Source organism: Nicotiana tomentosiformis, chromosome 1, assembly GCF_000390325.3.
Source record: "Nicotiana tomentosiformis chromosome 1, ASM39032v3, whole genome shotgun sequence".
In the NCBI taxonomy this organism is placed as follows: Eukaryota; Viridiplantae; Streptophyta; class Magnoliopsida; order Solanales; family Solanaceae; genus Nicotiana; species Nicotiana tomentosiformis.
Window position 1 is genome coordinate 112,674,027 of NC_090812.1, and position 72,089 is coordinate 112,746,115.

A 72,089-nucleotide genomic window follows, 5' to 3' on the forward strand; every position below is an offset into this window, starting at 1 on the left:
GCATCTATTTTTATTTACATTAAATAATATGTTGTATCATCACTTTCTTATCAAGTGTTATTGAAATGCGTCAATCCCTTTGTTCTTCCATATTCATATGTCAAGATCTATTAAATTCTTATATTTTTTTAGAATTTGAAAAGGTATTCGATAATTTAAAAATTAAATAAAAAAATATGATTATTTAGGTATCATATTGATTTTTATATTTATTTATTAAATTCGATTAACCTGGAAAGCGTACATTAACAGAAAATTATTGTTAGACGACTAAGAAAATAACTATCATGTATTACTAAGAAAATTCTCCCATAAGAATATTTTAATAGATCATATGTTTGTTAGTTTTTATTTTATTTTTACTAAACATATATTCACTTATCAAAACTTTATCTATAACTTTAACAAAGTAAGATTGAAATATATTCATGTAATAAAGAACCCAAAAAACTCGAAAACCCTGATAAACTGAACCAATACAAACCAATATCGAACCAGCCCGGTCCATGTACACCTCTAAGTATCACTATCATTTTTGCATGAGTGTTAATTTTAAAGTAGAAACAAATTCCTAATTTTAAATTATAGTAAATGCAAAGTATCATATATTTGTTATAATGAATGAATACGTGCTTGTGTCTGCGTATATTTCAACCACGTACTAATTATATAATTTGAGCTGAATCAAATAAACCTATCCACACAATTATTGTCAAGTAAGCACAGAATCAAAGCAAGGAGTACAATCTTGCGTTATTACTCATAAAAGTTTTGGGAAAATCTAACGTATGATCAACGAAGGACATTTTTGGATTTATTAAAATGGTGAGGAATCTCCTACTACCCAAATAAACAAAACAATAATAATAATAAAAATAAATAAAGAACATACGTGCAAAATGGTTGGTACCAAACGAAACATGCAAGCAAAAGTCAGATGAGTAGTTAAGTTTTGCTTTTCCCCGTTACTTCGATCAAAACACACGGAAAGGAACAAATGATAGTGCTTGCACTGAACTCGTAAATAAATGACATCTCTATGTTTACAATTTTATTAATTTAACTATAATTAATTAATATACATCTCAAACTTCAAATTATCATCTAATCGTAATAAATAATAAAGTTTGGCGTATATACAAATGCAAATAAGTATTTTCCGGAAACATCTCTTAAGATATAGTGAGAAGGTTTGTCGTGTGTTTCAAAATTTACTTCTCCAGGAAATTATTGCAGTGAATTAAAATCAGTACTTTCAAGGACTTTTGACGACGGCCAGTTGTTAAAATCACTTTGCGTGATGATCCGATAGGTATCTAGAGTTTAAAATTTTAATTTTTTGTTTCGAAACCTCAAATAACTTCGATTAGATTTTTTTGATTTGCGTGTGTTGTCGGTGTCTTTTTTCGGAAAGATTTAATTATGTGAAAATTGATAAAAATGTGAATTTGTACCTTAAAATCTATTTGAGTTGACTTTAGTCAACATTTTGAGCAAACAGACCATGATCCATGTTTTGACGGTCCCGGTCGGTCCGTATAGAGTTTTGGGTCTTGGGCGTATGCCCGAAATAGAATTCGGAGGTCCCTAGCTTGAGTTATCGCAATTTGTTGAAAATTTGAAGTTTAAAGGTTTAAAAAAATTATAAATTGGACTGATGTTTGACTTTGCTGATATCGGATCCCGATTTTGGTTCCAGGACTTGGTGTAGGTCCATTACGATATTTTATGACTTGTCTGCCAAATTTGGTGCCAAACGGAAGTGATTTGACGTGATTTGGACGTCCGGTTGTTAAAATAAAAATTCTTTAAGTTTCATTAAAAATTTTATTTGATTTTGTGTCTGATTCGTAGTTCTAGGTATTATTTTGGTGTTTTGATCGCGCGACCGAGTTCGTATGAGATTTTTGGACTTGTGTGCATATATGGTTTGGAGCCCCGAGGGCTCGGGTGAGTTTCGGATAGCCTACTGACCATTTGAACTTTAGAAAATTTCTAGTTTCTTGAGCTTCTGTTATATCTCGTGTCATGTGCTTCGCAATCGTGAAGCCTTTCTCACGATCACGAATGGGAGTTTGGGACATGGGAGGATTTTCTTCATTGCGAACGTGGAGTGTTGGGAGTTTTACCCTTCGCGAACGCGACCATCTTCTCGCGAACGCGTAGGGGCATGGGCCTCGGAGGGGGAAACTGACCGTTATTCTTCGCGAACGCGGCACTAGGATCGTGAACGGGAGGGCAGGTGGGTGCAAGCCTTCGCGAACGCGTTGTGCTTCGCGATCGCGTCAGGCTCTTCGCGAACACGAAGAAGGCCTGACGCCAGTGATTTAAACAATCCAAAAATGAGATTTCTTCCATTTTCATAAACTCTCCATTAGAGCTCGGCCTAGAGGCGATTTTTAAGGGAAAACTCAACACCAATTCATAGGCTTGTACATTTTAACTCATTTTCAAACATCACCCATTAATTTCCAGCCTAATCTTTGATCTTCCATGGTAGAAAACTAGGGATTTAGGAAGAATTGAGTTTTTTTGTTGTTGCAAATTCGGGATTTAGACCTTAATTTGAGGTCAGATTTTAAAACTAATTACATAATCAGGTTCGGGGGTGAATGGGTAAATGAATTTTGGTCCGAACCTCGAGTTTTGACTAAGCGATCCCGGGATTGACGTTTTTTGACTTTTTGGGAAGGGTGTAAAAATCCTATCTTTAAGTATTGAAATTGATTTCCTTAGCATCATTTGACGTTATCGAGTCGATTGTGGTTAGATACGAGTTGTTTGGAGGCGGATTCTAGAGTAAAGACCCCGATAGAGCTCTTATTTGACTGCGGAGTAAGGTAAGTGTCGAGGTTAACCTTAACTTGAGGGATTATGACTTGTTTGCCTATTTGCTACGTGTTTAAATATTTGGGTACAACGTATATATGAGGTGACGAGTACTTATGCGTTGTTGTTGGGTTAAAGCATGCGGCTGGGACTTGTTTCTTGTCATTTATATCTTTCTTTGATTATGATATCCATACTTAGACTAGTTTATTACTTAATTGAATATTCTTTCAGTATTTACGAACTATTTGTGATAATTAAGTATTTTGGAAGTTGAGGTTTGGTATTTTCAAACCGTTGTTGACGTAAGGTTTATTCTTGCTTATTCTATCTCCCTAATGTTATATATTCATTGCTACATGGTAAGGGAAAGTTTTAAAGCACGAAGGGTGATGTTGTGCAGATTATTGTTTCATTATTGATTAATACATAGTAAGGAAGAGAGTAAAAGCACAAAGGGTGATGCCGTGCCGTATTTATTGTTTCATGATGAAATTGAGGGTAAAAGCACGAAGGGTGATGTCGTGCCGTATTTATTATTTTATGGAGAGATTGAGAGATTGAGCACAAAGGGTGATGTCGTGCCATTATTATTGTTTTATGGTGAGATTGAGAATAAAAGCATGATGGGTGATGTCGTGCAGTCTTTATTTATTATGTTTACCCGTTTTCATTGGTTAAAGGTTTATTGACTGTTTTAGGTTGTCATTCCCTGTTGTAGTTACCGTATCATGCACCCCTTTTTTGCATATTCCCCCTACTAGTACGTGTTTAATCTTTATTTGTTGTTATATCGTATATATATATATATATATATATATATATATTCTCGTTTGTACAGGTTTAATTACGTGAGTGTCCTGTCATAGCCTCGTCACTACCTCGTCGAGGTTAGGCTCGACACTTACGGAGTACATTAGGTCGGTTGTACTCATACTATACTCTGCATTTCTTGTGTAGATTTTGGTACTTGTCACAGCTGTACGTGAGATGCATCAGCTTGGATTGACATATTTGGAGACTCGAGGTAGATCTGCTGGCGTCCGCAGACCTTGAAGTCCCCTTCCCCTTTTCCTCTTTCACTGTTCATTTCATTCGAGACAATTGTACTTATTTCAGACTTTATTTGTAGAACTTCTAGAAACTCGTGCACTTGTGACTCCAGATTCGGGTTGTACTTAGATATTATTGGTTATTATGCCACTTCGTACTTCGTTTAGTTTCATTTCAGTTTAATTGGTTTTACTTATTTGAATTGTTTAAAAACTGGCTCAAGGGTTTCTCTAACGTTGGCTTGCCTAGCAAGTAAAATGTTAGGCGTCATCACGGTTCCGAAGGTGGGAATTCCGGGTCGTGACATTTTGAGTCCTAAAACATTTATCAAAAAATGAGTTTTTGAAGATGAGATGAAAAGTGATTTTTGAAAGTTGAAAGTATATTTGAACATGTATTTTACTTGAAAAGAATTTGAAGTTTTATGAAGAGAAAACTTCAAAAATTTCAAAAACTACTTTAGAGCTAGTTTTTGGGATTTGAAGATTTTGTTTTCAAAATCTGCAAAAAGAAATGGTTAAGATCTATAAACAAACAGATATTTGAAAATAAAATTTGAAAAAAAGCTTCCAAATTTTATGGCCAAACGGGAGTTAAATTAAACTTACAAAGGTTAAACTACTTCCTGATAATGTATTTTATAAAAGGTTAAACGTCTTGAAATACATTAAACGAACACGTTTAAAGACGTTTTTGCAAGTTTTCAAAAATTTCTAGGGTTATTGGTTTGAACGCCCTGGTATTTTGCGGGAAATGATTTTTCAGAAAGAAAAAAGAAAAAGCATGTCTTTATCTTTGTCATAATAATGCTTGAAAAGACATAAAAATTAAAGGTAGAATTTCCAACCGCTGAATATCGCATTTTTTTAGAGTCCACGGACAAGGACAAGACTTTAAGTAAAGTAAGTAAACCTAAAACCTTCGTTATAAAGCCAATCATAGGAAAGCTACTTTAATACGTACTTATTTGATTACCCTCAAAATCGGATAACAATTGAATTTGTAAGTGATTTTAAGGATATGTGGACTAACTTGATACAAAATGATAAATTAGATTGAAATAGAAATAAATAATGACAAAGTAAATGCAAACCACACGAATTTAATAGTATCAACCTTGAAAGGTTAGCCACCCTCGAGCCAGGTACGCTTCGATCAGTGTCGAGATACAAAAGAAACAAGAGCTTAAAGAGAAAAAATAACAATGTATTGCTTTGCGATACGTGTTACAATGTGTTAAATGAATTATCAGACCCCCCTTTATATAGTAGAGGAGTCCTACTTTGAGTACAATTCTATAAAAGTTAAAAATCCCTTGATTAGCTGATTGTAGGTTCCTTACTGATACGCGCCGAGATTTCCGCCATAATACCCGACCGGTGATGGATATTTCGGTCTTCTGTTGGTTATGCTAACAATATTTTTTCGAGCTCGATCGGGGCTAAGGTCGACTCCGGGATTACAGACTCAATGTTCTCGAAAACATGCGTTCTGACCCCGGGTTCTAGCTCGGTGGGACTCGGGGTCGATCTTCAGTCTTTGGTTGTCATGTTCCGAGCCTAACTTGCCATGCCGTAGGCGAGCTCGATTCCGGCCGTATACAGATAGTCCCCTCATTTTTTGGAGTGTAGATGACAAGAAACGACTTTCGATTCTTTCTTCGACACCACACGACAGTCAAGTCTTAATGGCATTAAAAATTTGTCAATTGCTGGTCGGCCACTCCGGGATGTGAATCGTCGTTGAAAAAGTTTAAATACCCCCTCATTTGCTCATTCAAACTTTACATTCAAAGCTTCTGCCCTCGTACCTTAGAAATCTCAATATTTTCAAGGACTTATATTTGAGGTCTTTTTATAAGAATTTCTGTTCCGTCTTCATCCCAAACCATTAAGTGTACTCTTTTAACTTCCTCTTTTTCCTTATTTCCCCTCCATAAAGAAATGGCAAAAACTTCCAAAACCGTTCCCCAAAAAGAAACTCTTTCTATCTCGTGGCCTGCTACCGAAGAGACCGCTTCACGTACTGTTGTTGAGGAACCAGCACCGGAACCTCCTCTAAAAATATTCATCCGGGGGGGGGGGGGGGGTACCCGGTCAATGCTGATTTTAAAGTCGAAAAGCCCTCCTCCGTAATAGGCCGGTGTGAGGAGGTCTCGAGGTACATCTGCTCGATCACCGAGGATATTCTCTCCGAAGTCAAGAAGGATTGTAACTGGGTTGACAAACATGTGGTGGTTCCCGAAGCCATCACCACCCACGTCGAGGGATCTTTAAGTTTTTATACTTATCCCTTCATGTTGGGCCCCTTGAACCCGGTTAACTTCGACTTTTGCAAAAGATACGAGGTAACCCTTGGTCAAATTCACCCTTCTTTATGAAAGATCATAATCCTCCTCTGTTTCTTTGTAAGCAAGATCAAAGGATGCCCTTTCACAATCGACCACTTTATGCGTTTATACAGTCCCCGACTCTACCTGGGGGACTGATCAAGCTCGCCCACCGGGCCAGTAAAGTCAGGTTCTCGAGTATCTATGAAGATAGGGATTGAGGTTGGCTAGGCCGTTTCGTCCGAGTGAGGACCTCGGACTTGATCCCGGCCGAACACATGTCGTTCCCTGAGAAGTGGAACATGAAATATAAGTATAATATTTTTGCTTCCAAGATTTTATTTATTGCCCTTTTCCTTCCTTCTTATCGGTGTTATGTGATGGTGCACGTGTTGCTCGGATACCGAACGCAGTTCCTCGACTTAAGGAGTGGGTCGAGGGCATCGTATGACAAAGGCCTTATTCCGAGCGCTCATGGTGCGGGCTTTCAAAGGGCCTATGTGAGGCATGTTCGCACGGTGAGATCTCTTTCATGAGTAATATTTGATTTCCCTTATACATGATTAAGTCCTTGTTTTATTTCTTTTTGCAGTTTTACCCAAGGATGTCCAAATGAGGCCCCCATCCGGTAGTTACGATTTCCCCACTGAGTCCCCTGCTCCGAAACAGGATGAAAAGAAGAAGAGAAAAACGGCTCCGACTTCTCCGAGCTCGGAGAAAAAAAAACCAAGGAGGAGGCTGATCTGCAAGCCAAAAGAAACCTCCAACTCCCGAATACTTGATTTGGACTCCCTCTACCGGCTCAGAGACGAGCATGAAGAGGATGAAATTTTAGTGGCCCGGGAGCCATCGGCCCCTAAAGAATGGGTATCAACCGAGGGGGGGGGATAGAGGCCAATCCCGCCTAAATTCAAGAGGCCGATGCATCAGTGAGGGTCGAGAACCCTCAAGACGTCGGTTCTGCTCCACCCAGTGTCATCGATATAACGGGATCGCCTTTGTTCACGGACTCAATGTTCGATGAATCTCAAACAGCGAAGGAACGTTCAAATGAGAGGGTCCAAGGAGCGAACGATCCCCTCCAAAGCGTTTTTGATGGCGTACACTCTATTGCCACGGAGGATGTCACCGGATTGGGTGATTTAGAAGTACCAAGAAGACGTCCTCCCTCAGGGACAGGTGGGTCTAGCTCAAGCCCGAGATTGGTCAACCAATTCCCTGCCCCGAGTGTCGATCCCAGTCGGAAGCGGTCGGTCGTTATCTCTGTTTCGGAGGATGCCCGAGTCCTTTCCGCGCCTGTTGGGGTAGCTAGTTACCTACGATGCCTGGTGACTGAAGAAGACTAGTCAAAGATAAACGAGGTGGAATCTCCATACTTGTTCAATGAAGCACAACAAACATTGCATTGGGTAAGGTGCTACCAAACCTTTTCATTTTCCATCTTGGGTTACTTAATGATCTTAATATTTTTCCTTGTATTCGCAGGACTCGGTGCTTCACCACAAGACCTTCTTCCGACATCGAGAAGAGCCAAGTCTCCTCGAGGCCAAAGCCAAAGAGCTTACTAAGAATAGAGACAAGTACAAATTTCTCAGTGAACAACATGAGGGGTAGGTTAAGAGCCTCCGAGCTGAGCTGGAGGTGGATCAAAAGGAGCATGCCGACTTGGTCGAGCGGGTAAAAATATTTTAGGTTAATGACAAAGACCTAGGCTCGGTGACTAACGGTCAAAATTCGCAGGTCCAACAAAAAATCGATCAGATCGATCAACTGTGAGCTGAGATGGATGTTGTCAAGGCCGAGACCGACGAATGAAGGGGCATGATAGATCGTCTAGCTTTGAAAAAAGAGTTTGTTCGGGCACAACTGACTTCGATTGAGGTCCAGCATCGAGCAGCAAAATAAAAGGCCGAGGTGCAGGCCAAAAAGGTTGAAGAGCTCCAGTCTCAGCTAAGTTCGACTGCCTGTTATCGAAAAATTATGGCCAAGGTACTTGAAACGGCCAAGTCAGTGACCGCGGTGGTTAAAGCCAATGTCGACGAGATAGTGGCCCAATATAAGCCTGATGACAAGGCGTCCCAGGACCGTTTGAAAGATATTGTTGAATACGAGAAGCGGCAGTCACAAAGAGAGGCCCTCGAGGAGGTTCATGCCTGGAATTTTGATCTATCGGCCGAGATCGAAATCGCTAAGGGGCCCAGGAAATTGGCTTACCCTGAGGAAGAAGAAGAAGAAGAAGAAGAAGAAGAAGAAGAAGAAGAAGAAGAAGAAGAAGAAGAAGAAGACTCCGAGTGTTTCGATGGAACCGGGGGCGAAAAAGACTAGGCTATTTAGACGCCTTTGTAGATATTTTTTTGTTTTTGTACTTGTGCACTTTTGTACTTTTTGTTAAGGCTATTTGGCCTTTGTAAAGACTGTATATAATATACAAGGCTTGTTTTTCCCTTCGACAATTTAAGAATTTTGTTTTCCTTTGCTTTATTCTTTATATTTGCAAAGATCGAAATGCCTTAGCATAAAATAGTTAGGTCATGTTCGGAGGTTCGAACAAGCCTTGCCTTCGACATTATTTTATTTAAGGCATCGTGGGGGTTCTGTATGACCAGAAACCTTTTTTCCCAAAGTATTTATGACTTTTTAGATTATAGTTTGCCGAAGGTAGCCTTTAGAACCGGTTATGAAATTTTGAAGGCCTTATTTTTTGTTACGGGTCTCGGACATCTCCGAGCCGTTTTAATATGGTTGTAGCCTTTAGTTCGGGTGTTTCCTAGTGGTCTTGTTACCCCGAGTTATCTGGGCTTGCCTAAGATAACTGTTCCTGAATGGGGATGGCCGTAGCCTTTAAGGTTCGGGCGCTACCTAATAGGTCTCGTGCCCACAGGCTTCGATAGCCCGAGCCATCCAAGTTTATTTTTGGATGGCAGCCCCCGATTAGGAGTGATCGTTTGAACCCGAATAAAGGCGGCCCTTGGTATCGATACCTTTAGGGGATCGAATGTAAGAAATTCCTTAAGATGAAAAGAAAAAAGAGAAATTCTTAAGGGATAAGATATTTATCCGCAAGGTAGAGAACTTCTTTTATTCTTGTGCGTAATAGTTACAGATGTGTTTAAGTTTTGTTCCAGGGCTCGAGTAGTCTATGCGGGCATGGTTTATTTGACCGTTTGGCTCTTATAGTAAATCCTATCGATCGAGCTGAGACCATTCAATCATAAAGTTTTCTTCCTTGCTAAAGTCGTTATCCGAGGGTGATGGCCCCCAGTGTTCGGGCCGAGCGGAGAGAGGCCTCGAATACTATTATCATGATCTTTGATACCGGTTCGTAACCAGCCTTTAATTCTAAGTTAGCACGATTTACTGTCGCCTCATTAAAACCCTTGCCGGAAAACCCATTTGGGACAAAACCGATTCAAGGGGAAAAGAGTGTTATGCGTGCTTTCAGGCCTAAAGATTGTATCGTTCTTTGATGATTGCCTGCAAGTATTAGTTCATAATGTAAATAAATAAAAGGAAATGAATGGGGTTGTACCTTAATAGTAGTATCTTTTCAAGTGTGTTATGTTCCAGTTGTTTGATAGTTTCTCACCGTTCATTGTTCTGAGCTTGTACGATCCTTTACCGGTGATCTCGATAATTTGGTAAGGTCCTTACTAGTTAGGCCCCAACTTTCCTTCGTTTGGGTTCCGGTTGTTTAGTGTTACCTTCCTTAACACTAAGTCCACAACTTTCCCGTTTCACGCCTTTCATCTAATAGATCTAGGCTTGTGTTCATAGCCTCGTCGTTCGATTCATTGTTTGCATATCGGAACCTGAGACTTGGTTCTCCGACTGGTATTAGAGCTTCGACGCTGTAAACCAGTGAGAACGGGGTGGCCCCGGTACTGGACTTTGAGGTCGTACGGTATGCCCATAAGATTTCGAGCAGGATTTCTTTCCATTTTCCTTTGGTGCCGGTCAACCTCTTCTTGAGGTTTTGGAGTATGGTTTTGTTGGTCGATTCTGCTTGTCCGTTCCCACTAGGATGGTAAGGTGTTGATAGGTTCCTTTTGATCTTATGATCTTCGAAAAACTTGCTAACTTTGCTGCCGATGAATTGTTTCGCGTTATCGCACACGATCTCGATCGGCATTCCGAACCGGCATATGACGTGGTCCCTAATGAAATCAATGACTTCCTTCTCCCTGACCTTTTCGTAAGCCTCGGCTTCCACCCACTTAGAAAAATATTCAGTCATAAACAATATAAATTGAGCCTTACCAGGTGCCCACGGAAGGGGGCCAACGATATCCATTCCCCACTTCATGAACAATTATGGTAACAAAACCGAATGCAGCAGTTCCCCGGGCTGATGAATCATCGGAGCGTGTCTTTGACATTCATCACATTTTTGTACGAACTCTTTCGCATCCTTTTTGCATATAAATCCAGTAGTAGTCGTCTCTAATCACGTTTTGAACCAATGATTTGACGCCTGAATGATTTTTACATGTGCCTTCGTGAATTTCCCTGAAAACGTACTCGATATCCCCTGGTCCTAGACATATCGCGAGTGGGTCACCGAATGTTCTTCTGAATAGGGTTCCGTCTTTGGACAGACTAGGGCCCTCGATTCTTTTGTATCTGAGGGTAGTTTTCCAGTCTTCAGATATTCTATATATTTATTTCTCCAGTCCCAAGTTAGACTCGTTGAGTTAATCTCGGCATGTCCTTCCTCTACTATCGATCTCATAAGTTGTACGACTGCCCCCGAGTTGAACTCGTCGTCCTCGACCGATGACCCTAAGTTAGCAAGGACATCGGACTCACTGTTTTGATCCCGAGGTACGTGTTGCAAAGTCCATTCTTAGAACCGATGTAATGTTACCTACAACTTATCCAGGTACCTTTTCATTCGATCTTCTCTGATCTCGAATGTCCCATTAACTTGGTTTACCACAAGGAGGGAGTCGCACTTGGCTTCGATCATATCTGCCACCAAGCTTTTAGCTAGTTCGAGACCTGCAATCATTGCCTCATATTCGGCCTCGTTGTTAGTCAATTTCACAGTCCTAACAGATTGTCTAACTACATTGCATGTTGGTTGCTTCAATACGATGCCAAGTTCGGACCCTTTTGCGTTCGAGGAACCGTCCATAAAGAGGGTTCAGATCCCCGAGGAGGTTCCTCAGTTGATTAATAACTCTCTTTTGACCTCGGATATTAGGGCCGGCGTAAAGTCGGCCACAAAGTATCCCAAAATTTGAGATTTAATGGCGGTCCGGGGTCAATATTCAATATCGTACCCACTTATTTCTACGGCCCATTTGGCCAACCGGCCCGAGATCACGGGCTTATGCATGACATTCTTCAATGAGTAAGTAGTCGCGACACATATGGGGTGACACTAAAAGTATGGCTTTAGCTTTCTAGAGGCGCTTAGCAAAGCGAGCGCCAGCTTTTCTAGGTGAGGGTACCTAGTTTCGGCCTCACCTAGGGTCCTGCTAACATAGTAAATTAGAAATTGCGTACCTTGCTCTTCCCGGACCAGGACTCCACTTACTGCTATCTCCGATACTGCCAAGTACAAGTATAATTGTTCGTCTATCTTTGGTGTGTGAAGCAGTGGTGGGATTGATAGATACCGCTTGAGTTCCTCCAAGGCCCGTTGGCACTCCGGGGTCCATGAGAATTTATTCTTCTTCAATAGTGTGAAGAATCAGTGGCTCTTGTTGAATGACCTCAAGATGAATCGCCCCAGGGCGGCTATGCGCCCGTTTAATCTTTGCACGGCCTTCACGTTGTCCACAACCATGATATCTTCGATGGCTTTGATATTGTCAGGGTTGATCTCGATTCCCGGTTGGATACCATGAATCCGAAGAATTTACCTGACCCAACTCCAAACGCACATTTCTCCGAGTTCAACTTCATATTGTATTTTTTCAATATGCTGAAGGTTTCCTGTAAATGTTTTAAATGGTCCTCTTCTCGCAGGGATTTAACCATACATCGTCAATGTAACACTCCATTGATTTTTCTATTTTTTCCTTGAACATCTGGTTTACTAGACGTTGGTAAGTGGAACTAGCGTTTTTTAACCCGAATGACATCACGTTATAGCAGTATGTGACGTATTTAGTGATGAAGGAGGTTTTTTTCTGATCACCCGGGTTCATCCGTATTTGGTTGTACCAGGAGTAGGCATCGAGAAAACTGAAGATCTCGTGGTCGGCCGTGGAGTCGATCATGGGATCGATGTTGGGCAAAGGGAAAGAGTCCTTGGGACACGCCTTATTCAAATCCTTATAGTCTACACACATTCTTATTTTTTTCCTTTTTTAGGGACTACTACAACATTTCCTAATCAATCCGGGTATTTAACTTTCCGAATGGACCCTATTTTAAGGAGTTTAGATACCTCATCCGTGATGAAAGAATGTTTGACCTCGGACTGGGGTCTCCTCTTCTGCTTGACCGGATGGAACTTCGGGTCCAAGCTTAGTTTGTGAGTGGTTATCTCCGGCGGGATCCCTGTCATATCAAGGTGGGACCAAGCGAAACAATTTCCATTAGCTATAAGAAATTGAATGAGTTTTTTCCTGAGCTCGGGGCTTAACCCCGTGCCCAGGTATACCTTTCGATCGGGTAGGTGTTCACTCAATACGACTTGTTCCAGTTCCTCGACCGTTGATTTTGTAGCGTCGGAATCATCGGGGGCTATAAAAGATCCGGGGGCCCCGTAGTCATCGTCCTCGTCTACCCCTCGTTTCTCCGATTCCATCAAGGCTAGTATCAGTGATTGCTATTTGGCCCCGTTTTTGACCATCTGGTTCAGATCCTCCGATGTTGTGGATACCGCGAACATTTCCTTGGAGGACGATTGTTCCCCATAAACTATTTTTGACTCCGTTGGGTGTTGGGAATTTCAGCACCTGGTTTAGTGTCGAGGGCACTGCTCTCATGTTGTGGATCCAAGGCCTCCCGAATAAAGCGTTGTACCTCATGTCTCCTTCGATCATATAAAACTTAGCTTCCTGGATGGTCTCGGCGGTGTTCACCGGTAATGTTATCTCACCCTTAGTGGTTTCACATGTTATGTTGAATCCGTTTAGAACTCGGACCACAGGCACGATTTGATCTTGTAGACCGAGCTGCTCCGCGTCCCTCGATCGGATGATGTTGGCCGAGCTACCTGGATCAATTAACATACAATTTACTCGAATTTTATTTACGAGTACATATATTACCAGTGCATCATTGTGGGGCTGCACGATCCCTTTCGTGTCCTCGTCGTTGAAAGACAAGGTTCCTACGGTATGTAATCTCGGGTTCGTTTCTCCCTCGTGATGGACACTTTGGTGCGCTTCAACATCGGCCCATGAAGGACATCGACCCCACCAATGATCATGTTTATGACATGTTGAGGTTCTTCTTGTTCAGTATGTTTGTTAGAATCCCTATTCCTTAAGTGATTCTTGGCTCGGTCGCTCATGAATTCTCGAAGATGCTCGTTGTTGAATAGTCGGGCTACTTCCTCTCTCAACTATTGGCAATTCTCCATTCTGTGGTCGTGAGTGCCGTGATATTTACATATCTGGTTAGGATCCCTTTGGGTTGGATCGGATTGTAGAGGTCGAGGCCATTTGGTATCTTTGATGTGTCTGATTGCTGATACAATGGCGGTAACATCTACATTAAAGTTGTATTTCGATAACCTCGGTGCTTCTTTAGGCCTAATGGACCTATCGTAGCTATTTTTCCTAGTGAGTCCTCGGTCACTATGACCTCGGTCACTTCTCCTTTCGTTTCTCATAGAGTTCCGCCCGGACCCATTGCTTCTTCGGTCTCCATTATATGGCTGATACCAATCCATATTTGGTCTCGGTTCACGATCGATGTCTTTCTTGACTCTGTCGATGGTTCTGACGAGATAAACAAACCCCGAAGGGCCCCCGAGTTGATCATCTTCCACTCTGATCTTCGATTGATATCGGTTATGCACGTCGGCCCAAGTAACAGTCGGATATTCTATCAGGTTTTGTTTTAACTATTGTGAAGCCACCGAGCTTCGAGCATTGAGCCCTTGGGTGAAAGCCTGAACGGCCCAATCATCAGCGACCGGTGGCAAGTCCATTCGTTCCATTTAAAACCGGGACACGAACTCTTTGATCATCTCGTTATCCTTCTATTTTACTTTGAAAATGTCCGATTTCCTGGTCTCGGCCTTAATGTCCCCGGAATGTACTTTTACGAAAGAATCCACAAGCATATCAAATAAGTCAATAGAATTAGGAGGTAAGTTGTGATACCATATCATAGCCCCTTTTGACAGGGTCTCTCCGAACTTCTTCAACAGGACAGACTCGATCTCATCATCCTCCGAGTCGTTCCCTTTGATGGCACATGTGTAATTACATGCTCATTTAGGTCGGTCGTTCCGTTATACTTAGCAATCTCGGGCATGTGGAATTTCTTAGGGATCGGCTTTGGAGCCGCGCTTGGAGGAAATGGTTTTTTCACGAACTTATTGGAATCCAGGCCTTTCAATATTGGCGGTGCTCCTGGATTTGGTCTACCCTGGAATTGTAAGTTTCTACCTTTTTGTCATTGGCTTCGATTTTCTTCTCCCCTGATTCTATCCGTTTTGTCAGCTCTTTGACAATCTTTATGATCTCGGGGTTAGCCCCTGATTCGTTTTCATTTGACCTTTCTGCAACCGGTTCATCCCTGTGAGTGACTTCCCGGGGCGGATCGAGTTCAACTCTGCTCGGTGCATGGCTTTGGCTCTATAACTGAGCTAGCGCCGCATGTTGAGCCTGCACATTTCGAAGATCACCCGTAAATTAATCCCGTCTCCTCTATTGTTTTGTGTGTTTTGAGTTGCCGATCAGACTCCACCACGGACGTTATTCTCAGGGTCGGTAGGCAAGTTTACGTCGATAGCGACATGTGAATTAGCATCAATTGGGCCCGCGGCCGGAATTCCAATGGGATCAATGGGAGGTACCTCGTCACCGGGCGCTATGTTGTTATTTTCATCATGATGGTCGGACTCGTTGTCAACATGTAGGGGTGCTGATTGAGAGTTCGACATTTCGAGTTCTAACCTGAAATTAGAGACACTTCAAAGAACGAGTGTAAAGTAGTGTGTGTGTGTGTTATGGAGATTTGTATCAAATAATCACTATTATCCTTAGCCCCACGGTGGGTGCCAAACTGTTTACCCTCAAAATCGGATAACAATTGAATTTGTAAGTGGTTTTAAGGATACGTGGACGAACTTGATACAAAATGATAAATTAGATTGCAATTGAAATAAATAATAACAAAGTAAATGCAAACCACACGAATTGAATAGTATCAGCCTTGGAAGGTTAGCCACCCTCGAGTCAGGTACGCTTTGATCGGTGTTAGGATACAGAAGAAACAAGAGCTTAAAGAGAAATAATAATAATGTATTGCTTTGAGATGCGTGTTACAATGTGTTAAATGAATTATCAGACCCTCTTTATATAGTAGAGGAGTTCTACTTTAGGTACAATTCTATAAAAGGTAAAAATCCCTTGATTAGCTGATTGTCAGTTCCTTACTGATACGTGCCGAGATTCTCGCCGTAATACCCGACCGGTCACGGATATTTCGGTCTTCTGTTGGTTATGCTAACAATATTTCTTCGAGCTCGATCGGGGCTAAGGTCGACTCCGGGATTACGGACTCAATGTTCTCGAAGACAGACGTTCTGACCCCGGGATCTAGCTCGGTGGGACTCGAAGTCGATCTTTAGTCTTTGGTTGTCATGTTCCGAGCCTAGCTTGCCATGTCGTAGGCGAGCTCGATTCCGACCGTATACATTATTGTATGTTTTTTCCAGTATAAAATATGTCTAGATGTATCAATACTTTATTACAGTGGTACAACTGTTAGATACCCAACAATTGCATTGTAATTATTTAACATTTTTGTGTTAGATAAATGTGACATCCATCGAGTTGCGCTGGCTTGCCGCTGCTTGTCTTCTTTCCGGTTAAGATAAGAAATTTAGAGGAATATGAGACAGATAATTCAACTCAAACGTAGAAGGTAACTTACAATAACCATCATTATCTTACTAAGGGTAATTTAAAACACTATAATCATTGAAAACTTTCATATTCTCCTTTTTAGAAAGACCAATTAGTATTAGCATAAGAATATGCTTTAATGATCAATAAAGTAAATGAAAAGCGTAATCTATTTTTTGAATCGATTAAAAAGGAAAAGAAAGAGCATTAAGAATAAAGAGCTGTGAAATCTCAAAAATAATTAAAATAAAATGTACACTGTATTAAGTAACAGTTATTGACAGATATGGCACGAGATTTTCACAACTTTTTGCCAGAAAAGTCGAGCTTTGATATGGATTTGGGAGGACCGCTCTTAGTTGCAGTAATTGATGATGAGTAGATAGAAGCCATGACCCTTTGTACAGTCTCATTACAAATTTGAAATTAAATCATGCATTCCTGAAGATAAAATGTGGAAGCCATCCACAATTATCGATACACCTAACTTTATACTGGATGGTATGTCATTAAATAAAAGAACTTACTTCCTAAAAAATCACTGATTATAAATTTATAATATGTAGGTCGCCATCTTAAATTGAAATATTATTGTGAAAAAGAAAAAATCCAAAAACATATCAATTATCAAAACATCATTGTTAAATTCAAATTCGTAATATTATGATTTAAATTTGCAATACTACATAAAATAACTTATAATCACTATTATTATAACTTCAACGACCATCTGTTGGTGCTACTATTATGTTCAGTCATAAACCCATGAATAAGTTAATATTCATGAAAGGCAATATATATAAATACAATATCGGTTTATAAAAATAATCTTATAATATTAAGTATAATAACTCATAATAAAAGGATCGAAATTCAAGATATTAGCCTTATAATTCTATTAGTTTTAGGGCATAATATTACACGTTATGAATCCTACATGATTACCTATAGGAATCCTATTAGTATAATTACTTTCGTGTTGTCTAATTCATATAAAATTGAACAAATATACTTCTTAAAAATTCCTATTACTTATTTAATTTAAAAATGTATTATAATATCCTATTACTAATTTAATTTGAGAATGTATTATATTGTCCAAATCCATTTAGAAAAAGGAGAGTCTATATTACTATAAAAGCATAAATACAATATTAATATATCAAAATAGTACTAAAATATTAAACGGAAGAACACATAGGGAAAGGACATAACTGCAATAACCTATTTTTTATACTACAATACCTTCTATGCTAATTTTTAATATTTAAAATTTTAAAATTAATAAAATTTTGTCTATTAAATTCTTATTAAAAATATGTAGGAAGGTTTGATAAAATCAATTTCATAAGAATCCTCCATATTGGCAATACATTATCACTCCATAATTTTTAATATGTAATATTAAATGGACTGCATAAAGAGTTGAAATTGAGAAAAAAATATACCTCCACGGTAATATATTTTTATATTATATTTGAACTATTTTTCTACTCGAAATAATATTCTTTTATCAATTTTTCGTGTAATATTGAAAAATACTCAATTATTAAACAATAACTAAGAAAATATTTAAGAATATAAATGTGTGAGAAAGAAAAAATAAATTGGTAAGAATCAATAACACTAATGATTCTACAAACGTAAAGATCTAAAAGTGAAATATCATATCAATCTTTTACTCTTTGAAAATAAAATTTATGGTGGATAAAATTATAATTAAGATTAAATATTCAAAACAAGAGATGAATTAATATTAAGAGAATACTCCTAGGCTCTTATAATTGCCTGTGATGAAGCACTTATGAACTCCGGTCAATTATTTTTTAAATTCATCATATGAGTAAAATTCTTATTCAAGTTTAAAAACCGCTTAGGGTACATAAATTTATTACATAAAAAGAGTGTTAGAACACAAAGTAAAAAGGTTAGTATATTATTAAGAATCAAAATTCTATACAAGTGTCTAAGAAAATACAATCAAAGCTAAATCTTAAACAAGAACCAACTTTCAAGACTAAGAAACATAAAGTAAGAACAGATTCAGTTTTCAGTGTCTTTTTGCTTCGTATCGGAAACGAAGAAGAGTATCAAATAAAAGATGATTTGGTTCTTCCTGAATACTTAGTTATCAATCCCAATGGTAATAGTAGTGTATTTAATAAGAGAACTATTTTTATCATTAGATTAAAACGCAATATGTGCAAATCGCATGATAGAATTAAAGGAATATATTAGTTAGCAGAAATGAATATGTTGGTCAACTAAATAAAATATTGATTGTAAAATTTTATAGTAAAAACAAAATATTTTCAGTTTTTGACTGAGCAGAAAATGATACCAATAATTACTATCAAGAAAAATACTTAAATACTTTAATACCAAATGGCCTTCTACCATACATATTTGTTGTCTAGTTACTTATTTCTTACGTATGTTAGTGTCACCGTATATATAATAGACTAAAATTAAAATTGATCTTCCATTGTATATAGGTTAATTTTGAAGAAGAATATGCTCATCATACTACTAAAAAACTCAGATATGCTGAATAGCTTATGTAATAGCATACAAATAGTATATAGACGTATTGACAATAACGCATACATGCAAAAATTATGATACTGGTCAATGTGATTCTAAGTATATTCTTATCCCTGAATTCAACTTCCGTCTTTTGAAACTAAGGAATATCCTTTTAAATTTGTGTGAAAATAATTTTTAGTATGTTTATATTTTGCAAATATAATAAATAAAGTACAAGGACAAACATCCTAAATATTGAACTATATTTACCGCAATATATTTTCTTGCACGAACAACTGTATGTTGTGCTTTCAAGAGTGATATCAAGATCGATAACAATAGTTCTGGTTAAGGCAGAGCAACCAACGCATTAAAAAATATTGTTCTCAAAGAAGTGTCCGTTAAGATATCATCACATTAAATACTTTTAAGCTATAATATATAATTGTCTAGCTAACATGACAAAATTGATCATTTGTGTAAGTTTTGATGATGTTATTTTATTTTAAATTCATGTATTATGCTAATGTAATAATATTTTCCAGCATTTAGATGATTGTTGTATTATTATACATAAAATTTCTCTCATTAATTAAATTTTATTGTTCCTTCATATAAATAAATGTTTAAATCATCACGTGCCATTATTAACGTGCAATGCACGTTTATAGATACTAGTATATATATATATATATATACATAGTGTAATTTTCTGATGAAAGAATTGACACCCCTTGAATACGTGTGACTTCGCTATTACTTAACATGATTAATTAATTAATTAATTTAATAAGATGAGAATATATATTATTTATTTATAATTGATGAAAATTTATATAAAAACACATATTATGCATCTAGTAATTCATCTGAATACGCCTATATGTTTTTAATCACCAGGAAAATCATGGCAGGTCCTAGGTAGGCATTTGGACATAAAAATTATAATTTTTGAAAAAAAAAAGTATTTGAAGTTAAGTTGAAAAATGGTATTTGAAATTTAAATTTATATTGGACATGAATTTTACTTGAAAAAATATTTTTCTGAAAATTTTGAAAAAATGATCAAAACCATTTCTTGGTTTTTAAAAAACCCATTTCAAAAAGATTTCAAAAACTTAGCAAAATTTCAGGGACAAACCCATTTTTGTAATTTCTTTTATGGACAAACAAGGCCTAAAAGAGCGGCTTGGGTGTGGGGGAAATATCAATGAAACAAAAAGAAATTGGGGTCAGAATACACTTATCCTAAAGAATAAGGACCTCACATTGTCAAATAATTTTACTTTTTGTACTGATGCACAATCTATTATTCTGTCCTTATTGATGTAGAAAATTTTCACCACTTCACTTCTCCTCTACTTTCTCTATCTCTGTAATTGAATCCTCATTTAATAAATCAGAATAAACAAAAGCTAGTCAAGTTTAGTCGGTGGCTCTCTTCGAACCCGAATCTCCGGCCACATTTCCTCCGGAAGTTAGTTTTCCGTTACCGGCGAGGCGGCGACCACAACACCTTCATCTAAGACTCAGGTCGAAGCTGAATCTCCGGCCACATTTCCACTGGAATGTCAGTTTTCCGTTACCGGCGAATACTCTGCCGTGAAAATATCTGCGCCTAACACTCAACGTAAAAGCCGAATCTCCGGCATCATTTGCTCCGGAATGTTAGTTTTACGTTTCCGGCGACCACTTCGGTGGGAAAAACACCTTCAGCTAACACTCAAGTTGTACCGTTGAGCTTTCTACGCTCATATATTTTGATACAGTGAAGCTTCTAGTGGAGCTCCAAGTGATTTTTCTGTTTCGGCTTCCTGCACTTTCTCCCGATCTCTTTTTTCTGAGGTAAATCCAATATTTCTTTCTCTTTATTTTTTCCTTCTTTTTCCTTTTTGGCGTATTTTACCTTTTCAGAGGAGACCTTTTGTAGCTTTAATTTTTTTGATTTAATTCTTCATTATCTGTGTTTAATTCTATGATTCACGTCTTTGTACAGAAACTTACTGCTGCAAAATAGATTAGCGTATAGGCTCTTTATTCTAGAATTTCTGCAATAAATGTTTATGCGTATTTGCTGCGACTGATCTGTATTGTTTAGTAAAACTACTGTTGAGTACTCTTCCAGTCTTTGCAAAAAATGAGTGCTTTTTATTTCATGGCATTTGGTTGAAGAACATTTTTGCAGAAAGTGAAATTTTCTTTGAAAAAATTTTCTAACAAATTTTTGAACGAAATGCCACTACGACAATCAACTTAATCACTTGAGAGACTTCTGCACTATAGCTGAAGGGGTGCACTTTGAGTTTTGACCTTCTCCTGATCTGTTCAGCATGTTTCCTACTGTTTTTTTTTCTCTAGGTTAATTTGTCTGATCATTGGTCACTTCTGTGTTATAGTAGCTTTATTTTTGTTTTTCCTGTGTTATTTCAATTTTACCTTTCATAGTTTCATGCGGTTGCTTTGTCTGATCATGCCTTTTGTTTCTTAAATTGTTTTCTGGCCAAATCTTCCCTCTTTTTTCTATTTGCATAGACAGGTATATACCTGTAAAAACATACTTTTATTCATATGGAACATATATGGCATGCCTATCTCTTTGTGTGAGGGGATGATTGATGCGCCCTTCGGGATTTATACTCTTCATTGCATGGTCTCAGGAATTAAGATGAATGGGTTTCAGAGTGGCAAGAGTCGCAATCACGATAAACCTTCTCCAGGATGCTTGGGACGAATGGTGAACCTTTTTGATATAAATTCAGGGGTGCCAGGAAACAGGCTGCTTACAGATAAACCACATCGTGATGGTGAAACTCTATGCTAATTTCCTTTTTCTTCCGTCTCCTGTTATCATTGGCATGGATGCTGTTTCCGTGGAATATTGTCTCAAATTCTCTGTCCCATGAAATTATTGAGCATTGAAAACAACATAAACAGCTATAATAATTAGTTTATAGGAAAAACATCTTGATTTCAATTTGAGAGCACATGAGCTTGATTCTTCAACCTGCCCGCGGGCATGCCTTGATCTCATTTGATTTTATGCTACCTTTGGTTTTTGGTCCAGTAGTTTATGCCATACAACTATAAGGTTGAATCTGCATGTTGAGCTGGTCCAGCTTATTGCAGGTACTCTGTTGAGGAGCCAATCAGATGTGGTGAGGTTGTCGCCTTCTGAGGATCAAGTAGAAGAAAAAAATGTACATATTCTATCTAGATGACATTTGTGCTGGTTTTCCGCAGAGTTTGGCTTAATACTAATGCTTATATATGGTGCATGCAGATTGTCTCAGATTTGAAGAGGACTAGTTCAAACAGGAAATCAAATGGAACACCAATAAAGATGCTTATAGCCCAAGAAATGTCCAAGGAAATAGACTCTAGTCATAATCCACCTAGTGTTGTTGCCAAGCTGATGGGGCTTGATGCTCTTCCTACTCAGAAATCTATTCCAGCTATAAGAAGTCATTTTGGAGGTCATTCACGGTGTCATACAGATTCCTCCTTCAGCTATTGCCAGCACGAAAATGAATCCTTGGTGGATGAAATGCAGCAAGAATTTCATCAATATCCTGAGCAGAATGAATATAAAGATGTTTATGAAGTTTGGCAGCACTCCCCAAAAATGAACTGTGTGAGAAGTAAATCCCCACAAAAGGCAAGACACAATGAAACTAGTTTTGACAAGAAGTCGGCTTTTGTTCGACAGAAGTTTATTGAAGCAAAATGTTTATCCATAGATGAACAACTTCGCCAGTCTAAGGAATTCCATGATGCATTGGATGTCTTAAGTTCCAACACAGATCTGTTTCTCAAGTTTTTGCAAGAACCGAATCCAAAGTTCTCTCAGCATTTATATAATTTGCAGTCTATACCTCCTCCTCCTGAGACAAAGCGAATAACTGTTCTAAGACCATCGAAGATGGTTGATGATTGCAAATTTGGTGGATCAGTGAAGAAAAATGAGAAGGAGATAAACAGAGCCACCCATGTAGGTAAGGGAAACAGAGCCAAAAACCATATGGCATTTACCCCTCCTACAGCAAGTTGGAATATTGATGAAAATCATGCTCAACCTACACGGATAGTCGTGTTAAAACCAAGCATCGGTAAGACTCACAACTTTAGGGCTGCAAACTCTTCACCGTCTGCATCACCAAGAGTATCACAAGCTGAAACAAGTTTTGTGAACATGGAGGCTGATGAAGCTAAAGAATCAAGAGAAGTGGCAAAGGCTATCACACAGCAGATGCGAGTAAACATAGGTGGACATCAAAGGGATGAAACATTACTTTCTTCTGTATTTTCAAATGGCTACATTGGTGACGAAAGTTCATTTAATAAGTCTGAAAAAGAGTATGCAGCTGGAAATCTTAGTGATTCTGAAGTCATATCACCAGCTTCTAGACACTCATGGGAATACATAAATAGGTTTGGCAGTCCTTATTCTTGCTCTTCCATGAGCCGTGCTTCTCATTCTCCTGAATCTTCAGTTTCCAGAGAAGCCAAGAAGCGACTTTCTGAGAGATGGGCGATGGTGGCATCTAACGGGAGCTGTCAAGAACGAAGACCAATGAGGAGAAGCTCCAGCACTTTAGGCGAGATGCTTGCTCTCTCTGATATTAAGACGGCAGGAAGAATGGAGCAGGAAAGTAGCAAAGAAGATCCCCAGATTCCTAATTCCAAGTCAGTGAGTAATTCCAAAGATGATGAAGGTATCAACAAGTCGCCAAGGAATCTTTTGAGGTCCAAGTCTGTCCCTGTATCCTCCACTGCATTCGGTGCACAGTTGAATGTGGGTGCCCCAGATTATGTGACTGGAGAAAATGACCTTCCCAAGCAGACAACAAAGCCTAGAAGTACAAAATCATCACTGAAAGGGAAGGTCTCAAATCTTTTTTTCTCTAGGAACAAAAAGCCAAACAAAGACGAAGCTAAGTGTTCGCAGTCCAATGATGAATTGCAGTCAGGTGCAAAACCTTTACATTCTCTATCAAAAGTTGACAAATATAGTAGTGAATTCCATGATGATCCCGGGGTTGAGTCTTCAGCAACCGATCTTCGCCAATCATCATTCACACTGACTTGCGAAGATGTGGTTGGGAAGCAAGCCACAACCTCCCCTGAGGTAAAGCAGTTATCTGATGTTTCTCCCTACTACATTGTTGCAAGTTGTTAGAAAATGGTTCATTTGCATTTTACATCATTATGACTTTTCTTTTCTATTTTTTTGTGGTAGCCATATGCACACCTTTAGTGGAGTGCATTTACAATTTCTTGAATATTTTATTAGATTCTGTGACTTCTGTAAACAACTTTTTTTCCGATGTGTGAGAACTGTCCGACACTGGAGAACTCAAATAGCGTCAATATGACTGCTTAAGAAGTTGTTCAAGGTGGATTTATGTTATAATAATTTTGTAGGTTGCACTCTCTGAAGCAAGATCTTTGCGCGCTGGACACCCATGTGAAAACCAGGACCAACCAAGTCCTATATCAGTTTTGGAAACACCATTTGAAGAGGATAAACATCCAGCACATATATCAGCCGGTATCAAGCCGGACCGTCATGGTAAATGTCATCAACAATCCAACATGTTCTCTAGTTTCTTTCCTTAATATAAAACTAACTCTTAACCCCCCACCCCCTCCCATATCCCTTGTTTAAATCAAATTAGCAGGTACCGAGTTGTCTCTTCACCCTGTAAGGTCCAATTTGATCGATAAATCTCCTCCAATAGGATCAATTGCTCGTACATTGTCATGGGACGATTCCTGTGCAGATACAGCCAGTTCAGCTTGTGTAAGACCATCATCGTCCACACAGCGGACGGAGGAAGTAGAACGTGAATGGTTCTCTTTTGTTCAAACACTACTAACCATGGCCGGCCTTGATGAAGTGCAATCTGTTGCTTTCTCGACCATGTGGCATTCTCCTGAAAGCCCTTTGGACCCATCACTCAGAGAAAAATACATTGATCTGAATGAGAAGGAGACATTACATGAGGCTAAGCGAAGGCAAAGGAGATCAACCCAAAAGCTTGTGTTCGATTGTGTAAATGCAGCTTTATTAGATATTGCAGGATATGGGCCTGACAACTGCCAAAGAGCCATACCTTATATTGGGGTCCATAATAATCAGCCAGAGGGAACTAGATTGATATTGGTGGACCAAGTGTGGGACCGGATGAAGGAATGGTTTTCTAGTGAGGTGAAATATCTCTCTTGTGATGCTGAGGACATAAACAGCCTGGTGATGGAGGGAATGGTGACGAAGGAGGTGATGGGGAAACGATGGCTTAAAAGTTTTAGATTAGAATTAGACAATGTAGGGATGGAAATTGAAGGAAAGTTGCTTGAAGAGCTTGTGCATGAATCTGTCATTGAATTGGCAGGCAGGTAGATTGTGATGAATCTTGTCCACTTAATTCTTCTTTCTTTTAAGTTTTTTTTCCTTGCGCAATTATATAACATTATTGTTTGTGTTTTATTGTATTTGCCAACAACCTTGCCCACCGCTAATTGTTTAATGTTGTCAAGTGTCTGCAAATCTTTACTAACTTCTATATCTGGAATTGTTTTGTACATTTTTGCTTTGACCCGATTATAGAAATAGAATGCAAGCGGTCCTATGGTTAACCATATGTACCTGAGACACAACTCCAGAGCACTTTAACTCTTCGCACAGAAAGAATCCTATCTTTGTGGTAGTCAGGGGTGTTTATGGTTCGGTTTAGGTCGGTTTTTGTCTAAAAAGAAACCAAACCAAGTAAGTCGGTTTTTTAATTATTGGAACCAAACCAATTAAGTCGGTTTTTTATCGATTAGGTTTTTGTTAGTTTTTTAATTTTTTCTTAAATATGAGACATACACTACAAAACGCATATTCCGGCGATTACATTTTCAACGTAACACTATCAAACTAATTGCTCTTTGGGAAATCTATTATTTATCAAGATATATTGATGATAATTGACTCAAATAGTGATGAATAATTTAAGTACTCAATTAAAAATCGATTAGTTTTAACATGAAATAAATTCTTGTACTTAGCAAAAGAAAACTACCAATCAAACTAGAAGACAAAGAATTAGATTATTATAATAGTAAAGAATTGGACAAAAAATACAAATGACTAATATGTACCATAAAATTTCAGAAACTTTATATAAAAATATACATATATATAAGTGTAATAATAAATTTTTATAGCTATTTTTACAGTCGGTTTGATTCGTTTTTTTTGGTTATTTTTTATTAAAACCAAAACCAAACCAAATCTAAAAAGTATCGGTTTTTTAAATCGATTTGGTTCGGTTTTCAGTATGGTTCGATTTTTCGATTTTTTATGAACACCCCTAACGGTAGATATTGGTGTTGTAAGTTTTTGGAGTCGAGACACAAAAGGGTGTTTTCTTTGTAAGCCACTCGAATATTCTTAGCTGGAAATGAAAAGTTGCTTGTTCTTATTACAGTACAATTTATAACGAAAATTTTTACTAGCAGCCAAAACCGAAGCGAAAAGAGTGAAACAGTCTCGTGACTGGCAGCTGAACAACTCTTTTGACTACTCGTACACATATGAATTATTTCTTCTTTTGAAATCCCCAAAACTAGAAAGAAAAAACGAAAGCAAACACGGACAAGATATGAGCAACAAAAAGATTTTTTTTCCCATGGTATGAACAGTTCTATGAAAATGATAGTAAACAAGCAAAGTTAAAATGGTCACATGCATACCAACTACCAAATATTTTTACTTTTTTCCTTTTTCATTTTTTACCTGGGTGAGGGGTGGTTCCGGAAATTGGGGAATGGGAGGGTTGAGACTTGACCGTTGCACCATTTAGATGCATATTGAAGCGGCGGAAAACATTAACCTACGTCTGATTCTTTTTTTTCTCCTTCCCATACCTTAATCCGACATTTAAATCAAATTAATGGACACGTGGCATATGCCTCTCGTGCACTTTTTTTACTGACTACTATGCACAGCCATGTTCAAAAGCAGGATTCAAAGAGTCACAATTTAGAGTTAGTAAGATTCAAAACGAATATATCTTTATTACATAGGCTAATGGAGCATATAAATATATATTTTGTACGTAGCACACACACATATATAATGTATTATAATATTTATTAGGTTATATATGAGTGTCGTTTATCAGATAATCATTTTCAGATATGCCTATAAATTTTACATGGAATAATTTTTTCTATAAAAAGAGATACGCACCCAAAACAACATTTGTTAGCAAAAAGTGAGATTCTTATCATTATTTTATTTTTAGTGTGCTTTTTCTTAGATTTAATTCGTCAAAACCGTATCCTACTACAGAAAAGTAACATTTGTAAACAAATGTGCTAAACTAGATAAAAGTCTGAACCATAATTTTATATTTGGTTTTTCAATTACTTCCTCTCAGGTTTTCTGAGGACGAATGTGTATTTGGTTAGCACAGAAAATAAAAATGTATTTCCTTCCTTACTACCATGTGAAAAAATGATTAAAATGTCAAAAATAAAACAAAAAAAGGCGTTGCTCCAACTGAATTCAGATTAGTGATATCCAGAGTAGAAAAATAAGCGTATCACTCTGTCTTGAAAAACCATATGCATGAGTCTCTTACACAATTGTTGCTACATTAGGATTAGAAAGAGATCAAATTTCAGTGACTCGGACTGAAAGTTCACACTGGTGAAGTGTTTCATAATAAAAGAAAGAACACAATGTACTTAAATTTACATACTTCACATTCCAGCTTTGCAATATCTAAATCTGTATCCTTTCTGCAAACATATGTAGACTGCCTTTACATATTAAACAGAAAAGAAAAGAAAGGTCCAAAATTATGGAACACAATCACAGATCAAGTCTACACACTCTGCGCACGTTGCTAATTTCTCTGCTCCATGAGATTCGGCGTCGTCTGTTTTTTGATTATCTTCATGATGGGTTTTGGTTTGGTATATGATGCCTCGCCTCTCCATCCAAATGATACTGGATGTCAAATGTCAACAATGTTTCAGAAATATAGATTGGTCTAGTGACAGCAATAACTACAGAGGGAATCAGTTGAATATTCATAACCAGCCTTGTCCCACATAAGAAACCACATAACAACCGTCTTGAAGAAAACAGAAAAAGTCCAATAAAGGATTCAGCTTGCAACAAATCAACTTAAGTTCACATGTTCCAATATTAAGAATCTCATTTATTACTTCAAAACACAAACAAGACAAAGGGCACAAAGTGGATAGTTGGACCACATACTGCTTTGGCCAAGAGGAGGACCACACAATCATAAGTTGCACATGTTGAAGGAAATATTATTACTCAACCACATCTAACTGTGGTTAGATGTTGGACTATAATCGTATAATACGTCCAAAAATTCTGCCAAACTACCTTGACTAAATTTGCAATTCAGGTGCAATGCAACAAGTTTGTAGCACAAGCATCTCTTGTCATACAAGCAAAAAACTATAAAGAATTTAAAGTGCAGATTAACTGAAATGAGAGTCCTTACGAACTCTCAAAAGCAAGCAAACTACCAACATGACATGATAAGGTGATCTCTTCAGTGAAATCAATATTATGTGCCAGACCAATCTCTTCAACACCCTCGACAAACAGGTAAAATGAAACAGAACGTAAGCAACCCTGACCTTCGCCTATTAGGGCTCCACCCACAGAGTGCACCTTTTCTAATTCAACCCCCCCAAAAAATGCATTTTAACCATTTAAACCTCGAAGCCTAGAGCTTATTTGACCAGACATTAAGCTATTACGCAAATTAAGATGCCTGCCTAAGTGTTACCCTTTAATATATTCCATTAGAAATGAATGCAAGATGACTCACATATATTATACATCTATAAAACATACCTTTTCCCTCATCCGTGAACTCCAGATGTCAGAATGGCCAACCCTCGCATCTGCTTTAGCTAAACCAGATGTTTGGCTTAAACGTGGATCAAGCAATGGCTCCCTTGTCCTTCCAATAACATCATAATCTCCCTCAAAATCATGGTTTATTCTATGATCACTAACCAAAGCTCTGAGAACAATTGCGAGAAGTAAGGAGGATGCCTGGAAATGATGGTAACAATAAGATTTTAGCACAACATGGACCATAGACCAAACAAAAGGTTAGAAGAAACTTTTCAACATTACACCAATCGCAAGAGGACAAGCCGAAAACCACACGTGGCCTCACCTTCTGTATTGGCCATGTTTTCATTCTTTTCCACCACTCATGCTCATAAGTTGATAACATACGAATTTCAGAATGTATAATACAAAAAGAGGGCTATTTACCAGAAAATTTCACACTATTGTCCAGTATTACAGAAATCATACAATCCGTAGAGCCCCCACCAGATTCTTTTATCTTCTTTCCTAGTTGCTCTGCCAAATTTAGATGCCCCTTTCACAAAATGCATAGTTTCTCCAGATAAATATAACATCTTGAATGTTAACTTACAGTTTCAACAGTCACAATTCACATTCTAGCTATATCAAAACATGTCTTCAAATAACTTACACACTGGTAAATCCAAACTTTAAACACTTATGAGAAGTGCCACCTAATATGGATTAAGGGTATTCAAAACAAACAAGGAATCACAATCTTACAAGACCTTCACGTTAAAAGAAAACTTGCCTGAATTATAATGACAGCAATGCCAATCCACTTGCAAACATCCATATTTTGTTCAATAAAGGTGCGCACGTTGTGTAGTTCTCCAGTTGGATCCCTTGGAAGATCCTAGGAAGAGAGTAAACAGGTGTCCTAATTTGAACTTTTAACAGGTAAACTAGGATAGAACCTCGAAACCATGTAAAGAGCAGATCTGAAAAAAAGGTTTACCTTCTCCCATTGACGATCAAGTGCAATAAATACAACCAGACTTATTTCCACGAGCACAAAAGCCGTCATAAGCAGAGAGTACTAGTATTTTTAAGTAGTCAAGGCTAACAGTCAATCAGTAATAGCTGTTTATATCAATTCATCAATTATCACTTAATTCAAGATATGAAACTGGCAATGAGAAGATATATAATGATGTGCAGTGAAAAAACTTTATTTTTTTCCTTTTCATTTTTCATTTGCTCACTGTATGAAGCAGGACGACAACACGACATACTAGAAATTAGGAAACAAACTTCACGATTATCATATTATTTACTTCCAGTGAGTCTACCAATCCGCTTTTCCCTAAGGAGTGATTCAAGTTCCTTTCCTTCAAATAATAAGGTAAAGGAAAGCTTTTGGTGTGAGTTTATTCAGTGTGCCCTTCCCTCTTGATTTGTTTTTTGAAGCAAGCAGACAACATCAACAAATCCAAACCAAACAGATTTTAACAGTAAGTGAGAAGGCAGAAATTCCTGCGATAGTTAGAACTGACAACCCAACAGCTCCATTTACAGAGATCACATTATACATTTAAATGATTCACAACTTTAGTTTTCTATTTTTGCAAAAATATCCCATTCATCATATCCCCTACTGAATTAAAATTGAGACATAGTTGGTTATCCAATGACTGATTGATTGATCCCTTTCATCATATAGTCTGAGGCAACATATAAACATATTAATAGACAGCAACCCTAACAGAGCTGAATGTGTTTACTTTACACTTCTAGGTAACTTATCATTTTCCTTATTAAGCATTCCAGACAACAACATAACAGTCATTATATAGTAGAAACATAAACAAAGGAAGCAGTAGAACAGAAAAGACAAAGAAGGATACAAAGCAAAGGAAACATCCATTAACAGCTTCAGCACCAACATGCCCAATACAAGTGATACAACATAAGATTACACCAATTCCCATGAATGCATATAAAAACCTGAACAAACAAAAATAGCAACATCTCAATAACTAATCATATCGCCAAAAGAAAAAAATGAAAATACGAAAAGAAACAATACCATGGAGTTGGAAGCGAATGTTTATTCAACATAATTGAGCCGAAATTGGAGGATTCAGAGTCAAGATTAGGAGGAGGGAAATTATTGTGGTGTTGCCAATGGTTAAGCATATAAGCAGAGTAAATAATAATGGAGACACCTATGAAGGTTTGTAAGAAATTGAGGAATTTCAGCAGAAATGCTACCAAGCCTTGACAACACGGCGTTCCCATTCCGAGATTTTTCTTCTATAATTCTACACAGAAAACCCTCATAATTTTTCTCAAAACAATTGTAGAATTGTGCTCTGTGATCTATTCTGCTTCTGTGTATTTTTGGTCAAGCAAAAACTGTGGATGATGATGATTGAGCTGGCAAAACCTTCTTTGTTTTTTACTTTTTGTTTCTTTCTTTTCAGGGAAGCAAAATAAAATAATTGGGTTAGTGCTTGCAAACAATGCAGATATACTCGATATTTGGGTCACATTTAAATTTATATTCGTACCCATAAAAATTTACTTTCTTTGTTTCAATTTATTTGAATCTATTTTTTTTTAATCCGTGACAAAAAGAATAACATCTTTCCTTATTTGAAAATAATTTACCTTTATGTAATAATTTACAGTCACACAAAATATATGTGCCTTATTCTACACCACAAGTTCAAAAGTCTTTTCTCTTTTCTTAAACTCCGTGCCGAGTCAAATAGGTTCACATAAATTGAAATGGAATGAGTATAATTTTTTTACTTTGGAATAGACTTAAAGACATTCTAAGAAACCGTTTGGACCTAAGAAATTTTTTTCTTTTTACCAATTTTTTTTTAATTTTTTTTCGAAATCAACGTTTGTAAAAATTGAAAATTTGCGAAAATTTGAAAAACTCCAAAAAAATATTTTTCAAAATTTTCACTCACAAAATTTTAAAAACAACCCAAAATTATATTCATGTCCAAACATAATTCTAAATTTCAAATACTCCCTATTTTAGAATTTTAGAATTCTTATGTCCAAACGCCCACTAAAAATTCGCGTCTGAAGTAAAACAATTCCGGTAAATTTCACATGTGAAGTTCTCCTCCTAACAGTGCCAGGTTTAGACGCGATGTTACAAATTTTGGATAATGTTCATATTTGAAGATCTCCTCCTAACAATACAAACTTCAGATGTGGAGTTAAATTTTGGGTAATATTCGCATATGAATTTCTTCCTTTGCAATACAAACTTTAAACAATTGCGTCTTGAAAATGTAAACTAAGACTAATTAGACTAAAGTACGGCCAAATGTTTGCATGCACTTAGGGCAAATTAGTTTGAAGTGCAAAAATTAGACTTAAGACTAATTAGTTAAAGTCAAGGTAAATCTCTACATGCACTTAAGACTAATTAGTCTGAGGCACAAATTGCCCAAAAATAGAAACTTATTTTTCGAATTTCAACAATTCAACAAATAATTTAAAACCAAATTTACTCCAAATGAACTCAAATTTGAAACATAACTTTCAAATATCATAAAGAATAAACTCCAATTATTAATCTATCAAAATAACAAAAAGTCTATTGCAACTAACGAGAAGAAGGAGAAGAAACCCTAAGCAGCAACCAAAAAGGGGCACCATAGCAGCTCACTACCGTTAAAACATCTTAAAACATGCTTACAAATATCATGTAAATCTATTGTCACCTCTATTTTTACAACAACTAAGGAGGTGGATGAAGAGAACGAGGAGGAAGAGGAACACGTGAAAAGAAGCAGTTTGTCTGAAGTTATCTTGCGTTGGGTACTAATTATTTTTTTGGGATTTTTACCTTCCTATACACTATTTGAAACCTTATTACTCTTCCTACTCAAGTTTCAATTTAATTACATGATCATATATAATTTATCAATTATATATAAATAAGTTTTAAATGAGTATCCCTTTATATTAGAAATTGAATAAGGAATATCAGTTATTTCCTTATTCCTTTATACTTGCCCACACACTCTCTCTCTCCGTCTCTCTGTCTCTATCTCTCATTCTCTCTCTTTGTCTCTCTACTCTCCCTCTCTGTTTCCCCCCATAATTTCTCTTCATTTGATGTTCTCTGTTTTTTATGTTTTCGTGTTGTATAGAGTTTTAATGGAATTCATCAATGGATTTCAATCATTTTAACTTAGCAATTTTCTTTTATGTTGCACAATCGGTGTTCAAATTGAAATTGTCAATCAATAAATTTTGAAGGTGTTTGACTCTCCACCATTGATAGCCATTAAAAAGCTTTAAAACTTTGAAATCGAATTTGAGTTTTCAAAAATTATTTTTTGTTTGGATTGGGTGTTGTTGCAAACAATTGGGAATATTCTTTGGAGTTTATATCTCAATTTTGAGGGTGTTTTGGTGAAGATTAGACTTGATTTTGTCTGAATTTCAGATTGAAACTCGAAAAAGAAAGAAGAAGAAGAAGAAGAACACATGACATACAATATACTTACGAAATTATAGTAAAGTTGTATTATAATTGTATTTAAATTGTATTCTGCTGTAGTTATATATATTTTTTTTTATTTGAATGTTATATGAAAGTTGAAAAATAGTTGTATAATGTATGAATCATTGTATAAAATTTGTATTTAAGTTACTATCTTTTTACATAAAATTGTTGATATGTATCACAATTGTATTAAGAGAGTAAGTTTTGATTGAAATTTTAGAGAGGAAGAAGCACACACCACATACAAAATATATACAAATCAGATACAAAATATACAAAATACATACGGTATAAAATTTGTATAAAAATTATATTTAGGTTGTATGATATTGTAGTTGTATTTAACTGGGTAGAAACAATGTATGAAAATTGTAAATAAGTTGTAAATAAGTTGTATAATATATAATTAGTTGTATAAAATTTGATTTTACTATGTATGTTGTTGTAGATATTCAAATTTGCATTAAATTTGTACAAAATTTATTTTTAATTTGTATATTTATGTATCATATATTGTTCTTTTCTCAGTTGATTTATGAAGGAAAGAAAAGTAGAGAATGAATTGCTGGCTTCTACCTGTTCCAGGAGACACCAAGAATGGGAATGCGACAAATCGTCATTAGAGCCAATATTAATTTTTAGGCAAAGTTGTGGGATATATAGTTCAAGTTTAAGTATTTATTAACAAGATTACAACCACATTACTAAGGTCTATGATTAAGGTGTCTCTTGGTATAAATATCATATACACTGTAGCCACAAAATTTGCCATATTCTTTGTTACTATTCTCATATTCTTTTTCTTTAGCATAAGATAGATCTGGAAGTTTGCATTTGAAGTAGGGGAGAAGCTATATTAGCAGATGATTGTTGGGTAGATTTGGAGATAACACTCCAAAGCTCCCAGACTTCTTAACTATTCAAATATTGGGCTAAACACCTCTAGGAAGACTCCAATAGGAACTGAAGCACCAGATTATGTCACAATCATCGACTGGAGAAGAGAGAAAATATAGGCTGAGTGATGAAGAACAAGCATAACGAGAGGAGAGAAAAAAGGAAAAGGGTGTAACTAAATTTCTTGATTGAAGACACTAATAATGGATTGAGAGTCTTTTAAGGTGAAATGTATATAATTTATAAGTAATCTTTATTTAGGACGGGTAATATATAAAATTAAAATAATTTTGATAAATAAGTTTCAAATATCGTATAGAAACGAAAAAATCTCAACATAGGAATTTATTTTAGAAGTGATTACAAATTAAATTTGGGGGAAGCCGGGAAGGCGGGGAAGGGACCAAATAATGCGGCCCATAAAATTTTATATTTTATCCGATCCTTTCAAAATTGAAACCAAGTCTATATTTCTTGCATGAAAGATTACGTATGCCAGAAAATAAAAGGACCAAGATCCCTCGTGAATATAAATCATCATTCGTACATAGTAATTAGCTCAATCCATATGAATTCACTTAAAGCTTTACATAATTATGACCAGCTATTTTATTAAAAAATGAAGCCCATTCATCGAAATTCTAATACAACAACAACAATAGTCCCAATATATTTCCATAAGTGGTATCTAGGGAGGGTAGCATATATTCATATCTTACCCCTACCTAGTAAAAATAGAGAGGTTATTTCCTATACACCCTCGGCTCAGAAAGGTGAAGAAGAAGAAGAAGAAGAAGAAGAAGAAGAAAGAAAAGAAAGAGAGAAGAAAAAGAGGAAGAAAAGAATAAGTAGTACCAAATATTAACAATAGGGAAACGCGATAACTGAAGTGAACTAAATAACATGACGTAATAGAGATCTAAGAATATGAAGGTACATGAGTGCTACTAATACTATTGGATAAAAGAGGAAAAACTTTCAACTATCTACTAACCTTATACCCTAATTCTCGATATCCACACTCTCCTATCAAGGGTTATGTTCTCAGTAAGCTGGATCAGCACTATGTCCTGCCTAATCACCTCTCCCCACTACTTGTTTGTCCTACCTCGACCTCTTCTCTGACCCGCCATGGCCAATCTTTCATACCTCCTAACAGGAGCATCAATGGTTCTCCTCTTAACGTGCCCGAACCATCTCAACCTTGACTCCCACTCTTGTCCTCCATAGAAGCCACTCATACTGTGTCCTGAATAATTTCATTCCTAATCTTATCTATCATGGTACATCCACTTATCTATTTCAATATTCTCATTTCCGCTACTTTCATCTTCTGCACGTGAAAGTTCTTGACTGGCCAACACTTAGTCCCATACAACATCGTTGGTCTAACTACCACTTTATAGAATTTATCCTTAAGTCTTGGGAGATCTACATCTCCTACTATATAAAGCCTCGAACGATGCCATCTGAATGCTAGCGTGATAGCTATTGTTGTAGGCAAATTCTATGAGTGGCAAATGATCATCCCAACTACCTTTGAAGTCTAGAACACAAGAGCGCAACATGTCGTCAAGCGTCTGAATAGTCTGCTCTGCCTGCCCGTCAGTCTGGGGGTGAAAGGCTGTATTAAGATTCACCTGAGTACCCAAAGCCTTGCTGAAATTTCTTCCAAAAATTAGCAGTGAATTGTGCTCCTCGGTTAGAAATGATGGAAACTGGGGTGCCATGCATCCTGACTATTTCTTTGATATACAACTGTGCACATTGTTCCGTTATATCGGTAGCCTTAACCGGCAAGAAGTGTACTGATTTCGTGAGTCGATCCACAATCACCCAAATTGAGTCAAACTTACAAGGAGTACGAGGTAATCCTACCACAAAATCTATATTAATCATTTCTCACTTCCACATTGAAATTTCTATATTCTGTGCCAACCCACCGGGCCTTTGGTGTTCGGCCTTCACTTGCTGACAATTTGAACATCTCGCCACAAAGTCCGCTATATTCCTCTTCATATCATTCCACCAGTAGACTTTCTTAAGATCATGATACATTTTCATAGAACACTGGTGCACAGAATACCTAGAAGTGTGAGCTTCAGTCATAATTCTTTCTCGGAGACCATCCACATTTGGAACACATAGCCGTACTTGGTACCTTAGTGTACCATCACTCATGCGAAGAGAAAAAGCCATGGTCTTATATTTATGAATCCCCTCCTTTATTAGAGTCCGCAAGCCGAACTCCCAAACTAGTCATTCGATGAACTTCCTTGGCCAACGACCTTTGACATGCCTCCAAGTGAGCCAAACTACCCATAGATTTCCGGCTAAGAGTATCCGCCACAACGTTGCTTTCCCTGTATGATATAGAATATCGATATCGTAATCCTTACATAACTCAAGCCATCTTCTCTACCTTAGATTCAATTTATTCTATTTGCAAATATATTGAAGGATTTTTTGGTCCGTGAATATGTCCACCTGGACCCCATACAAATAATAACACCAAATCTTTAATGTCAAAATCACAGCCACAAGTTCTAAGTCATGTGTTGGATTGTTTTTCTCATGATTCTTGAGTTGCCTAGAGGCATAAATGATCATCTTGCCATATTGCATCATTAGTGGAACATCTATATCAGATTTCTCTTTCATATGACCTCATAGGAATTGAGTTCTACAAAAACTTCCTTGATACGATTACAATCTTATTAGTACTTGCAACTTTTCTTTTTCAAATTTCTTAACAAAAGACATTACTAGGTCAGTTTTCTTATAGGACCATCTTTTTCAAATGAATAACATCTACTGGCTTGCACGCACACCGTGATAACATCAACTTGCATGACATTGCCTCAAATGTGAAGTAACATTGTGCTCAGACCTTTCTTAGCCACAATCTTTCCTCATTATAAGTCTTATAGGATTTTAAGGAACCACTCTACTTCCCTTGTGAACATTCTCATGATCCCTCTTTACTGCTAAACACTTCCTAAGCACATATCAACACCCTTCATATGTATTCAATTCGACCAAAGTCATTGGCACGAACAGGGCCTTTTCTCAAACATGAGATCCTCCTAAATTCTTCAACGATGACTTCTTGTTTTCCTTATAAGTGTAGGGCTTAGTCCACCTGATTCCATCCTCGATAAGTAACCCACCTTATTCCCAATATTGTAGTCACCAATAGTGTTTCCTGGTATTGAAGCATAAGAGCTATCATGTTAAACATGTTTGGTTCGTAACTAGTGTTCATCCTCTCTCAATCTGTTTCGAACATTTCCCCCCCTTCTTTTTTCTTCCTTTGGTCTAGACAATATGATGGTACTATATTTTCTTTGTGACTAGAGCATTCACTCCCATCCCATTTTGCCCTTAATTCATAGTTGACAGCCTTATTGTGCCACACACTTGTCTGCCTCCCATGAACTCATAGTATCATTGTGCTTGGTTTGTTGAGTTTATCACACCACCACTTCATCACCAATAGTCTCACTTTCCAAAGTAATATGTAGACATGAACTTCCTCTAAATCTTTTAGTTGATATTCGGCGTCACTCAAGTCGGCTGCATTACAGTTGATCCTTTATATCTTCTATTAACACTTGTGCTCTAGGCGAGTCCATCATTCTGATACGAACTATTTTGCGATAACCATGACCATCACAATTTATAGATTTTCTTCCAATTCTTTTCGCCTCATTCCTCCTAGTTAGTGAATAGTTATGCACTCTTCCATATGTTACGTGGTCTTTTCTCTTAGTTGGGAATTCATCCTACTCGCTTCTCGACGCTTGTTGGGATATCCATGGGAAAGTGTGTTCATCCATGTATCACTTAACACTTCCTTGCTTGTAAGATTCTTTAGAGACTCTCCATCAAGTCCAGATGCACTCTTGGGTTATTATAACATCACATTTATCTCTCCTACTCGTTCTGTCTTTCTTAAAGCCTTGGAACTTTAGCCAAATCACAAATCCGTGATTAACTCATTCTAAGAACTCGCAGGCCTATCACATTTGATCTGTAGTACTTCCTTAGGTTTCATTATCCCTGACTCTCTAACGAGTATAAAACCCTTTTGCAAACCTTACTCTTAGTTTCTAGTATCGTTTACCTTGTCATGTATATTGCCACGTACAAAGAATTTACATTTCTTAACCTTCCATATTATTTTTGTACTAGTGGTTTATCTTTTGTATTTTCTTTTAGAGAATCACGTTATCCCTTAATACTTTTCTAGACTACACATGTCTTCGACAAAATATCCAAACATCATAGCTACATGGACCTACTCTCGTTTTATTGCACTTAAGTAGCCTCACCATGGTCCTTCCCTACCCACTTGGGGTGAATGTTTCACATTTCGACACAAGACTTGAATTTAGAAATTTGAGGGACACATGTTTCACATCTCTAGTCCTTTTGTATATGATTGGATATTTGGGAGATTTAAGTCCCCATGGTATTAACCTCATAAGTTCTCTACTCTTATTCATCCACACAGGCCTGGGATCCAAATCCCTCGTGTCAATATCATTTTTGGAGTGTAACACAACTTCGCACATTCCTGGGATTTTTATAACATTCCTAGTACTAGGGTCTTCTCATTGTGGGTTCAATTGACTCTCCTTTCATAACTTCTTGTCTCCCGGGCGAGACCTACACATTTATCATTACTCTCCAAGCCATGCCTTTCATATATCACGTGCCTATGTAACTAATATTTATTTACATCTTAGAATCATATACATGGTTCCCATAGTATCCACATGTACAAGCTAAGCTTAGGTCTCATTTGTCACGTCAGTGCCTCTTTGGAGATGGGTAATCACTTCTAGCACTCTTCTCATATAAAGTATGCTCATGGTTCTATATACTTATCGAATATAGCCATACCATTCATTCAACATGATACATGTGCCATCTATTTAATATTCAAGCCTTTACCCATTTGTCACGTCATAAGACAACATACTTAGAATGAACAAAAGAGCGTTTAAACTTACCTTGAACCTCAACGCACGAGTTAGAAGACAATCTCATAGTCAAGCTCTATCGCACTATCTGGAGTGTTGAAGAAGGGTAACATTCCTAAAATGTCCATGTAGCCTCCAACTTATAGATGTGGTCGATAACACACTGATAAGAAGGACTCTACTAGACACAGCTTCGAGACATCCTAGGACACTTTAAAACCTTAGGCTCTGATACTAAGTTTGTCACGCCCCAAAAACGAGGAGCGTGGCCGGTGCTCAGCCGAGTAAATTTGGTTGAGCAAGCCTGTTAGATTCTTTCTACCCAATTCACCCATGATCAAGAAAATATATGATTTCATAAATTATACAGCAGGAAGTTCATTAATACGATGCTAAATCATTTGATTAGCCATTGCGCCTTTAAGTCTCAAAATATATATTTCTTATAGTTTGAATGGAACAAGTGATCAAACACAACATAACTGGTTTAACATTCCCAACACCCATATACAACCCACATAGTGTCTACAGAGCCTCTAAAGATACAAAACAGAGTAAAGATGGTGCCGGCAACAAGGCCCCAGCTATACCTCAAAAAGTGACTCAAATATAAACAAAAGGTACAATACATGACCCCGGAATGAAATGGGACTCACTGAGTCTACTGGGAAGATGATGATATACCACTAACTACGATCATCACTGTCTGCTATGTAACCACCTGCATCCATTTAAAGATGCATCGCCCCCGGCAAAAAGGATGTTAGTACTGTCGAATAGTACTAGTGTAAAAACCAAACACCAATTTCAAAATTTGTAAATACAATATGAATATGATAAAATTAACGTGGGAATAGAATAATATAGATAACCGTTGAAACTCGAGTAAGCTTATCAAGAGCTATCAATAACATTTAGAGGATTTAAGATGAGATCCTCTGTAACCATCTTCACACAAAGCGGCCCTGTCGCCTCACCCGATGTACGAAGGTGGAGGTGTAAGTACAATACGACAACTCTACTCAAGCGGCCCTGCCGCCTCACCCCAATATATGCGGGTGGATATATAACCACAGTACTAAGAACCTACACAAAGCGGCTATGCCGCCTTACCCCAATGTATGCCGGTGGAAATGCATCAACGATACCAATACCAATACAAAGAGGTTATGCCGCCTCACCTCAATGTATGCGGGTGGAGGTGCAGTCCCACAATACCATAATCCCTACACAAAACGGTCATACCGCCTCACCCCAATATATGCGGATAGAGGTGTATTACAATCACAATCTCTACACAACTTGGCATTATAACTTTCACATAAATCACGACTTGAAACTATAACATGTGGATACACAATCCATAGTTTGGAACACATCCTCAATTTATAATGCAATATGATAAGAGCATTTGAAACACGAATTGAACATATATTTTGTATCACAAAACTTATCGGAATACTCGATTTATAATCAACATCTTGGAACTTACAAGTATAATGGGAATCCCAATTCTTAAAGAAGAATTTAGCCAACACACCTCACTAGAGCTTCCTTACACTATAAATGTTCTGGAATATTTAGCAACTTCAATCTATTTTAGAAATATAACAAGTTGGACCAAGATTAGGAAGATGAACATGGTTTTAGCTCACTTGAGCATATTATCAAATACTAGGTGTGCATCAATGTTTTAAGCCCCCCCTTGAAGGATTACATCTTTCCCCAACCCATTCTCTACCATTCTTAGCTAAACAATATTTTTACACCCTTTGATAACACATGCATGCAAGATGAACAACTCCCATGCCCAAATATTATCTTACTAATTACCCAATTCTAGACAAAATTCGAAATTGAGGGTTAGGGTGTAGAACCTTACCTTTAGGGTGAAGACTTAGTGAATCTTCCTTATTAATCTTCAATGATTTGAGCAAGAATTGATGGATAATTGATTGAAGATAACTCCCCCATACTAAGCACTCTCTCTCACTCTAAAAGTATCAGATTTCCAAAAACAAATGATCCACAATGCTTATATAACGAGATTGGGTCGGGTTATAAAAATAGGAGAATGGATACTCTGAAATTCCAGATCGGGCTACAGACCTGGCCTTGTGAGCTCTATAGAGAGATACAGACCTGGCCTCGCGAGGAATATGGCACGGTCTAGCGTGCTACAGACCTGGCCTTGCGAGCTCTATAGAGAGCTACAGACCTGGCCTCGCGAGGAATATGGCACGGTCTAGCGTGCTACAGACCTGGCGTCACGAGCTCTGTAGCGAGCTATATAGTAGCCTTTTGGTATTTGAACATAACTTCTTGTAGGAATGTACAAATGACAAATGGTTTAAAGCGTTAGAAACTAGACTCAAAGGGCTTTAATTTGATAGGTAGATCGCCTCATAAGTCGTTACATTTTGGTATCAACATGCATTTGAAGTAGGATCTTGTGCGAATTGAGACATCCTTTCCACTTAATGTATCCTACTTGTTCCACACGAATTCTTTCCATTCACAAAACTCCTTAGTATATTTCAACACACCATAAACATATACTTTTCATTTCAAAATAATGTGGTTCTATCCCATGGGTCTCCTTTAATACTCTAACACGTTATTCCCAAATACTGTTGACGTACTTTAAAATATTAAATCATTAGAAGAATTTTAACGGGGCCTTACAAATTTGTCAGTAGGTAAAGTATGAGCATCAGAGACTTGTTGGTTTGTTTCAGAAGTTAGAGATTCCTGAGTGGAAGTGGGAGTGTGTCACTATGGATTTCGTTGTTGGACTCCCACAAATTCAGAAGAAGTTCGATGCAGTTTGGGTCATTGTGGACAGGCTGACCAAGTCAGCGCATTTCATTCCTATAGAAATTACCTGTTCTGTAGAGCGGTTGGTTGAGATTTACATCTGTAAGATTGTTCATCTTCACGGTGTGCCCGTGTCTATCATTTCTGATAGAGTTTGTGATGTTTCATTCATGGTCGGAGAGAGGGTATTGCTCTGGGTTTCACCCATGAAGGGTGTGATGAGGTTCGAAAAGAAGGGCAAGTTGAGCTCTAGGTATATCGAGCCTTTTGAGATTATTTAGAGAGTGGGTGAGGTAGCTTACAAGCTCACTGCCACACAGTTTATCAGCGGTTCATCCGATGTTCCATGTGTCCATGCTCCGGAAATATCACGGTGATCCATCCCATGTGTTGGATTTCAGCTCTGTCCAGTTGGACAAGGATTTGACTTTTGAGGAGGAGCCGGTGGCTTTTCTAGTCTGCCAGGTTCGTCAGTTAAGGTCGAAGAGTTATCCTTTAGTTCGAGTGCAGTGGAGAGGTCAGCCCATCGAGGCATCTACTTGGGAGTCCGAGTCGGACATGCGGAGTAGATATCCCCACCTTTTCACCAACCGAGGTACTTTTCTATGTCTGTTCGATGACGAACGATTGTTTTAGAGGTGGAGAATGTGATGACCCGATAGGTCATCTTATGTTTTAGAACTTAATTCTACGCTTTGAAGCCTTTAATACCTCATCTTAACCCTCCTCGATTTACGTGCACAGTTCGGGTATTTTTTTGGAAAGCTTTTATGTTAAAAAAATTGAGAAAATATGAATTTTTTGCCTTAAGATCTATTTGAGTTGACTTTGATCAACGTTTTGAGCAAACGGACCCGGATTCATGTTTTGACGGTCCCTGTAGGCCCGTATCGTGATTTAGGACTTGGACGTATGCCCAGAACATTATTCGGAAGTCCCTAGCCCGAGTTATCGGACTTTATTGAAATTTGAAAGTTTGAAAGCTTAATATCTTTGAAAGTTTGACCAATGTTTGACTTTATTGATATCGGGTCCGTATTTTTATTCCCAAACCCAGTATAGCTCCAATACTATATTTAAGACTTATCTGTCAAATTTGGTGTGAAACGGAGTTGGTTTGATGTGATTCGAACGTCCAGTTGTTAATATAGCAATTGTAAAGTTTCTTGAAAATTTCATTTGATTTTGGTGTCCGATTCATAGTTCTAGGTGTTATTTTGGTGATTTGATCTCGCGAGTAAGTTCGTATGATATTTTTAGACTTGTGTGCATGTTTGGTTTGGAGCCTATAGGGCTCGAGTGAGTTTCGCATATGCAACGGAGTGGTTTGGACTTAGAAAACTCAGCCGATTCTGTTATTTCTGGTAACTGGTGTCTGATTTCGCAATTGCGAGATCAATGTTCGCATTTGCGAACATTCCACAATCCTGACAGGCTCGCATTTGCGAGCAAATTCTTCGCATTTGTGAAGAGTACCTAAGGCAGCATGAGTTCGCATTTGCGATCAAGATGTCGCAATTGCGGGGAGGCCAGAGTTCGCATTTGCGAAGTGAGGCTGGGGCAGGCTTGGTCGTATTTACGATCAATTTGGTCGCAAATGTGGAAGATCAATATTTGCATTTGCGAACAAGTCATCACAAAAGCGATGAAAGCAGAGATGGGAGGGCTTCGCTTTTGCGACTATTTCTTCGCATTTGCGGGGCTCGAATTTGCGAACCCCTGGTCGTAAATGCGACATCTGCGACTGATCAAATAACTGAGAAACGGGATATTTGTTCAATCTCTCAAATTTTCAAACTTAGAAACCCTAGAGGCGATTTTCCCAAGAGCACTTCTTCCCCAAATCATTGGTAAGTGATTCTAACCTATTTTCTTTCAATCTTTCATTACATTTCCTAAGATTTCAACCTAAAATCTAGTGTTTTCATGGTGAAAATTGGGGATTTGGGTAGAATTAAGTTTTTTTTGTAAAATTAGGAATTAGACCTCAAATTTAGGTCGGATTCCAAAAAGAATTACATAATCGGGCTCGGGGGTGAATGGGTAATCGGGTTTTGGTCCGAATTTCAGGTTTGGACCAAGCGGGCCGGGAGTTGACTTTTTCAATAATGACCTAAATTAAAGTTTTTGCAATCGTGGGTAGTTCCTAAGACTTAATTTGAATCGTTTGATTGGTAATTTTCTAGATTCTATTGGTTCAGAGGCTTGTTTGAAAGGCAAAGCTGTGATTGAGCTTTGAGTGGATCTTTGAAGCGAGGTAAGTGTCATGGTTAACCTTAACTTAAGGGATTAAGACTTGTTTGTCTATATGCTACATGTTTAGATGTTGGGTATAATATATATGTAAGTTGACGAATACTTATGCGTTGTTGTCGGGGTTAAAGCATGCAGGGGGGACTTGTTCCTTGCAATTATTGCTTACTTTGATCATGTTATTCATGCTTATACTAGTTATTCATTAAATTGATCATTTTTCTCGTGTTTATGTGCTTTGTGATAATTGAGTATTAATTCCAATGTTGAGGTTGGTATTGTGGAACTATTGTTGAAGTCAGGCTTCTTCTTGTTGATCCTATCTCCATGTTATTATTTGTTCATTGTTATGTGTAAGGGAAAGTGTTAATGCACGAAGAGTGATGCCGTGCCGTATGTGAGTGTTAATGCACGAAGGGTGATGTCGTACCATATTGTGAGTGTTAATGAACGAAGGGTGATGCCATGCCATGTCATGAGAGTTAATGCACGAAGGGTGATGTCGTGTTGTATCTACTGATTTACCCTGAGAGTAAGAGTAAACGAACGAAGGGTGATGCCGTGTAGAATCATTGTTTCATTGTGAGGTTGAGAGTAAAAGCACGAAGTGTGATGTCGTGCAATTTTCTTCATTGTGCTTAATTGTTTTTACTGGTTAAAGGCATATTAACTGTTTTGGTTATCATTTTTGTTGTATCTCTCGTATCTTGTATACCCTTAGCATGTCCCCCTCCCAATAGTACGTGTTTAGCTTTTATTTTCCCTATTTTACTGTTTCTTTTTGTTCAAAACAGTTGTATTTCTTTCAGACTCTGTTTGTAAAAAATCTTAGAAGCTCGTGAGTTGTGATTCCAGATCCGGATTGTAGTATATATTATGGGAATATATGTTATTTCGCACTAGACTTTGTTTCATTTTGGCTTAATTGAATTTATTTGTTAAAACTGAATAACAATTGACTTAACGGTTCTCTAACGTTAGCTTGCCTAGCAAGTGAAATGTTAGGCGCCATCACGATCCCGAAGGTGGGAATCCCGGGTCGTGACAAGTTGGTATCAGAGCACTAGGTTTCCTAGGTCTCACAAGTCACGAGCATGCTTAGTAGAATCTGTAGGATCGGTACATAGACGTCTGTACTTATCTCTCAGAGGCTATGAAATTTAGGAACAAATTTCACTTCTATTCTTCTCTGTCGTGCGATTTCATTCTCTCATTGCTAATTGAATTTTTCTACTTTTGTTCTCTCGTAGATGGCGAGAACACGTACAACATCTTCAACTGAGAAGCACCTAGAGCCCCCAGTGGCAGCTCCTACGAGGGGCAGAGGACGAGGCCGAGTTCATGCCAGAGGAGGAGGAGGCAGGGGCAGAGCTCATCCCAGAGCTCGAGCAGCAACACCAGCAGTGGAGCCTCAGGTGGAGTTTGATGAGGAGGTTCCAACCCAGACTGTGCCTGTTGGACCAGCTCAAGTTCCTGAGGGGTTCATCGCCACCCCAATGCTTCAGGATGCTTTGGTCCGTTCGGTGGGCCTTATGGAGAGTGCGGCCCAGGCCAGTACATTTCCCATGGCACCAGTCGTCTCTCAGGCTGGGGGAGGAGCACAGACTCCCGCTACTCACACACCGAAGCAGATGACTCCCCAGTATCAGACTCCAGTAGCTCAACCAGTTGGAGTAGTTCAGCCGGTTGTTGCGGCACAGGCCAGTGATGGACCAGCTATGCCTTCTGAGGGCTTATTGAGATTGGACAAGTTCACCAAGCTCTTTCTAGTTCACTTTAGTGGTGTGCCTTCTGAGGACCCACATGATTATCTTGACCGCTGCCATGAGGTTCGGCGGAACATGGGGATAGTTGAGACCAATGGGGTAGATTTTGCTGTGTTTTAGATGATGAGTTCCGCCAAGAGATGGTGGAAGGATTTTGTATCGACCAGACCAGCTGGGTCGCCTGCTCTTACTTGGGACCAGTTCTCTCAGATATTTCTTGAGAAGTTCCTTCCTGTCACACTGAGAGAGGATTATCGCAGGCAGTTCGAGCGTCTCCAGCGGGGCAGTATGTCCGTCACTCAGTGTGAGACCCGTTTTGTGGATCTGGCCCATCATGCTATTCTTCTGCTTCCTACCGAGAGAGAGAGAGAGAGAAAGGGTGATGAGGCCAAGGAGACCGAGAGTGAGATTTCTTTTCAGACAGTTTCCAATATCGCCAGGCGAGTCGAGATGGTTCTTGCACAGGGGGAGGTCAGGGGTCTGACAAAAGGCCTCATCATTCTGATGGGTTTAGTGGTGCCTCGTCTGGAGGCAGGGGTACTTTTGGTAGAGGCCATCCTCCCAAGCCGTTTCATTTAGCACTCCAGGCATCCCATGGGGCTTTAGGTGACCGTGAATCTCATATGCCTTATTTCGACCAGCTAATCTATAGTGCACCACCAACTTCTATTAGCGCACCTCCGCTCTAGAGCTTTCAGGGTGGTTACTCAGGCCGACAAAGTCAGTTTCAGGGTCAGTAGTCACAACAGCCGAGGTCCTATTATACTTGTGGTGATCCAAGGCACATTGCTAGATTTTGCTCTCGGGCATCGGGCAGCTCACAACATCAGGGTTCTCGTGCCATGGTCCCGACACCGGCCAGCTAGAGGTAGGGGTCAGGCAGCTAGAGGTGGAGGTCAGGACATTAGAGGTGGAGGTCAGGCAGCTAGAGGTAGAGGCCAGCCAGCTAGGGCCCGTCCTAGAGATGTAGTTTAGAGTGGTGGGCCCCAGCCCCGATGCTATGCTTTTCCAGCTAGGCCTGAGGCTAAGGCATCTGACGCTATTATCACATGTACTGTTTCAGTTTGCAGTAGAGATACTTCAGTTCTATTTGATCTGGGTTCTTTATATTCCTACGTATCATCCTATTTTGCTTCATATTTGGTTGTGCCTCGTGATTCTTTGAGTGCTCCTGTGTATATGTCTACACCTGTGGGAGATGCTATCGTTGTAGATCGTGTTTATCATTCGTGTGTGGTTACCATTGGGAGTTTTGAGACTAGCATAGATCTTCTACTTCTCGATATGGTAGACTTTGATGTTATCTTGGGTATGGATTGGCTGTCACCCTATCACGCTATATTGGATTATCACGCCAAGACGATGACCTTAGCCTTATCGGGATTTCCTCGATTAGAGTGCAGATGGACTCCTGGCCATTCTACCAATAGGGTTATCTCTTACATGAAGGCTCGACGTATGGTCGAGAAGAAGTGTCTAACTTATTTGGCTTATGTCCGTGATTCTAGTGCAGAGGTTCCTTCCATAGATTCAATACTAGTTGTCCGTGAGTTTCCAGAGGTGTTTCCTGCAGATCTGCCAGGGATGCCACCCGACAAGGATATCGACTTCTGTATTGACTTGGTTCCGGGCACTCAACCCATTTCTATTCTGTCGTACCGTATGGCCCTGCCAGAGTTAAAAGAATCGAAGGATCAGTTGCAAGATTTGCTTGATAAGGGAATCATTAGACCTAGTGTCTCGCCCTGGGGTGCGCCTGCGTTGTTCGTGAAGAAGAATGATGGATCGATAAGGATGTTCATAGATTATCGACAGTTGAACAAGGTCACCATCAAGAACAAGTATCCATTACCGAGGATTAATGACTTATTTGATCAGCTTCAGGGCATAAAGGTATTTTCAAAGATTGATTTGAGGTCTGGCTACCATCAGTTGAGGATTAGGGCATCCGATGTCCCTAAGACAGCTTTTCGAACTCTATGGGAAATATGAGTTTCTAGTGATATCATTTGGGCTAACAAATGCCCTAACAACATTTATGAATTTGATGAACCGGGTGTTCAAGCCTTATCTGGATTTCTTTGTTATTGTGTTCATTGATGACATCTTGATCTACTCCCGCAGTCGAGAGGAGCACGAGCAGCATCTTCGGATTGTACTTTAGACTCTGAGAGACAGCCAGTTATATGCCAAGTTTTCAAAGTGCTAGTTTTGGTTGGATTCAGTCGCTTTCTTGGGGCACGTTGTATTAGCAGAGGACATTCATGTAGACCCTAAGAAGATCGAGGCAATTCATAACTAGCCTAGAACCACTTCAGCCACAAAGATTCAGAGTTTCTTGGGTTTTACGGGTTATTACTGTCGGTGTGTGGAGGGGTTTTCATCTATAGCAGCCCCGTTGAACGAGTTGACCCAGAAGGGTGCCCTATTTAGATGGTCAAACGAGTGTGAGGCAAGCTTTCAGAAGCTCAAGACTACTTTGACTACGGCGCCGATGTTGGTGTTGCCCACAGGTTCACGATCTTACACGGTATATTTTGATGTACTCGTATTGGACTTGGTGAGGTATTGATGCAGGATGGCAAGGTAATTGCATATGCTTCGCGGAAATTGAAGGTTCATGAAAAGAATTACCATATTCATGATTTAGAGCTGGCAGCCATTGTTCATGCGCTGAAGATTTGGAGGCACTATCTTTATGGCATATCGTGTGAGGTATTCATTGATCATCGAAGCTTGCAGTACTTGTTCATATAGAAGGAGCTCAATTTGTGGTAGAGGAGGTGGTTGGAGCTATTGAAAGACTATGATATCACTATTTTGTATCATCCTGGGAAGGCCAAAGTGGTGGCCGATGCCTTGAGTAGAAAGTCAGTGAGTATGGGCAGCCTTGCATACATTCCAGTCGGTAAGAGACCTCTTGCATTAGATGTTCAGGCTTTGGCCAGTCAGTTCGTGAGGTTAGATGTTCCTAAGCCTAGTCCTGTTCTAGCGTGTACAGTCGCTCGGTCTTCATTGTTTGAGCGCATCAGGGAGCGGCAGTATGATGACCCTCATTTGCTTGTCCTTAGGGACACAGTGCGACACAGTGGTGTTAAGCAGGTTTCTGTTGGGGATGATGGTGTTTTGAGGATGCAGGGTCATGTTTGTGTGCCTAATGTGGATAGACTTCGTGAGTTGATTCTTGAGGAGGCTCACAGTTCACGATATTCTATTCATCCGGGTGCCGCCAAGATGTATCAGGACTTGCGGCAACATTATTGGTGGAGGAGGATGAAGAAAGATATAGTTGCATATGTAGCTCGGTGTCTAAATTGTCAGCAGGTAAAGTATGAGCATCAGAGACCTGTTGGTTTGCTTCAGAAGTTAGAGATTCCTGAGTGGAAGTGGGAGCGTGTCACTATGGATTTTGTTGTTGGACTCCCACAGACTCAGAAGAAGTTCGATGCAGTTTGGGTTATTGTGGACAGGCTGACTAAGTCAGTGCATTTCATTCCTGTGGCAGGTACCTATTCTTCAGAGCGGTTGGCAGAGACTTATATCCGCGAGATTGTTCGTCTTCACGGTGTGCCCGTGTCTATCATTTCTAATGGAGGTACGCAGTTCACCTCACACTTCTGGAGGGCAGTACAACGTGATTTGCGAACATTCCCCAATCCTGACAGGCTCGCATTTGTGAAGAGTACCTTGGTCAGCATGAATTCGCATTTGCGATCAAGAGGTCGCAATTCAGGGAAGGCCAGAGTCCGCATTCGCAAACAATGCTTCGCATTTGCGAAGTGGGGCTGGGGCAGGCTTGGTCGCAAATGCGGAAGATCAATGTTCGCATTTGTGAACAAGTCATCGCAAATGCGATCAAAGTAGAGATGGGAGGACTTCGCTTTTGCGACTATTTCTTCGCATTTGCGAACCCCAGGTCACAAATGCGACATCTGCGACTGATCAAATAGCTGAGAAACGGGATTTTTGTTCATTGTCTCAAATTTTCAAACTTAGAAACCCTAGAGACGATTTTCCAAAGAGCACTTCTTCCCCAAATTATTGGTAAGTGATTCTAACCTATTTTCTTTCAATCTTTCATTACATTTCCTAAGATTTCAACCTAAAATTTAGTGTTTTCATGGTGGAAATTGGGGGTTTGGGTAGTATTAGGGATTTTTGTAAAATTGGGAATTAGACATCAAATTGAGGTCGGATTCAAAAACAAATTACATAACCAGGCTCGGGGGTGAATGGGTAATCTGGTTTTGGTCAGAATTTTGGGTTTGGACCAAGCAAACCCGGGAGTTGACTTTTGTTGACTTTTTCAGTAATGACCTAAATTGAATCATTTTCAATAGTGGGTAGTTCCTAAGATTTAATTTGAATCGTTTGGTTGGTAATTTGCTAGATTATATTGGTTCGGAGGCTTGCTTGAAAGGCAAAACTGTGATTGAGCTTCGAGTGGACCTTTGGAGCGAGGTAAGTGTCATGGTTAACCTTGGCTTGAGGGATTAAGACTTATTTATCTATATGCTACATGTTTAGATGTTGGGCATGACGTATATGTGAAGTGACGAGTACTTATGCATCGTTGTCGGGTTAAAGCATACAGGTAGGACTTGTTCCTTGCAATTATTGCTTACTTTGATCATGTTATCCATGCTTAAACCAGTTATTCATTAAATTGACCGTTCTTCCCGTGTTTATGGGCTTTGTGATAATTGAGTACTGATTATAATGTTGAGGTTGGTATTGTGGAACTGTTGTTGAAGTCAGGCTTGTTCTTGTTAATCCTATCTCCCTGTTATTTGTTCATTGTTATGTGTAAGGGAGAATGTTAATTCACGAAGGGTGATGCCGTACCGTATGTGAGTGTTAATGCATGGAGGGTGATGTTGTGCCATGTTATGAGAGTTAATACACGAAGGGTGATGCCGTGCCGTATCTACTGATTTACACTGAGAGTGAGAGTAAAAACATGAAGGGTGATGCCGTGCAGAATCATTGTTTCATTGTTAGGTTGAGAGTAAAAGCAAGAAGGGTGATGCCGTAAAATTTTCTTCATTGTGCTTAATTGTTTTTACTCGTTAAAGGCATATTAACTGTTTTGGTTATCATTTCCGTTGTATCTCTCGTATCCTGTATACCCTTAGCATGTCCCCCTCCCAATAGTACGTGTTTAGCTTTTATTTGTTGTTATCTTGTACATATACTATTATCTGCACAGGTTTATTATGTGGGTGTCTTGTCATAGCCTCGTCACTACTTTGTCGAGGTTAGGCTCGACACTTACGAGTACATGGGGTCGGTTGTACTCATACTACACTTTGCACTTCTTGTGCAGACTTTGGTACCAGTCATAGCTGTTCGTGAGGCGTAAAAGCTTGGATTTGCTCATTGGAGACTCGAGGTAGATCTGCTGGCGTCCGCAGACCTTGGAGTCCCCTTCTATTTTCCCTATTTTACTGTTTCTTTTTGTTCAAAACAGTTGTATTTCCTTCAGACTCTGTTTGTAAAAAATCTTAGAAGCTCGTGAGTTGTGATTCCAGATCCGGATTGTAGTATATATTATGGGAATTTCGGGTCGTGACACTTACATTCGGTTCTGTCCCCATGGTCGTTCATGAAATGTGGGATGGACATCGTCGGACCGCTACCACCAGCTCCCAGAAAGGTAAGGTTTCTTTTAATTTTGACTTACTATTTTTCTAAATGGGTGGAGGCAGGTCCTTATCACAAGATTGGAGAATGCGAAGTGGTTGATTTCATGTGGGAAAACATAATTTGCAGGTTCAGAATACCAAAAGAGATAGAATGCGACAATGGGCCACAATTTATTGGTGCAAAACTTACAAAATTCCTTGAAGATTTGAAGATAAAGAGGATCAAATCTTCTCCTTATCATCTAAGTGCAAACGGTCAAGCGGAGTCAACAAACAAAGTAATTATTCAAAACCTCAAGAAAAGGTTGGAAGCAGCAAAAGGCAAATGGCCCGAAGAATTGCCCGGAGTTCTATAGGCCTACCGAACAACGGGCAAATCGAGTACAGGAGAAACTCTTTTTTCCCTTGTGTACGATGTTGAAGCCCTAATCCCGGTGGAAGTAGGTGAACCTACTTTGAGATATTTTCGGGCATATGAAGAATCGAACAACGAAGCGATGCTAATCAACTTGGAACTGCTCGAGGAACGCAGGGACTTGGCGCATGTAAGAATGGTAGCTTAAAAGGAGAGAATGAAGCGATATTATAATTGAAGAGCCAGCTTCCGTTATTTCAAACTAGGAGACTTGATTTTGAGGAAAGTAAACCAAAATACCCGGGAGCTCAACACGGGGAAGCTAGGCCCAACGTGGGAAGGTCCCTACCGAATTTCAGATATCACTGGGAAAGGATCATACGAGTTAGAGAACCAGAATGGAGACAAGTTGCCTAGCAACTGGAACATGGCACACCTCAAAAGATATTATTGCTGATGAACATTATTCAAGCAGAAAGTATATGCTGCACTCTTTTTCCCATCATTCAAATTTAGTCCCAATTGGATTTTTTTGGCAAGGTTTTTAATGAGGCAACAACATAAAGCATACTACGAAGACAGCAACAATAAGACCTTCGATAGTAAGGCAAACAAGCAAGCTTACACTCGGGGACGGTTAGATAATCTTTGGTTTGATAGCAAATTCCCACTGGGAAGTTAAGTTTGCTACCGAACAAAGGTTACCCAACCGTTCATGAGCACAAACCACTAACGGGTTGTTAGATATTCCTTTGCTCGATAGCAAAAATTCCTGAGGGGAAGTAAAGTTATGTTACCAAGTTGAGGATTATCTGGAAATTCATTAGTGGGATCTTCGAAGATACAAGACTTCCAGTGTTCCAATTCGTACTCTTCACATTCGAACACTGGGGGAGGGGGGGAATGATATGAGGATACGGCAACAACGACTGCCACATCAACCGGGGAATGAAAATCCAAAAACGCATCATCAGGACTGAGGACTACACAACCAACCCCGTAGAAACAAGTTGTACAAGATAGCCACAAGTAATGACAATTTCCTTTCAGCATAACAAATGCTTATGTATTGTTTTTTGAAAATAGAAGGAATAAAATGAAATCCTTTTGTTTTTATCTTGTTTCTTGTCTGAACGATGAATAAATTTTATCATTTGAAAGTTAAACAAGTACTTCAAATGTGAGTGCCATAATGAACAGGAAACGTCCTCTTCAAGAGCATCGTAAACATAAGAGGGCCCTCTCTTATAAAAACCCTTACGTTAAAGGGTTAGTTCCGGAAGAATCTATGCCCGAAATAAAAAATGCCTTCGGGAAAAATACACCCAAAGCCACATATGAAAAGGACGCAAAAAGTAAACTTGCGCAAATACTTATAAAAACCCTCACGTTAAAGGGCTGGTTCCGGAAGAATCTATGCCCGGAATCAAAAATGCCTTCGGGGAAAATTACACTCGAAGCCACGTATGAAAATGACTCAAAAAGTAAACTTGCGCAAATATTTATAGAAACCCTCACATAAAAGGGATAATGCTCGGAACCAAAATGCTTCGAGGAAAACACATTTGAGACTACACTTAGTAAAGCGCTAATAAGAAAACGTGTGCTGAACTCTTGAGCAAACGCAAAAATTAAAGATTTGCATGGATGTTCAAACGAAAGTAAGACTCAAACGATACTTGAGCAGAAATATGTCTTTATTTACAAGAATATGCCAAAACGGTAAAATTTCAAAATGGGAAAAGGAAAAGAAAGTCTAAACTGCAGCGCTTCCGGAACCAGGAGGAAGAGAAGTATCCACCTTCCCGGGAGAAATAGTTGGGTCCACCGATGGTTCGACGTTTTCCCCAGTTTGACCTTCAGCATCGTCACCTTTCGGTCCCTCTTCAGTTTCCGAAAACTCTGAACCAAAACTAGAAGAACTAGGAACATCAGACTGCACTAGGAGTGCATTTTTAGCAGCTAACTCAAACTCTCGGGCCTTAGCAATTTCGGCATCAAAGTCGATGATACCAGCTTTAGCCTCCTCTAAGGTTTTTCTCCTTATAATGTACATGGCGTAAGTTTTTTCAACAATGAGGGAAGACGCTCTACGCTTAAATTCTTCTTTGAGTCGGGTAACCTTGGCAGAAAGGCTTTCCCGGGCGGACCTAGCAGATTTGAGGCTGATGTCAAGGTCGTGGACAGTTGAACTAAAGAGCTTATTATGCTCGATAGTTTTCTTGTGCTTCTCTTCTAGCTAGGCGTGTTTATTCCCGACAGCAGCAAGCTCTTCGATTTTGGAGTTTAAGGCTGCTTCTAAGTTAGTTACTTTTTTGGAAGTAGCAACCTCGCGCTCAGTTGCGGCAAGAACGGCGTCCTGGACTTCAGTCCATTTGGACTTAGCCTTGTCAAATCTAACCCTCAGCGGGCCAATTTCTTGGCTAAGGTTTACCACTTCTTGATCGCTTTGCTGCAAGAGAGCCTCCAAAACAACGACCTCAGTAGCTTTGCTTTCCAGTTCCGAGAGGAGGAGAACAGCTTGGTCTCGTTCCCCCCAAAGCTGATTCCGTTCGGAAGTAAATTCTTCCTTTTCACGAATCAACCTTTGAAGGCCCTCAGAAGCAAGAAAGTTGTCCTACAAAACAAGAAGAAGTAAAGCTTAGAATACATGCATACAAAAGTAGAAGAAGTAATGAAGCAAGAAAAGAACGTACCGTTACGGCGTTGTGCATGACATTGTTCAATAAGCACTCTCCCGAGAGTGCCTGAATCTTTTCCCAGTCTTTTTCTGAAGCCAAAGGCTTCAGATAATTAGCAAGCTCCACCGGACGGGATAGCAAGTTGCATCCGTTAGAGACCAAAAGAGTAGCATTCCTCCCCCTTTGTGGATCTTCAGAAGGGGCAGCATAAGTTTGCCCCAAATTCCCATGAACTGGGGACTGTGGAAGAGGAACACCTTCTTCATGGTCAGATGCGGCCGATAGAGGTGATGGAGCAACTGTTGGTGGGAGAGTGGATGGAGATGAAAGTGATGTAGCAGTTGCTGGTGTTGGTGAAGTTGGAGATGAAGCTGATGAAGTTGAAGAGTGAGAAGCAGCTGCATCAAATGCATTGCTGGTTGTTGGATGCTTGCCAACAAAAGATGGCAAGGACATGGTACTCATCCCCGCAACACCGGTTACAACAATTGCGGCCCGAAAATGAGAGTTGGCATTTTCTACCAAATCAGATTCTCCTCAAAGTGCTGAGACATCGTCTTTAGTTGGTGTAACTATCTCAACAGGTCGAGTATCTTGTTGAGATGATGAGGATCGTTGCCTTCTATGTAGAGAAACTCGCTCATCACTAGCTTCATCATCATCATCAATCATCACGGTGTCTATGACCGGCCCGGAAGGAGGACCAATCATCATCTCTACTGAAGATGACTCGGGGGCATCAGTCTTTGCCCTCTTATTCTTTCCCCGGCCGCGGAGGAACGTCTTCTCTTTGGTTGCTTATCCTCCGGCCGAGGACTCCGTAAAGAAGTGTTTGCGCCCAAAACAGGCCCGGAGATACCTGTTCGAGTAAGTGCTTCCTGAAGCAGCCTCGCTGCATCATCAAGATCAGCCAAAATGTCCTCCTCGGGGACAACAACAGAGCCTGCATGTGGACCTAATTTCGTTAACAAGTTAGAAGGGTTCAACCAAGTTCTCCATATACGAAAAAAATTGAAGCAAGGTAAATTAAAATTACCATGATTTTTGGCTTTCCACCTGTATTTAAAGGCCAGTTCTTTCCACAAATGAGTTTCGGGCGTCGTGACATCCAAGATCTTCTGAACCCACCGGTCCAAACCTCCCACCACCGGTGGGATCCATCGAGGTGCTGAAACATGCAAAGTGTGAAGAGTTGATATGGCAAGAAAGGAATATCTATTATAAAGAATACTAAACAAAGAGCTTAAGAATGCGGTTCCAAGTGGCCGGAAAGGATGAAGCCGTTGTCGGAATGATGTCGTTGGTGGCGATTGCAACGAACCGTTCCATCCACCCATGGTCATTGTCATCATCCATGCTGGACAGTAAATCATGATGGCCATATTTGTAGAGGTTTATCATTCCCCCGCGGAAGATTTTGGGAGAATAGAGATTCATCATATGAGCTAAGGTTTGCTCTTCTCCAGTCTCCTGGCATAAGTGTCGATGAAAGGCGACCGTTCTCCACACTGAAGGACTTACCTGTGCCAAATACACTTGGTAGCGAAGTCAAAACTCCGCAATCACGGAATCCCCAAAGTAAAAGGGATATGTGTAAAAGTATGTAAAACATTCTTTGGGAAGGATCACTCGCTCCAATAGATCCAACTCATGGCAGCGGCAGTCTTCCTTCACACCAGGAATACTGGAAGGACGAATGAAAAAAGGGTACCTGCTAATAGCCCATGTACGAGGGTTAGTAGTAGGGAATTTCTCTTCAAGGTCCTTTGTGATAATGAGTTTTCTTGGGATGATGGAACCCACCGTTGGAGGAGAAAAGTCCTCGGCTTTGATCTTGTTCTTTGAAGAACCAGCACGCTTGGAGGAAGAAGCCATTGAAAAGGAAGAAGGAAAAGGTTTTGTGTTTGAAGAGAATTGGAGAAATTATGGAAAGCAAAGATGCAAATCGGAAGCTCGAGAAATTATGAAACGCAAAGGAAAAGAATGTTGCGTATAAGTAAAATTTTGGCGGCTAAATTCATGGCCATGATTACCTCGATAATCGCAAAAGTTGTGTTGAATCATGGAATGACGCGTGTTCGGGGCATTGAATGCGGAGAGACGTGCATCTAATCAACTGTCAGGAACCTTCAGAGAGAGAGAGATAGTAATTTCCGCCAAAAAGGTGTTTCTACCAATTTCCCGGTAATACGAAGTTATATCACTGGAAAGCAGGGGGACTATTTGTATATGATGAAATATGATATGACACGTGGTCGTCTAAAGGGAGGACACATGGAACCCAAGACGAAGATGGCCGAAGACCAAACACAGCCATTTCGCTTGTCACCGGAAAGGATAACGTTCATAAAGATTTGTTAAATGCTCTGCTTCCGGTAGCATTTAATAGGGAATATTCTGCAGCATTAAGAGCGACGGTCCGTTATAGAGAATTTGGCATTTATGCTCACCGTTACGTCTTCACCAATGACACTCATAATTGACATTAAAGGAGAGCACGATCCTAAGACCCCTTTCCCTAGACATAGTTATAAATAGTGAGCTCAGTTATCATTGTAAGGGATACGGATTTTTTGGCTAAATATATACTACATTCTATACAAAACTTAATACAATCTTACTTTCTTGCTTTTTGATCTCATCATTGTTGTGCCCGAAAACCTCGTTCCCGGAACTGTCATTTATGTTGTTTCGTCTGTATTTCAAGGCTAAGTATTATACATTTCTTCAATTATTGCATTATTTCAGGATCAAATTAGTTCACTTGTCTAGAAATCAGATATAAATTCAACTCTACTGTTTTACGGGTAAACACCATGAGCAACAATTACGCTATACAAGAGATTAATGTACTAAGAAAAAGCAGATTCAGTAATATGAATATTAAGAAAACACAGATTTCTTTGTTTAATTGCAATCTTCAATGCTTATGCTAATTTTCTCTCTTCCTTGCTATCATATAGAATATTTATTATTTGTTAAAAATTAAGAGGTGGATGAAGAGTGTTACTAATACTTTTAAGAATGATTCCATATGTAAAAGTTTTACGACATTTTACACTAGTCTCTTCCCTACTTTTTCCGTAGTTCCCTCGGACTACATTTAAAATTAATTAAGTTTCAAGCTAGAAAAACGAAAAAAGCAAAAGCAAAAGAAAAGAGAAGAAAGAGACGAAGTTTTGCTCAGTGAAAACTCTCGAACACTCGTTTCTAGGAGAATAAATATAAGGATTTAAATTACACCCATATAAAGTTAGAAATTGTTTATACCATTACTATAATTTAAATTATTATAATTATCATTTTATCCAGAGTCGGATTCAGAATTTAAATTCTATGGGTTCAAATTTTAAAGTTTTTAGCATTGAACTTATTATATTTTTAATGTTATGAATTCATATCTACTATTTTTGTAATTTTAGTGAATTTTTACATATAAAAATTTACTCCGCGTCAAAAGTTATGGGTTCAGTTGAACCCATTGATACTACGCTACATCCGCCACTGATTTTATCAAACTATCAATTAATATTTATCGTAAAATTTTATCTTTAAATATCTATAAGTAATATTTTTTACATTGTGAGTACATGTAACTCAAAATATAAATTGTTTCGGACCATCTTTTCAGGGGTAATTGAAATTTAATCCAAAGCATACGGTATATTAAGCCATGGGAGGGAATTAAATGACCGAAAAAACAAAAGACTAATAAATTAATTACTCCTACTATTTACAACCTCTTTCGTTTGACTATTAGCCCGTCAAACAAATCAATATCAGCGAGTCATTCTCAAATCACTCTCGTTAGTTAGTCAAATCAATAAATACGGTCTTTTATCAATATTACCTACTAAAGTATGCTTATTAATAGTCATTTATAAACCCTTATAATTTTTCCAACATCCTGTAAATGCTAATTTCTCTACCCCTTTTATACAACTTTTTTTTTCTTTTTCGTGAAGTCGAATAATGACATTTTTTCTTTTTCTTATTGCGACTTTGTAAGGATAGCTTACCTATGGACGAAGTGCTCTCTTAGATGATTTTCTAATTGTTCTCCGATATTTCACATTTTTATAACTATTTTCAATTAATTATTAAGTATTTTTGATAAGTGTAAATATCTTTTATTGTTTGTGTATATAATTCAATTTTATTTAAATAGAACAAACGCAAGAACTGTGTAACAAAGGAAATTGATATTGATAGATAAATTGAAAGCATGTCACCAAATGGGTCAAATGGTTTCGTGGCCATTACAAATTTATTTCCAGTGTTATGACTCATCTCTTTTTTAATTTTTACATATGCCAACATTGTAAATACCTCGTCACAAAGAGGAACATGTTCCTCTACTTCTTGGAATCACAAAGAGCAAATAAAAGGAAAAATAAGAAAAAAGAGGTTCCAAATTTAATTCTAAACAGTAAAAATAGAAGCAAGTTCATCCATAGCCTCTCTTAAAGAGCTCTGTTGCTATATATATATATAGTGCCTTGAGCTGCTGCAATTCTTATTCCTTTGCTAATTTTTTGGCGAAGTTTGTTTTCCTTTTGCTTCTGGGAAGATGTACTGGTCTAGGTACTTTGGCACTCGTTGGTCCCTGGTACTACGGCTGGTGTAGTCCAACATGTCCTGCTGAGTCATTATACTGCCAGCCCCCTTCCCACGTAACGTCTTTAATAGGCAAGCCTACCCATTTGACAAGGCTTTGATGCACCTGATGTGCCCCGTTGGTGACAAACCTGTCACGACCCAATTTCACCTGTAGGTCGTGATGACGCCCAACACTACAGCTAGGCAAACCAACTAATAAATTAAGCATACATTGATAAAATTTAAAATCAAAAAATATAAACCCAAACTCTATCAATGTGTATTGTGTGCCAAGACCTGGTGTCACAAATGCATGAACATCTAGTAGATTATACAAAACTCCAAATATTGTCTGAAATGAAATAGACAAAATGTAAATATAAGAAGAGACACTGGTAGCTGCAGAACGGCTCAGAAAGGCAGCTCACCACTATGCCTCGGGATGACGTGGGTATGTGATGATAGGTCCTCTACTAGTACCTATCTCAGGTCTTGAACAAAAAGTGCAGCAAGTGTAGTATGAGTACGTAAACAACGTGTACCTAGTAAGTATCAAGTCAAATCTCGAAGTGGTAGAGACGAGATGGCCGACTTTGACACTCACTATGGGGCAATAATAATAACTGAAATAAAACTAGGATTTTTAAATCAGCTTGATTTACAGAATTTACAAAAATTTATTTAATCATCGAAAATAATCAAATTCCTTCAAATGTAACAATTCTCAATATATTAATTAAATTCCTTCAATTCAAATAAATTCTAATTCATCAATTAAATCTCATTTATAAGAGTAACAATTAATTCCTTAACAAGCAAGAATAATAATTCATTAAATTCCAAAGATTTTTCAATTTATTAATTAGCTTCACAAGCTGAAATAAATTATTAAAGTATCGTGTAATTATTATTATTAAGCACGATTTCTGCCGAGGACGTACGACCCGATCCAGAGTGTCGTGTACACTGCCGAGGGACGTGCGGCGCGATCCATAGATGCATCTATCCTGCCGAGGCGTTCGGCCCGCTCCACAAGAAAGGAGGACATTTTCTTATGTGCCTCCGGAAGGAGAGTATATTTATTATAAGATAAATTCGGGAGGAGAACAATTTCTTTTAACAATTAATTGATTTAAACAGAAAATCAAGCCTATGAGATTTCCATCCTTTAATATCTTTATCTCACAATTCACAATATATTCATATATATCAATTAATATTAATTAATCAAAGAATACTATTTACACAAGTAATGCATGATTTGAATCCAAAACTACCCAGACTTTAGCATTAATAGTAGCTACACACGGACTCGCGTCACCTCGTGCGTACGTAGCCTCCACAATTAGCAATAATTATTTAATTTTAATCACCTATGAGGTAATTTCCCCCTCACAAGATTAGACAAGAGACATACCTCGTCTTGCTCCAATTTAATCCACTATAAGGCATTTTCCACGATTATCCAACTTTGTGTGACTCGAATCTAGCCAAAATAATTCGATACAATCACTAAAAATTATAAGAATCAATTCTATAAGAAAATACTTTATTTTTAATAACAATTCCGAAATTAATTAAAAGTTCGTCCGTGGGGCCCACGACTCGGAATCCGACAAAAGTTACGAAATCCGATAACCCATTCAATTACGAGTCCAACCATACTAGTTTCACTCAAATCCGACTCCGAAATCTCAATAAAATTGTTTCTATGAGATTAATAAAAATTTTCCGAATTTAAACCTCAAAACACTAATTTATGGTGAAAACAATGATATACTTGTATATGTAGACCAAATTAGAGTTAGAATCACTTACCCCAATGTTTTTCCCTTGAAAAACTAACAAAAGTCGCCTCTGCTCAAGCTCAAGTTCGTCAAAAATAGCAAATGGTACGAATGTCCTCTTTTATAAACTGCCGAGGCAGCCTTCGAAAATTGGGCCTCGATCGTGACCCTCGAGCCTGGGCTTCAGTCATGGCCTCGATCAGTCCTCGAGCCTGGGACCCGGTCATGGACTCGATCAGGCCTCGAGCTTGGGACTCGGTCATGGCCTCGATCAAGTTCGTTCTTGGGTCTTGATCCTGGCCCTCGAGCCTTGCCTTCGATCATGGCCCTCGAGCTGGACCTTCGATCGTGGCTTCGATACTGAGCCTCGTCCCTGGATTTGACTCAGGCCTCGATCGTGGGCTCGGTATCTGGGTTCAATCTGGGGCTCGATCACAGCCCAGAAGATACAACAGAAGGGAAAATTGCAGCAGCTTTTTAAGTCCAATTTTTGATCCGTTAACCATCCGAAACTCACCCGAGGCCCTCGGGACCTCAACCAAATATACCAACAAATCCTAAAACATCATACAAACTTAGTCGAACCTCTAAATCATATCAAACAATGCTAAAACCTTGAATCATACCCCAATTCAAGCTTAATGAAACTAAGAGTTTTCAACTTCTACATTCGATGTCGGAACCTATCAAATCAACACCGATTGACCTCAAATTTTACACACAAGTCATAAATGACATAATGGAGCTATGAAAATTTTCGAAACTAGATTCCGACTCCGGTATCAAAAATTCAACTCATCGGTCAAACTTCCAAACTTAAATTCTTGTTTTTAGCCATTTCAAGCCTAATTTAACTACGGACTTTCAAATAAGGTTCCGAACACGCTCCTAAGTCCAAAATCACCATAAAAATTCTATTCTGGGGTCATTTTCTCAAAATTTTGATCGAAATCAAACTTAGCACTTTAAGGCCAACTTAAGGAACCAAGTGTACCGGTTTCACCCCAAATACTTCCAAATCTCGAACCAACCTTCCCCACAAGACATAAATCATTACAAGCATATACGAGAAGTTTTATTTTAGGGAACGGAATTTTAAAAGTTAAAATAACCGGTTGGGTCATTACAAAACCTCTGGTGCAAAATGTCTTTAGGAGTAAGTGTGATGGTAGGCTAGAAACCCGTGTTTTAGCCGTATTTTTCTTTCAAATTACTACACTTTATCCGTGTTTTAGCTTAAATAATGGTGATTTGTAATTATTACATGTTTTATACATGCAGGACATGACTCCAAGTCAAGAAGATGATTTGGAGCTAAATCGAATAATTTGGAGCTTTAAAGACTAAATAGAAGCCCAAGAAATTACTCTGGGATCACATTCGGGGTCGAGAACCAAGTTTGGATGTCAAAAAGCGAGGAAAAAAGATTACTCTACAAAAATGCACTACCACGCCGTGGGGCGCGATGCGGCTCAAGGTGCTAGTGCAAACTTCCTGTAGAGTGAAAAAAATCAACTCTCTGAAAATCCTTACTAATACGGCGCAAGGGGCCAGGGGCGGCACAACCTCATCGGAGGCCTAAAGCAAAATCTTAATAAGAGGCCTTAATATATATATATATATATATATATATATATATATATATATATATATATATATATATATATAATGAACATCATTTTTTAAAAAATTAGACAAGTGAGGATGTAGAATTAAAAAAAAATGAGAACTTAGCTTCATAAAATACAGAAAATTAAATGAATTTAATGTTGATTGCATCACAACTGAAATGGGAGAACCTAGAAAATATAAGTGACTCCTTTTTTTTTAGTAAGTCCCTTTCTATATTTGGTAACAATTCAACCTAGATTTTTCTTTTTACCATTAATGAGATGATTTCTAGCCCAAAAACTTCTATGATTTATTTAAGATCACAAATTTCAAAAGTCTTCCTTTATTTCATAAAATCCATTTCCAGTCAAACACTTTCATATAAATTGGGACAGAGAGAGTATAATTTATGTAAGAAAAATAAATAATAAGTTAGATTATTAGATATAGTTACGTGCCCAACTAATGAATAGAGAAATATAATTAAGTAAAAAAGTAAAATAAGATTGACAGAAAACTATTTTAGTTATATTAATTAGAGGAAGAAATCGAGTTATTAAAAATTAATATGATAATAAAGAAATAAATTTATCAATAATAAAATATAATTATATAAATAATATACTACTATATATAGAGAATACTAGTAATTTTGGGAGCCTTAAATTTTTGGGGCCTAAACAATTTCACTTGCTTTAGGGTTGAGCCGCCCCTGCAAGGGGCGCGCATGGCGCGGCGCGCCAATGTATTTTTGCGGTCAAATTGTCCCACTTCGGCTTGGAAAGGGTAGTTTGGTCCGTGCCCATTCCTATATGGTATAATTACATCAAAAACATAATATTTAGAGGACTTTTGACCTAGGGAGCTATTGGAGAGCATTGGAGGCTTCAAGACACATGTTTCATCATCCTTCGACCAATTCAATACGCGAGTTTGGATTGTAACGTTGGATTAATATTTTTTATATTCTTAAACTTAGTTGTGATGACTTTCTCCATATCTATAGAGTAGTTTACCTTAGGGTTTGACATGATTTAGTGACTTGATTGTTATCTATGGATTTGATTATTGTTTGATTGCTTGAATTTATTGGAAGAATTTAAACACTAATTGTGATTTTATTCATTATCGTGTTTAATCAGAAGAGGAGTATAGTATTGAATATTATTGCAACACATGCCTTAATTTATCATGATGAATGCAAATATTGATGAGCTCATCAATACATGTTGAATTCTAGAAGAGGGTGGCAGATTGAGCTTATAAGCCACATTACTATGCGTTGAATGATCTGAAAGGGGCCAAAGAAACGCCTGCTCAATTTGGAGTGGTGTTGAAGATGAACTGAAAGTTGTCTATAAGGTCGAAGACGTACATAAACCCAATCTATGATATTAAAGATCACATCCCTACGACCTTTGTCGGCCTGAAATTTCATCCTATCTTGTGCCTGCAACAAATTGGAGTTCAACACAGTTAATATTTTATCTTGTTGCCGCAGAGACTTCACTGTTTGAAGTGTTGTCCAAGGCAAAACGAGAAACAATTAGAGGAGGCCTACCATAGACTGCCTCAAAAGGAGTCATCGTGGAGTTGTATTGGGATGAAGTATTGTACCAAAACTCTGCCCAAGGAAGCAGAAGAACCCATGTAAGGAGTGTCAGTAGCAAAGCAACAGAGATACATTTCAAGGCATTTGTTTAACGACTCTGTTTCGCCATCCCACTGTGGGTGGTAAGCTGAACACTTGGCCAATTGAGTGCCCTGAAGTTTTTTGATTTCAGTCCAAAATTTAGAAATAAAAACAGGATCACGATCAGATACAATTATGGTAGGGAAGCCATGTAAGCGTACAAACTCTTGCACAAAGACTTCTGCCACGTTTTGACTAGTAAAGTTGGTAGATAGAGCAATAAAATATCCATACTTAGACAATATATCTACGATCACCAAAATAATAGTGCGCCCACAAGATTGGAGAAGACCCATGATAAAGTTCATGTAAATTTCTTCAAAAATTATAGAAGGGATTGGCAACGGGGATAGTAAACCCCCAAGTTTGAGGTTCAAATCCGTCATTTGCTGACAAACCTGGCATTCCAAGACAAACTTCTTGACATCAGATTTCATACCCACCTAATAAAAATTAGAAGGCAACCTATTAAAGGTGCATGAAATGCCGGCATGACCCCTAATTTTGGAAGCATGAAACTCTTCCAACAATATTTGGCTCAAGGATGCATCCATAGGAATAACCAAACAATTTCGAAATAAAAGGAGACCATCCTGAAATGAATATTGGGACATAGAATCTGGCTTATTTGATAATATCTGTTAAAATGCTAATAATTCCTCATGAGTTTTGTTTAAAGCTTTAAGCTTGTCAACTAAAGCTAATGGGGGAATTACCAACGTCAAAGGGAAGTAGGCTGGAACTCGAGATAAAGCATCACAACTAATTTTAGTTCGCCAGGACGAAAGTGTATCTCAAAATCGTAGCCAACTAACTTGCTAAACCAACGTTATTATTCAGGGGTTTGGATAACTTGATTAGTGAGGGACTTCAAGGGCTGTTGGTCAGTTAAAATGATGAAATGCCTACCCAGTAAATATTATCGCCATTTTTGAACACCTTGAGTTATGGCAAATATTTCACGATTGTAAGTAGAAGCTGCTTGCATCCTGGAAGATATCTTTTTACTAAAGAATGCAATAAGATGACTATCCTGGAAAATAACTGCACCAATGTCAGTACTAGATGCATCTGTTTCCACCACAAAATCCTTGGAGGATTCTGGTAAGGATAAAACTGGTACTGAGCTAAGAGCCTCTTTCAACTTGGCAAAAGTAGTAGAGGCTGATTAAGACCACACAAATAAGTCCCTTGAAAAAATAATGATAGTACCTACATAGACCCAAGAAAGTAGGAACGTCCCTTATAGACGAGGACAAAGGCCAAGAAATACTAGCAACAATCTTCTCAGAGCAACTTGGAGGCCTTTCACAGATAGTATATGACCCAAGTAAGAAAGGAAGGATTTCCCAAATGGACACTTCGATTGTTTAACCACCAATGAATTCTCTTTGAGAAGATCAAAGACTGATCTAAGGTGCTTCGAGTGATCCTTCAAGGACTTTCTATAAACGAGGATATCGTCAAAGAAAATGAGAACAAATTGGCACAAAAATGTCTTAAAAATGGAGTTCATGGTGGATTGAAACGTAGAAGCGGCATTAGAAAGACTGAACGGCATAACAATGAACTCATACTGACATTCATGACTTTGAACTGCGGTCTTTTTGATATTCGATGGATGAAGGCGAATTTGATGATATCCGGCTAAGAGGTCCAACTTAGAAAAAAAAAGCAGTGTGTAATTCATCAATAAGCTCGTCGATCGTTGGATTGGAAATTGTAGGAATTTGAGGAAGAGAATTGTGAAATTTTCTGTATATTTCTTAATGGATTATTGTACAAGAGGATTGTGTATTTAAACAACTATTAAATATTTAGATAGAAGTAGATAATAAAAAATAGCCTATGTATTATGTATACTTGTCCTATTTCTACTAGCTCAATTCTAACAATATAACTAACTATTATTCTTTCAGCATGTGAGTCTTTGTGTGCATGTGAGAAGAGTCGTGAATGTGACCATGCTTTGAACGGTTCCGATTAAATCTTCATTATTTTGTTTGTTGGCGGAGATGATACCACGTTACCTGTCACGTGGATTTTCAAAGGATGGACTAAGACCAAGTCTTAGCATTATTTTGTCCGAATTTATTTTGTCTAAGACCTTCAGTCCTTTCTTCTCTTCTTCTTCTTCATCGATTACTTTCTTCTCTTCTTTTGTACCAATTCCTTTCTGAGAAATCAAAGAGTGAGATCGATGTATTCCAACATCCCCCCTCAAGTAGGGGATAGAAGATACCCCTAACTTGCCAAGAATCGATATGTGAAAGGGCTGATCTCGTCCAATTTCACTCCTCACTTTGAGGTTATGAAAACGGTCGATGCAATAGTAATACCCAACAAGAGTCGGGGTCAAATTCCGCAAGGAGCTATATGAATGGGTGTTAGTAGTATATATCTTAGTGCGTGAGATTGTATATCTAAATTTGCACTTCTGCAATATTTGGTTTTGTTTAAAAATCTAACTAAATTACGATTGCGATTCAAAGAATGAAACTAGGAATTTTTTTTGTTGTTTTCCAAATGATATAAAAAACCCAGGGCTATGACTTTCATCTAGGTGTTTACCTAATGGGTTGTAAATTTTAAAGCTTGTTTTATTGGTAGGGGTGTATTATAGCTGTCAACACTCAAGTACCCACTCAATACCTCTCGGTCAGAAATTAATTTTGCTAAATTTGGCTTTCTCAAGTTCAAATGGGTATTGAACACAATAGTTGATAAGAAGCTCAAGTCGGGTTTTACTATCTCTAGGTTCAACCATTTAATTGGGCTTATCAATCTCTCGATTGACCCAATTTCTTGCTAGCCAAGTTTTCCTAGACTATGTATCTCTTTCTCAAGTAGAGACTAAGTCAAATAGGCATGAATTAATGTTTGCAATCATTAATTCTTCAAATAGAAACAAGAACAAGTCTAGATAATAAACACACAACCATAAACAAGCAATAAATCAAACACCCATGAAGTTTACACACTAGGGTTGAGTCATAACCCTAGTGAACATTTAGCTACTCATGCTTAAACTAGACGAAACAGGAGAAGAAATGATAATTAAACCCATATTGATAATTAAAATGATGAAATCAATATTCAAAAAGTTTAAAATAGCAAAAAATACTAAAAAGAGTAAAAGAAACCGTCTACTGTAGCAACTAATGTCAAAAGTTAACCCAAAAAAATGAAAGTCTTCTATTTATACAAAGCTGGAATTTCGTTCTACGTCCGCACAATTCCATGTGCGGTCCGCACTTTTCTTCAGCTTGACAGGAGTGGAAATCTGCAGCTGCATAATTCTGATCTGCGTCCGCACTGCTTTCTTTCTGGGTCTGCACAATTTTGAGTGCGGCCGCACCTTGCTCTTCTGCGGTCCGCACAATTTTGAGTGCGGCCATACAATAATTGTGTGGTCCGCACTTTGAGATGCAGGTTATTTGTAGTTTTGCTCTAACCCGGCTTTTGCGGCCGCACAATTTATGTGCAAACCACACTTTTCACATTTCTCTGATGAGAATTTCTTCATGACCTGCGGCCGCAGATAATATTCTGCGGTCCGCACTTCGGAGCTTTGTGCTTGTTTTTTGTTCTTTAGTTCAAATTACTCATTCTTGATTTGGATTTCATCTTGGGAGCTCATCTTCCAATATTCATGCAATTAAGCATATCTCGTCAGTTTTCAGGAACACAATTAAATGCTTTTGGACTAAAACGAGAGCTAAAATGTGCAAATAAGTAGTTAAAACCCCCACTTATCAACTCCCCCAAACTTAAGCTTTTGCTTGTCCTCAAGCATATAAAGTAGTTCCCACCTCCACAAGTTAAGAGCCATTCCATCTAATCAAAGGTGAATCAATCACACATCAATTGGGACCAACAATTACCCACACCACTTATGAATTATTAACAAGGCAACAAGTTAAACTTTTAAGTACAAATAGTTCTAATGCGACACCTGAGCATCAAGAGTTGAATTTATTCATCAAGAAAGCTCGTTCTTTCATGTAGGTCAATTTGGATCCCAAACTCCTCCTCCTAAACTCTTCGTTTGCCTATCTCACTTAAGAATTTAGCGCTCAATCCACAAATTTGTGAAAGGTTCGCTCATCTCTCTCAAAGGAATGTTGCAAGTACGACTTTAAGTACCATAGGCTTGCCCCTCATGTAGATCACCACTAATGCAAGCTCACTCGGCTTGAAATCACGTAGGGCATTTTCGGAATACAATGAAGGCTTTTGGACTAAGGTTGGATATGCTATGATAGAATGGGTTCATCTTTCCTTAAGTACTCCATTTTCTTTAATCGGCTCATGTTTTGTCAAGTCTTTGAGGTATTTTCTTTTCCTTAGTGGAACTAGAGAGACTTAACATCACTCTTTCTTGGTCATGATATTCATTTTCTCCTTCCTTGCTTTCTCCATGCTTTGCATCATTACTTTTCTTTGAATACCTTCAACTTTTCAACTTATTCACTTTCTTTTTGTTTTTTTTTCTTTTTCTTGCCTTTCCTTCTCTTCATTTCTTTTCTCTTTTGTGCCTTGATACTTTGATCTCCTCGTCTTTCCCCCAAACTTACGATTTTATCCAATTGTTTCACAAGAGTGTTAAAGAAAGCCCGAGTACCAAGAGAGGGTCACGACAAAATGGGTAAAGGCTTGCAACATGGTTGTCAAATGAAAAAGGTTTTAGGCTCAAATGGGTTGACTATGGATAACAACATTGGTGGGAAATGGAAAATTTCAAGCGAGTCAAGGAGAGCCTACAATCACTTCTCAAGGTAAGCAAAACTTAAAATTTCACCTAAAAACACATTCGGGCCAAGTTCTAGACCATTCACATGGGTACTTGGACTAGCAACAACAACATCTCACCTCTCATGCAGCTGGATTCTTAAAGAGGATAGAGTCGAGGGCCCACAACGACCATAATCAAGATTGATAATTACTATGATTCGACTAAACCACTTGATGATTGCCTAAGTCAACCAAGAGTCAAAAGGTCACTAACTAGAGTTATTTCTTTTCAAAAACCTTGTTTTTAATCATAAGCACGTAGTTAAGTGTGTTGGTACCAAGTGAAGCATGTTTGACTCTTCGAGCATGAGTCAAATAGGTCTTTTTATTCATTATTACTACTATTACTACCTAACTACCAACAACGGACTCAATCCCTTAATAAGGTTGTCACACCATCCATCGTTGGGAAGAGTCACCCGGTTCATACAAAAATCCACCTTTGGAAAGAACCGTGGCATTAAAAAAACCAAAGGCTTATTATCCACTAAAACATAAAAAGAAGCTATTAAATCAAAAAGAAGCTACTACTTCAAAAAGCAAATAAAAAAAATCTACCAAGTTAAAAAGAAGACAAACATAAAGATAACGAAGCTAATAAAGAAAAAAGCTATTAAAAGCTAAACGAATATAGATAAAGAGGGATAAGATAGAATATATACATAACGAGAAATAAGGAAAAAATAGTACTAAACTAATTGCAAGCCAATTTGTCTCATAGTTATCAAAATACATCATTAGAATCATCAAAATGCCAAAGAAACTCCACCCCCTCCCCCCGAATAAAAATAAGTATTGTCCCCAATGCTTAACAAAATAAGAGTATAAGAAGGGTGAGAGTGAAGAAAACTCCCTATGGCTCAGTGGATATCTCCGTGTCCCCAGCAGTGGCACTGACCTCGGTCTCCAATTAGATCCCATCATCCTCAAGTCCGGGAGTAGCTGGGTTGGTGAACATCTGACGGACTGCCTCAGCAGTATCAGCAACAAGGTCTGGCTCCTCAGACTAGCCAACTGTTGTGGTGGGATCTGTGGGAACTGGGCCTGGGTGGTGCAGGTCTATCAACATGTCTAATGGAATGTCTCCGGCTGCTACAAACTTGGTGACCAGTCGCCAGAGCTTATCCACCGATTTCTTTGAAGCTTGTGACTTCTGCATCTTCTTTACTTCTTTTCCCAATTCTTCAATCACAGACCTATGTTGTACCAGAGTAGCCATGATAGTGTTCTGGTTGTCAGGATCGCTTTCAATGTTTCTTCAACTATGGGAGGAATCTGGGGTGCCGGAGAGGATGACTGTGCTGCAACCTGACTGGATATGTCATTTAGCTTTGCAGTAGATGTCTGCATCTAGTTGTTGAGGCTCTCTAGTATATGGGAGACTCACAGCATAGAGAGTAGAGAAGATGGCATCGGTATCGGTTTCAAAGTCGAGGTGGGAGGTATTGAGGCTGAAGGTGGAGGTGGAGGAATGACAGTTGCACTGGTAGAAGGCTCTGCTGAAATGGATGGTATATCAGCTGTCTTTGTACCCACCACCGATGGCTCATCAAACTGGCCTACGGTGGTAGTCGACTGACCCTTTCTCTTGGGGTTGTGTGCATCCATCAGAGAATACCAAGAGAAGGGCTTCTTTGCCCGAACCTTCATTTCATAGACTCTGGGCTAAACCTGTGTATCCGTAACATACTCAGTGATGGTGTTGGGATGCGGGTAGGAAGTATCATCCTACCTGGAGACCACTGACATGTTGGCCGACATAACGGTACCCATATTGATCGGGTACCCTACCATAATAGAGGCGACTAGAACTGCCTGTGGAATATGTAAGTTTGTCTCGTTCTGGTACGGGGCTAGTCTGCTGCATACGAAGGTCTTCCATCCCTTCGCCTCAAAATTTAGGGTGTTCCGCTGAATAGGAACCCCTGCAGTGATCTATGGTGGTGGTGGCTCCGAGGCTGCAAGAAGCTCAGCTAGCCAAGGGCGAGCTGCATCACCCATCGCCATCTTCTCCAAGTACTGCACTGGCTCCACATCCTCAATCCCTAAGTAGGAGTTCAGTGTGATCTGGTCAAACCGCACCTTCAGATTTCTCACTTTTGTAACTTTGGTACCTTTTTTGATATGTGCCACATTGGCATAGAACTCCCAGACCAAGTATTCCTTTGCATCCACAACTAACTGGGTGAACCACATCCACCCCTTTCTCTCTTGGAACTGCCTCAACACTTCTAGCTTGTACTGTAAAGATCTCTGAGTTGGAATTGTCGCTCAAGAGTGAGTGACCTCACCAGCCACCACTCATGGAAACTAGTGAAGGCAGCCAGACTCACAAACTGGTCCTCCCAGACCTCTTTATTCTTCGACCTCTCAAGGCCATCAACTGCGGTATCACTTCCTCTACCATCGCCCGGAATATCATCCACAACATCTGTTGGTGCTTCAGGGACAAGTGTAGAAGAGGGCTCTGAAGCCTAACTTGCACTCTCCGAACCCTCAAAAGTGCTATGCGAGGAGGAAGGTTCGTCTCTAAGTTGGAACCTTCCCTGTGGCTACTGTGGGTGTGATTGAGCCGTAGGCTGCTCTTGCGCTGACTCGCCCGCCGATGCATCCCAAGATGGGGCATATAAACTAGATTCGGAGGGCTCGAGCTGTCTTCCTCAACCTATTGTGGCTTTCTTGCTGATTACCCTTTGGAGGGCGAGGGGTAAATTGCTTTTGTCTGAGCCTTTGGAAGGCTGACGTGTCACCATGACCTCGAAATTTGACCATTTTCTATAACAAGCAACAACCGAAGTCAGTTGTAATTCAATTGAACACCGACATTGATCATAGTGTAAAACCAGAGTACAGGTTTGGGAAGTGCAGTCTGCACAATTACAAGTGCGGCCGCAAACTGGGTTGTGCGGACCACACAATTCGGAAGTGCGGCCGCAGTGATGAAACTGTAGTCCGCATAATTTTGAGTGCGACCGCACATCGGAAGTGAGGTCCGCACAATATTTATTGCGGCCGCACATTGGATAC

The 72,089-nt window shown here is 38.7% G+C and overlaps 2 protein-coding genes across 3 annotated transcripts; one reads left to right on the forward strand and one right to left on the reverse strand.

Annotated features, from left to right (window-relative positions):
• The first annotated feature begins 20,120 nt into the window (after nt 1–20,120).
• Nucleotides 20,121–25,340, forward strand: LOC104089467 (uncharacterized). 2 transcript variants are annotated; one of them, XM_009594377.4, is made up of 6 exons: nt 20,121–20,622; nt 21,435–21,581; nt 21,904–21,974; nt 22,058–23,902; nt 24,199–24,346; nt 24,453–25,340. In XM_009594377.4, the coding sequence occupies exons 2-6, from the start codon at nt 21,443–21,445 to the stop codon at nt 25,175–25,177; spliced, it is 2,928 nt and encodes a 975-aa protein (XP_009592672.1). In that variant the 5' UTR covers nt 20,121–20,622; nt 21,435–21,442; the 3' UTR covers nt 25,178–25,340. The 2 variants fall into 2 exon arrangements, with proteins under 2 accessions (XP_009592672.1, XP_009592673.1); XM_009594378.4 differs by having other exon boundaries at nt 24,456–25,340.
• Nucleotides 25,341–27,403: 2,063 nt separating this feature from the next.
• On the reverse strand, nt 27,404–31,134 carry LOC104089466 (tetraspanin-20-like). Its single transcript, XM_009594376.4, has 6 exons — nt 30,723–31,134; nt 30,541–30,640; nt 29,652–29,732; nt 29,445–29,549; nt 28,667–28,870; nt 27,404–27,778 (listed from the first exon to the last, which is right to left on the reverse strand). Exons 1-6 carry the CDS (start codon nt 30,932–30,934, stop codon nt 27,725–27,727), a joined length of 756 nt encoding a protein of 251 aa, XP_009592671.1. The 5' UTR covers nt 30,935–31,134; the 3' UTR covers nt 27,404–27,724.
• Nucleotides 31,135–72,089: the final 40,955 nt, after the last annotated feature.

Excerpts from the sequence above, each read along its gene's own strand:
- LOC104089467 (XM_009594377.4), top strand. The coding sequence starts at position 21,443 with ATGAATGGGTTTCAGAGTGGCAAGAGTCGCAATCACGATAAACCTTCT. Across the intron at positions 21,582-21,903 it reads AGATAAACCACATCGTGATG|GTACTCTGTTGAGGAGCCAA; the intron begins GTGAAACTCTAT and ends AGCTTATTGCAG. Across the intron at positions 23,903-24,198 it reads AAGCCACAACCTCCCCTGAG|GTTGCACTCTCTGAAGCAAG; the intron begins GTAAAGCAGTTA and ends ATAATTTTGTAG.
- LOC104089466 (XM_009594376.4), bottom strand. The coding sequence starts at position 30,934 with ATGGGAACGCCGTGTTGTCAAGGCTTGGTAGCATTTCTGCTGAAATTC. Across the intron at positions 29,550-29,651 it reads TTGATCGTCAATGGGAGAAG|GATCTTCCAAGGGATCCAAC; the intron begins GTAAACCTTTTT and ends CTCTCTTCCTAG. Across the intron at positions 27,779-28,666 it reads GTTCACGGATGAGGGAAAAG|TATCATTTGGATGGAGAGGC; the intron begins GTATGTTTTATA and ends TTTGACATCCAG.